The sequence below is a fragment of the Ischnura elegans genome, chromosome 2 (assembly GCF_921293095.1).
Source record: "Ischnura elegans chromosome 2, ioIscEleg1.1, whole genome shotgun sequence".
NCBI classification, from domain to species: domain Eukaryota; kingdom Metazoa; phylum Arthropoda; class Insecta; order Odonata; family Coenagrionidae; genus Ischnura; species Ischnura elegans.
Genome location: NC_060247.1, coordinates 2,728,912 through 2,801,000, shown reverse-complemented (window position 1 = coordinate 2,801,000; position 72,089 = coordinate 2,728,912). Strand labels below are relative to the sequence as shown.

The 72,089-nt window shown below is 38.9% G+C and overlaps 1 protein-coding gene across 1 annotated transcript; it reads left to right on the top strand.

Moving 5' to 3' along the window:
* The first annotated feature begins 22,598 nt into the window (after positions 1–22,598).
* Positions 22,599–49,941, top strand: LOC124153336 (sorting and assembly machinery component 50 homolog B). Its single transcript, XM_046526437.1, has 10 exons — positions 22,599–22,791; positions 22,873–22,923; positions 23,002–23,103; positions 23,184–23,300; positions 23,413–23,624; positions 23,705–23,810; positions 23,944–24,213; positions 24,331–24,492; positions 35,921–36,053; positions 49,488–49,941. Exons 1-10 carry the CDS (start codon positions 22,771–22,773, stop codon positions 49,649–49,651), a joined length of 1,338 nt encoding a protein of 445 aa, XP_046382393.1. The 5' UTR covers positions 22,599–22,770; the 3' UTR covers positions 49,652–49,941.
* The last annotated feature ends 22,148 nt before the right edge of the window (positions 49,942–72,089 follow it).

Below are 72,089 nucleotides of genomic sequence, written 5' to 3'. Positions count from 1 at the left end.
CCATTCTGGCACAATTCAGCATGGAGATTTTCGTTGTTACTACCGCGCTGATTCATCTCTGCAGACGAAAGTTTTGCCAGCATTGCACCTCCACGCTGAATCCTCACCACACCGCGAAAGCCTACACAAGCATTCTGGCACGAGTTGATGAAGGCAGACAACCAGTCCATTATGCTTACAATTAGTAATGTCAACATAAGTTATTTCTTACAATATTACTAGTTCATTTACAGTAAAATTCCCACAGAACTAAACTGATATTTCCAAAATAATCATTAACTTTCATTTCCCTCAGAGTTGTCTGTGAAGTTTGGCTGAGGTCAGTGCTGTATTTGGGCCGGTATGGCATACCCCCTAAAATCCAAACTCGACATAAGCATACCGGTTAAACTACCTTCGCGACTGGATGTATAATACATGTTCAGCTGTTAGAATTTTTGGTGAGTAAAACTTTTTTTTCCAACTACAGCACTGGTTGAGGTATACGAGCCACTTTACATTTCCATTGGTGTTACTCTCAACTTAAAAAATTACACAAAAAGAATACAGAATAAGGAATTGGAGACCATTACCCTATCATCCCAAAAATATTCACAATACGAGAAATTGTTACCATGATTCTAAATTTAACAAAATGAGCTATGTAGTTTTAAATTCTAACGCAACTCACCACCTGAATATCTACAGAAAATATTCAAAAAACCCCATTCAATGGAACGGAATGGACAAGAAGAACAAAGGCTAAAACATTGTTTAGATCGAAAATATTCATTATCAGTTACATTGAATATGCAGCAAGTATTCCTAATAAAAAAATTGCATTTTCATATATTAAATAATTTAATTCAATTATCTCGTGGCTGAGCTTAAAGCCACCGAATGCGTCCACTGGGTTGCGGACGGTGGGTTGACCTTTAGAAATAGAGGTTAGCTGCGAGATAAGCAAGTTCTCTCGTCGAATAAGCAGTCATGGACAAAAAACGGCAGTGTTCTGAGGGGGTATTGGGCTACCCTTGGGTAAGGTATACCATTTAAATGATACCGAAACCTTTGAAGATACCATGACTGGGCGACTGGGGGCTGCCAACAACTATGCCTCTCATCACCCAGGGGAGAGGGCAGCAGCTCTTCTTCACATTTGCGAAGGTGGAGACCATACTGGTCGGTACAGCAACACACATTTCACTACGGGCATGGTAACATTTACTTTAACAGCTGTAGTACTGCGATGAGGAAGGCAAGGGGAAACCAATACATTATCATCCCAAGGAGTCGCAGCTACTCCACTCAATTTATATAATGACATGATGGAATTCTCTTTCGAGAAAAATATTCCGGAGGTAACTAGTCCCCCATTCAGATCTCTGGGCAGGGACTACTCGAGAGGGTACATCAGTCAAAGGTGATAGAATGTTAAGGATAGGAACATGGAACGTTAGATCACTTCGTACCTGCGTTAGGCTAGAGAATTTGAAGGTGGAGATGCGAAGAATGAACCTTGACGTATTAGGCATCAGTGAAATGAAGTGGCCACAAGAAGGAGACTTTTGGAGTGTAGGCTACAGAATGATACACACAGGATTGCTAAATGGTAATGCTGGAGTAGGCATAATGCTTAGAAAGAGCGCCGGGATGCGTGTTAAAAGCTACCTGCAGTTTAATGAAAAGATAGTAATGGTGAAGATAGATACTAAACCCGTAGCTACTGTGGTGGTGCAGGTTTACATGCCAACGTCAGATTATGAAGATGAAGAAGCAGAAGATGTCTACCAAGACATAGCGGAAGTTATCAAGCAGGTAAGAGGGGAAAAAATCTTATTATTTTAGGTGACTGGAAAGCCGTCGTCGGCGAAGGTCAAGACGGAATAATAACTGGGAAATATGGGTTGGGTAACCGAAATGAAAGAGGAGAAAGGCTACTTGAATTCTGCACGGAGCACAGGCTAGTGGTTGTCAACACTTTATTCAAAAATCCCCTGCGAAGAAGATACACGTGGAAGATACCAGGAGACCGTAGAAGATTCCAAATCGACTACATTCCAGTGAAACAAAGATTCAGGAACCAGGTGAAGGACAGCAAAAGTTATCCAGGGGCAGATATTGATAGTGACCACCACTTAGTTATGATGAAACGCCACCTTAAATTTATAAAAATTGAAGAAAGCCGTGAAAAACATATGGCAGAAATTGTAGAAAAAAATCATTTGGTTGATAAATTGAAGGAGGTTCAGCATCAACTGGCTTCTAACCCCTCATTCAATTAAATCCCATCCCAGCAGCCCGATGAGATTTAAATGACTATGCCTTTTTGGCATAGTATCATTCAATAATTTATATTTCATAAAATACAATCAGTATCGTCGAAAATTTTTGTTAACTTGCGTAATATAATGCGCTACTATATAATAATTTTTCGATCGATTTTAATAAATATTTTTTTTTTTGTATTTCCATCTATGAACTAACGAATAAATTTTCAGTTTTGAAAGATTTAAATTTGGTTTCGAATAAGCTGTGAGATCTCTAACACTCCTTACATTTTTAAAATACAATTACATGATGTATTTTAGTAATTTGGGGTTGAAAGTTTCATAACGATAGTCGACAGGATTACCTGTTTTGCCTACTTGAAAATCTATCACTTCGCCCATTTCTCTGACTTTATTCTGTTATTACCGTATCATTTCGTATAGGTAATCACGTGCTAATGTTTCAAATGTCAATATGTGAATATTCAGATGATTTTAAATTAGAAAATCTTTGAGTGGCATGATTTGAAGCAATCCAAACATAATCCCACAGCACATTTTCACACCAGTACAAGAAGTCTCTTCATTTCCCATTTTAGCCACAAATTGCACACCTCCTTTGAGACTTTGATTTCTTCCCAGCTGCAGGAATTGTCCTTAGGAAATGTATTTCTGTGAGTTTCGGTACTAAATTGTGCAAGGAGTGATGGCCATGTCCAAACAGTCCGTATGAAGTTGGATATTTCAAAAATATTACCTCGACCAATGGCACGCAAAATGATAAGACTATTTCTACGTGTTTTTCCTGAGAACAACATATGAATTTAGGACTTGTAAGCACGGGGTTTCTGTTGGGCTGGCACTCCAGAGGAATTATTAGAACAAGTCATTTAGTGAAGGTATTTATTGACAACAAAACATATTGCATCGCGCACACGCCCTCTTTGCACACCTTTTGCACCTGAGTCTTTTCGCCAACTGCTGCTGCCTACCGCGTCATCCGCCGTCCCCTTACCCACGTGGCCACAGCTTCCTGGAAGATGCTGATGGCAGCATCACTCCCACGCACTCTCATGAGTGCCTATGCATGGGATCAGAATAACATTACCATCCGGTCTCTCGTCTCCGCGAACTCAAGATGTTCCGCTTACAGACTGCAGCATTTCATAGTCTCCTAAGTAACTTCATACACCACTTGTAATGGTGTTTTCTTTCCACTAGGTACGAATTCAATAACAGGTCCTTGAAATTCACCCCCCCAATGTATATATTAAAACCTAACACACAAAAAGACTTCCGAGTCTCTTTTTTGCCTTTCACTACTATTCCCATTTCGTAGGATCCCCAATAATAAATAAAAATACCACACACAGGAAGTACACCCGATGAGAATTTCAACACACTGCCTGAAAGAACACCACACAGCATGAATGACTCTAGTGGACTGAAGCTAGCGTGTGGTTTGGAAGGTCCATCAAGAGACGAGAAAATATCTCGAAGGGGTCCTGGTATACGCTGACTGTTTAGAAGGAATCTTATCTTCTAAGCACATGGCCCCTTTGCTTAGGGTGCTTAGGACTAATGAGCGGACCAAACACACTTGGGGCTCGAGGTGACGACGTACAAGGAGAAGATGGAGAGAAGGCAGTGAGCTTAGATGATACCGTATCTCAAGCTAAAGTAGCTGACCCTTCTAGATGTCTCACAAGCAGAAATAGTAAGAGTAGTCAAGATAATCAAGATAGTACAGTTGAAGGAAGGCCTTGAGTTTTTGGACCGAATTTGTCAACGCGCTGGTTTAAAACGGAATTTCATCGAAACATTTTTAAAAATCCTGAAGGCATAAAGTCGCTATGAATATTTTATTGGAGAGAGAAAACATTTCTTCAAAAGATAGAGTGATTAGTTTTAATTTAAAATACAACATCTGGCGGAGAAAAAATATTATATACAGTAGGTCAGAAAGCGTACTGGGTATGCATGACTGCATTTAGGGGTTAAAGAAGCTGTAGAAAAGAGAATAGGGCAGGATACGACCAATAAACCAGTGGAAGAGAGCTGGAAAACCATTAGAAGTGGTCTGCAGGCAGCAGCTGAGGAAGTCCTTGCTAAAAGAAGAGTTGTTATGAAAAAACCATGGATCACGCAGAAAGTATTAGATCTTATTGAAAAAAGAAGAAAATGCAAGGCCACGAAAACAGAGGCAGGACAGAATTGTTACAAGAGAATAAGGAACGAAATATGTTGTAAAGTGCCGAAGGCTAAAGAAATGTGGATGAAAAATATTAGTGAAGACATACAAAACAATCTTAAATATGGAAAAGTAGAGGATGCCTATAGGATAGTAATACCCTTAGGGACAAAAACAGAGATTTGATGATTGAAAACAAAGAAAAAGGGAAGAGATGGAAGGAATATCTGGAAGATTTGTATAAAGAAAGTGGCCTAAGAACGAATGCTATAAAAAAAAGAGGGAAGTGGATGCTGATGACATGGGAGCCCCAATTTTAAGATCAGAATTTGATGCGGCAGTAAATGAGACCTTAGGATAAATACAGTGTATGGCATTCATGATATTCCCGCAGAGCTAATTGAAAATGCAGGAGAGAAGACATTGAACCAGCTGTGCAAAATCATTAGTGAAATGTATTCAACAGGTGAGATACCAAAGGACTTCAAGAGGAACATTATAATCCCAATTCCTAAGAAGAAAAGAGCGGAGAACTGCAAAGATTTTAGGACCATTAGCCTAACTGCACGTGTGTCGAAGATACTGACAAGGATCATTTATAGAAGAATAGAACAAAGAGCAGAAGAGTATTTGGATGAGGACCGATTTGGATTCAGAAAAAACAACGGCGTAAGGGAAGCAATATTGGCTCCTAGACTGCTCATAGAGAAGAGAATGGAGAAGAACGAGCCAACGTTTGTTGCATTCATGGACTTAGAGAAGGCATTTGACAACGTGGATTGGAGCACAATGCTTGGAATCATAAAAGAAATTGGGGTTCTTTACAATGATAGAAGAATAATCCACAGTTTATACAAAAACCAAGTAGCGGTGATAAAATCAGGGCAAGAATTAGGAAAGGAGTGAGACAAGGCTACGCATTGTCACCCGTAATTTTCAACCTTTACATTGAGAAAGCCATTAATGAAATCAAAGACTAGGAGTGAATATGCATGGAGAAAAAAATTAATATGCTAAGATTTGCCAATGATATAGCCGTTATAGCAGAAACAGAGAAGGATTTGAAAAATATTCTGGTTAATATGGGTAGGGTGATGGGTAAATATCAACTGAAAATAAGGGAAAAAAACCAAAATATCAGTATGCAGCAGAAGAGAAAAAGTCAAGACTAACATTAAAATAGGGAAGCAAAAACAGATAGAGGTAGATGAATTCGGTTAATTGGGAAGCAAGATAACTAGTGACGGAAGAGGCAAGAAGGAAATTATCAGCGGAATAGCCCAGGCGAAGAGAGCATTCCACCAAAAGAAAGACCTGCTTACAGCGGGAAACTTAACACTAGAACCGCTGAACTTTCCAACCCCACCAAAACCGCGGCATGGGACTTTTTTGTCCCATTGACAAAATACGTTGATCCTGTCATGTTTAAGTATAATTGACAGTTTTTTTGTGGTTTGAGAGAACAAAACGCGTGTTAAGGTAATGTTTAAAACGTTTTATCAAGTATGACTAGGAATACAGTAAGCTTATTTTGACAGCAAAAGTGTTTTATTAAATATAACTAGGAATACAGTACGCTTATTTTGACAGCAAAAGTGTTGTTTGTCAAGAGGAGTGCAGCGCCGGGCAGAGATGATGCGGCCGGCGCAGTGCACAGATTATTCCCTTCTGCGCTTCTAACTGGAAGAATAACGGTATCTGTGCATCGATCCCCTTCGTAATAAACTGTTATTATGCTAAATACAAAATAAGTGTACAAAAAAACTGAAATTGTATGTTTTCCACACATGGGACAAAATGTCCCATCCAACGGTTCTAGGTTTTTCTCGCGAACCAAACATCGTACAATATTTTTGATACAACCATTCGAAAGAGCATAAAAAAATTAATATAAGTCAGTTAATTTCAAAGGGATCAACCACTAGTACATGAATGGCAAACATTTGCAAAGGGCGATGGGACAAAAATGTCCCGTCCGCGGTTCCAGTGTTAAATATGGAAGTAAAGAAACAATTTATAAGAACCTACACCTGGAGTATGATCCTATACGGAAGTGAGGCATGGACAATGACCGCAATGGAGAAAGCAAGGATAGAGGACTTTGAAATGTGGTGCTACAGAAGAATGATGAAAATCAAATGGATCGACCGCTTTAGTAACGAAGAGGTCCTAAGAAGGGTAGGAGAGAAGAGAAGCCTCATGAAAACCTTAATAAGAAGACGGAACAACCTTATAGGCCACATCTTGAGACATGATGGCCTGATGAAGACAATCGTCGAAGGACAAGTGGAAGGCAAGAACGGAAAAAGAAGACCTCGAACAAAATATATGGAACAAGTATAGAAGGATGTGAAAGAGAAGAAATACGTAGGTTTGAAAAGATTAGCTGATTGGAGAACTGAGTGGAGAGCTGTGTCAAACCAATCCGATGATTGGTTGACCAGTGATGATTAATTCAATTACATGCATATCAATCCTAGGGTTTCATTTATACTTCTTGGTAGTATTATCATGAGTACTTGAGCTTCCACATTTGACAGGGATGAAATAAACTCCCCTGATATCCACAAAAGTTGGGTTGTAGTCACTTTCCAACTTCCTTTAAAGTTATATAGAACACTATCTATGACTGTCTCAATACATATACCTAAAATCCCTACCCAGGGGCATTTTCCTTTCATAGAAACAGCATTGTCTCCTGTGTGTAGAGACATCTGCTGTTCCTAGGTCACTCATTTCTACTACATACATAATTCCTTCGTAGTATTACTCCTTCCAGTCTGCCTACAATTCAGTATGAGGTACAAAAACTTTTGTGTTGATAAAGCTTGCTATCCTACATCAATAACTGTCCTAAAATTCTAGGATTTGTCTTACTTAATGTCAAATCTAGCCATCACCATTTCAACTTAATTACTGCTTTTACACTGTAATCTCTGAACTCACTCTTTCAGAGAAAAATATAGATGCAATAAAAAATTATTACACACTGCTTCCAGTAAACCAATCAAAAAACTTAAAATGAAAGGATTAACAATGAAATATAACAGAAATTTAGAATATGTTTTCATTATAAAATCTTATGCACCAGAAACTATAAATTTTGGTAGTTAAGTCAATTCCTTGTACAAAGGCTTTTTGCCATATGCTTGATACCTCAACATTGATAACACCCAAAGGTCATATACCTATGTACAGCATATGTACTCCCTGTCAAACGGCTGCAGATTATGTATCCATGTTGTGGATTATCCTAGCATGAGTTTCACACTCCTTCGATTTTTTCCACAGTCTTAATAAAAATTAAAATCGTACTTAATCGTATTAATCCTAGTTAAGATAGTGCTATTGTTATTGGGGGAGAATTCAAATTTGAAAATCCTAAGGCCTGCCCTAAGGCGATGTTTAAAATGGTTTCCATATCTAATGGATATATGCACATATGTACATATTTCTTTTTGGAAAGTCATCATCAATAGCTCAGCTTAATATTTTACACTTCTCGATGGCAAGGAGCCGCAGCACAGCTCAAATGAAAAGGAAACCATCTCCCCAGTTCTGAGCATGGCTTCCTTAAGTGGAGATGATATCGCAGAAGAAGTGAAAACTGAACAGAGTATAACTTTCACATAATTCACGCAGTTTTATTTATTTATTTCTCTTCATCACCCTGAAAACAGCTCATTGACTAGAACTGACAGAGAATTTTAATGACTATTTGTAGGAATTGCACTCAAAGGAGGTTTGATGGTATTTAGCCAAAAAGACACGAAGATACAACTATTATCACCTCCGCTGATTATTTCTTCGCCATGAATGAATCTGTTTAGAAATGTGTTAGCATAGATAAAGTCATCATTTTAATAACTTTAGTCGTTTAAAAAATTCAATACTCATTTTTTCTTGAGTCATCTGCATAGATTATGTTGATGTTCAGGATGCCTCCTTTAAAAAGTAAAAAAAAGTATAATAATTTCATTTTCAAACCCTCCCAGAACTTTAACGCCCAACATGAGTGTGGACGTGAGTTACCTCAGTACATTCCATCCGCAAATCTTAATTCTGATTGGGTTTATGCTCCTGCAGTTTGACTCCAGCTTCAGTGGCTAGGTCGTGTCCACCTCCGTCCTCGTCGGCTCTTGGTGGCATACGAGTGAGGGATGCAGGTCGCTTTATGTGCCAACCTCACTAGTTTTCACGTCCCAGCCCCATCAGTTAACCCTCTCCCTATTGAAGTTTAAATGCCTCATTCTCCGCTCCGTCCTAACCCGGGCGAAACCGGCTGCCGCCATTTAAGTCGCTCCTTCATAAACCAGCCGAATCCGCCCGGCTTGGTCTGCTCTGTTTGGGGCAGCCTTTTGAGCTTCATAGGCATCTGTTTTATCTTGAGAGTGTTTATCTTTGCTAGCACAAGCATCCTTCCTATCTCTCGTTTCATTAAGAAGAAGCAGAACGTCGTCACCATAAGCTAAAATCCCGAGACAATAAGGTGCTTTGTTCCAGCGTGGCACATTAACTGAGAAGTTGTTTAAGCTCTTACGATGGGATTTTTAGGAGGGCCAGTTTTGAAATGGTGTGATACGAAAACCCTGCCTGCCCTGCCCTGTGTTATTTAGAGTGACTGTCACATCTAATGACGATATTTCTTTCTGTGTGGTCACACACAAGCTCACGCTTTTTCTATCTCACATGGCAAGGAGGCGAAGCTCAGCTGGTCAGCTCAAATGAAAAGAAAATTAATCCCCCTCAGTTCTGTTTGTGGGTGGTCACAGGCACTCTCACACTTTTCCTATCTCATATGGCGAGGAGGCAAAGCTCAGCTCAAATGAAAAGAAACCTAATGCCCCTCAGTTCTGACCATGGCTTGGTTAAGTGAGGATGCTTTCGCAGAAGAAGTGAACAGAAGCGAATTTTCGAGTGATTCAGATGGTTCTAGTTGTTTGAATGGAGAAGAAGGATACAGTGATAGTGTCAGATCAGGTGATGTACCACTGGAGGATGACGTTACCCCAAGCACGAGTGATTTAAAAGGTGATGATCAGGTGCATGACTCTTGGAGAGACACCCTGATTTTTGAAGAACCGTCGGAGTTCAAAGAAGAGAGAGGGCCTATTCATAATTTGGCGATAGGTGGAAATGAATTTTCCTTCCTAAAATATATAATAGGGGGCGAAGTTTTTTTTCACAACATTGTCAAGGACACAAACAAATATGCAGAACATCTTCAACATTCCTCAGGAAAGGCTGACAAAGACTGGGTAGATGGTACGTGCGATGAAATGGTGGCATACATTGGAGTGCTAGTATACATGGGAATATTCGATTTGCCTGAAAGCAAGGATTACTGGCATAGCCAAGATATTGACTGCTCAATTGTTCGTGACTGTATGACCTTTGGAAGATGGACAAACATTTCAAAATATTTCCATATTAGTGATATAACTCAGGAAAAAAAACAGGGAGAGGAGGGTTTTGATGTATTGCATAAAATTAGGCCGGTTCTTGATGTAATGGAAACTTTTCAGCAAAAGTATAAACCGGTAGAGAATTAAGTGTTGACGAGGCGATGGTTGCTTTTAAAGGACGTCATAAAATTAAACAATACATCCAAGGAAAGCCAACGAAGTGGGGATTTAAAGTTTGGGTTTTATCAAGCTCCCACGGCTACGTTCTGCAGGTAAATGTGTACTTAGGGAAAAAAGATAAAAGAAATCGTAAAATGTTTCTTGGGACGCAAGTTGTAATGAATTTAATGAAAAACTATTTAGGGAAAAATCATCATTTGTACTTTGATAGCTTTTTTTCGAGTGTGTCTCTCATGAAATTACTACTTATGAATAACACATACGCATGCGCTACTACAAGATCATCTCGTATAGAATGGCCTCAAATACTAGGCATGGAGTAACTCAGAAGAATTTTCGTTTAGCACTTTACAGGCAGATGATAGGGAAATTCTCCTCGCGTAAAGTAGTGGGACGTAAAAGAATCCTTCCGATGGGCACATTTTCACAGAGACAGCAACACTCTTTTGTAAAGATCGTGGGGAGAAAAAAAGTGTGCGCCTATTGCAGCTTAAAGAAAAGAAAAACTCCTGCTGGTCGGAGCATAGAAACGTCATGGAAATGCATCAGATGCGATTTACCTCTTTGCAAAATAGGATGTTATCATCAATATCACCAAGAAAATGGATTTGAAGGAGGGAATTAAATTCAATATAAGGTAAGACCAACTTCTTTCAATAAATTAATATATTCTTAAAACGTATACAAATTTTAAAACAAATCACTTAAATATATTTCAAGTTATTGTAAGTTAATTAAAGTAACCTGCGTCAGTTCCTCATCGCGGAGAAAAATAGGTCTACCAGTGGGGCAAATGGGTATTTAAACTTCGTGCATGACGGGGAAATGTTTACGGCCGGTTTCGGGCGGTTTAGGAAGGAGAGGGTTAAGTGGGACTCCTGGGTGTCTTTACGATTACTTTTGAAAACGATAGTGCATGGCTCATGGAGAGAGAGACACCCTGACTTTGACAGAATAGGTGACAGTGAATTTTCTTACCTAATATTACCTAACGAGGGTTGTACCAAAAGTAAGGTTCCCAATGGGCTACAATGTTGAGGGAAGGTGCTGGGCTAAATCCCACAACAGTGCCGTGCACAGTGGTTCCCTGACTCTCGTGTCTGCCCGTCCTCGATTCACTATGTTGCTCATTATTGGCTTTGCAACTGTCAACAATGGAGGTGCTGATCCCTGCCAAGTGTGAGGTTCAAGCAGTAATCTGATTTCTCCACACAAGGAAGTTACCGCTCGTGGAGATTAATCAGCAACTGACTGAAGTTTATGGTGAAGAGTGCAAGTCCGTTCCGCATGTCTGAAAATGATGCAGGGCTTTTGCCAAGGGTTGCATGGAAGTTCATGATGAAGAACAAAGAGGAAGACTGCCGGTTTCGGATGAAATTGTCCAGATGATCAACAGTGAGCTCCTGAAAGGTTGGAGGGTCACTGTCTATGAACTTGTTAAACACATTCCTGAAGCTCCCCATGGCACAATTGAAAGAACTTTAACAGAAATGTTGGGTTACCGCAAGATGTATGCTCGCTTGGTCCCCCAGATGCTGACTGATGGACACAAGGAGCAACGCCTTGACTGTGCTTGCAAATTTCTTCAACAATGTGAGGGGGGAGGCAAAAAAGAGAAGTTGTTGGACTCTATCGTCATGGGAGATGAAACATGGGGGTTGCGTTACACCCCAACAACAAAACACTAAGGTGGCAAAACCCTTCAAGAACAAGGGTGAAGTCTGAGGAAAGGTCACATGCTTCCTCAATGGGTTGGTGGGAGACTTCAACTTAGGGATACAAAAGTTGGAGCACCGTCTTATGAAGTGTCCAAAAAAATGGAGAATACGTTGAAAAACTTTTTACTTAAACCTTGAAACCTTAAGTTAAACTTTTTCAACGATGTGAAAATTAATAACAATTAACAAAGTTTTCTATTTTTAAAAAATATGGGAACCTTACTTATGGTACAACCCTTATATAAGCTAGTAGGCAAAGATTTTTTCTGCAGCATTGTCAAGAATACAAACAGATGCGGGAAGCATGTTGCACATTCCACAGAAAAGGTTGAAAAAGTCTGGGTACACACTATGCATGACGAAATGGTAGCATACATAAGAGTACATTTACATGCATGGGAATACAGTGAAGCTTCTTTTGCTCTTATTTTATTATTTTCAAGAAAAAAATTGTCAGCGGAATATCTCATGCAAAGAGAGAATTCTGGCAAAACATGGTGCGACGGAAAAATGATGAGGATCAAATGGAATGGCTGAGAAAGGAATGAGGAAGTCCTGAGAGAGAAATCTCATGAAAACCTTAGTACAAAGACGGAACAACCTGATAGGCCACATCTTGAGACATATGATGGCCTGATGGGACAAGTAGGTGGCAAGAAAGGAAAAGGAAGATCTCTAATAAAGTACATATGTATATGGAACAAGTAATGAAGGATGTGAAAGAGATGTAGGTTTAAAAAATTGCTGACAGGAGAATTGAGTAAAGCTGCGTCAAACCAATCTTAGGATGTTTGACCAGTAATTATGACAATTTGGGCTCTAACAGGAAATTAAAACTAATACAGTATAAGTGCTTTCAAACAATATGACATGATCATCACTAAGGAGTAAGGAGCCAATTCCACTTTCTGTCGCCTCAGTCTTTATTGAGTGCATCTTTTTCAATGCTCAATTATCAGAAGCCATTAGTGATTTCCATGATAGCATTATGAAAATCACTAATTGCTACCGTCTAATCTGCTATATTTTAGCTTAAATAATACACCAAGTTGTTTCATAAGAGATTGGTTTCTTAACATCATTCTATACTAGAATGCAATATCAATTATGCTCAAGAAAAGTTTTCAAACTGGGTTTTCAGCAATTTATTTCGGTACCAATTCTTTTGGGCTTCAGCTCCAATACCAGTACTAAACTAAATAAGCAGTGGAATTGAGAACCTAACCAACTTAACCCTAATCAAAAAACCCTCTCCTTCTCATTTTTGCTTGATATTTTTTTGACAATAAAATATACGTGACCTTGATGATGACTAACAACTGGGAGCTCATAACTTGAGTAATTCTGGAGCAACTCACCTAAATGAAATCCTGAGAAAAGTACATCCAATCAATTCACGACATCAAATTGTACACGGTAGACTTCAGAAACATTATTGGATAACAAAGTCAAATGAAGAGTGATTTTGTCACTTTGAAAGAGGGTCTTCATTTCATCGTCCTTCTGGACAGCAAATTGAACACAATAAATAACCAAGTCTTCCATAGCTGACAAAAGGTGAAGCATTTTACAATTGAAAATAATTATTAACCATAAAGTCTAAATATGGCAGACAAATGACACATAAAGCCTGCAAAAACACAAGAGATCCAATTCTAATGTTTTTCCAGCTGCTTTCACTGATTTATCACTAGAGACCCTCCCCATTTTTTTCCCGCTGCCTCTTGAAATGCCAGCTGCAGCAGGTGACCAGCCTCTTTGCCGGGAAAGCAGTCGCACCAAGTCCGTTGGTCAGAGGAGGTAAGGACGTGAGAGGAAGGAAAGGGGAGAAGGGCCCCATGGAAAAACAACAGGGAAGCTGAATTTGTGCCACAAAACAAGAGGGTAGCTATTCCTCTTAAAACCCTTCTCACACTCGAATGGCCACTACATTGGCGCAGTTGGTACGATCGTGCTTTGAGCCGGGGTTCTGGCGTAGAGTTTGGTGGTATGCTATTTGTCAGAGAAGTTTGGTAGTGAGAGAGACTGGGTCTTCCAACTTGAGGCTGTAGAGGAATTAAATGGCAACATTGGTCATTTAAGGGCCTATTCGATACCTCCACTGCATAAACGCTCAACAATCGCCCACCGAATAAAATCCGCTCATCTAATGCTATAAGGGCTCTATAGATGAGCAGATTTGATTCGGTGGGCAATTGTTGAGCATTTATACAGTGGAGGTATTGTATTGTCCTCAACCTTTCTCCCAGTGAAACAGGGAGAGGCTACTGAGGGCATAAAGTCCTCGGTCAGAACCAAAGAAGATGCTGCCGCAGTGAGCAGACACCAGGGGAGGTATTCGAAAAGAGGTGTGAGCAATATGGTAGGGATCAGTGCCCCTTGTACTTGGTCTTACTGAGGGAATGTCCACCGAGATATGTACTCATTGACACTGGAGGATCATGCCATTGTAAAATTATGCAATGACAAGATCAACTACTCCTACTAAAACTGGGTTTTTATGGTATACGAGGTACTCCTTATAAGTGGATTGAATCATATCTGAGTGGACGTCACCAACATGTTGTATTATACAAAAATGGCACTCAGTTTATCTCTCCTGGTAAAGAAGTCCTACTAGGTGTGCCACAGGGCTCTGTCTTGGGTCCTGTTCTGTTTTTGCTGTATATAAATGATCTACCAGGTACTCTTAAATCTGTCACAGGTGTCAAACCTATACTCTATGCTGACGATACTAATGTTATTGTATCTGCCCCATCATCAAATCAAAATCATCAAATATTTCAGAGTTTTTCTTCTGAAAAAGTTTTGGAGTGCAAGAAATTCCATAGAGCTTCATGCAATTCCTTAGAGCATGCGATTCAAGTTAATTCTCATAAAATAACGTGTGAATATGCATAAAAAGAACTTTCGTCAACCGATTCTACCCCAAGAAAACAGTCTTTTACATCAAGTATTGAATAGGTTTCATGTTCATTAAGATTGCTGACAAGCTCATCTGATGTTGGTATGGGATAATTTAGTCAGAACTGAAGAAGACGATGTTTTAACTTACTTAATAGCCCGTATTATTGCAGGATTTTAGTGTTTTAGTTCCAAGCACAATCATAATTTACTGCTCAGCTACAATTAAATTATTGATTGCCATCTGATATGACACAAACCTGGAACTTTTATATACATAATACTAGCTGACCTAGCAAACATTGTTTTGCCACATAAATTATTTCTAGTAAATATTTTGGTGGTCAAATGAAAAATAACTAACTTATTGTAAATGTGTGGATGTGACACATGACTGAAAGAGGACAATGCTGTGAACAATGATGACCTACACAAAACCGTAAACATTAATTCTTTTAATTCATTGTACTTTTATTATCTTTTATATGTATAAAAGAGGGTGTCTGTTTGTCAACCAAATGTAGTTTGTAGTTGCATCTCATGCTCCCTCATTTTGTCTGACTCATCCTTATTTCATTAACATTAGTTACGTGATACGTCACATCATGCAACTTCTGTGGCTGCTTATCCTGCTGGGTAGACAAAACCCTTGACACGATCTGGTTAAACCAGCCCCCGGCTTCTTCCTACCTCTCCCCTGCTGGCTCATGCGACCCTTTGTGTCTGATTAGTTCGTCATTTTTACCGCTGACGCTACTTGTCCACTCGTCCGAAGTCAGCTTTGTGATTGTATGAGAAGTAAGCATTTTGGTGATTCACTGCGATAAACCACGTTTTTTTAGTCTTTTCCTGCAAAGGAGGTCAGATTTTCCTATCATATATCGTTTATCTAGAGTGTACGAGTTTGAAAAACTGTCTTTTTCAGTAGAAAAGGAAAATGGTGGGCAGAACATGTATCCTGCCAGGTTGTACCTCTGGTTATAAATCTAACTCAGAGAAGGTGCATGTCTTTTTGGTTCCAAGGGAAGAAAGCCTGGGAGCTGAGTGGCAGAGGTGCATTCCTCGTGATAACTTCCCCATAGTATATAACAGCCTCATTAATCCTCCTAGAACAGGGAATTGCACGGTGGAAAATGATTTCCCTCCATGTGAGCCAAACCTTGGCTGACATCAAGGAAATCAACAAAGATCCCTTGAAAAGTGAGGGTATAAAGGATAAGATAGATGGAGAATTAAAATGATTAGTAAATTGTGCAAGTTGGGATCTTAATGTTGCCGACAATCTTGATTACCCACTTCCAGAGGTTGGACTGTGTTGTATATTATTAATAATCACCCCAGTACAAATGTTTATGCAACGCAATACTGCAGAATATAAACTGTGCTGAGAGTCGGGCAGCATTTATTAATCCACCGGGGTATTCCCACTTGGCTCTACCTAGGTTACCGAGCAGGAAATGTCCTTCCTTTGTGCATCCGAATGATCGATTATTTTACTTTATGAAATTATTAGAAGACTTATTTGAAAAACATGGCAAAAGCTGGAATGCAAGTCAACTTATTCTAAGTGACATCCTCGAAAGGAACGACCTTTCCTTCCCCTGCAGTGAGCATCTAGAAATGATGTTTGCTGCCATCATTGTTTGGTTTCTCAATTTTAGGATGAGGCAAGTTGCATGGGTGGAGAATGCAGAGGTTGGTCGAGAGTATGCCTCCAGAAGGAGAAACTTAAAGATTTCAAAAACTTAAATGTTATTCATTTCAGCCTTGTAGAAATAAATTTTTTTGATCATTCACACCTTTATATTGTTTAACCATTCTTTTGCTTGTACTGCCTGTAAGTATAAGTATGCCGTGTGTTGCTTTCCAGATGATGAATCTACAATTAGAGTTATCATAAGGGTTAATTGTTTAAGTTTATAGGAATTCATGATGGTATCTAGCCAAGGAATGGGGCAGTTGATACAGCAGTGGCAAAACTATGGGGGGGGGGGAGGGGGTGAGGAGATAGATAGGAGAAAAATAAATGGAAAGTAGAAAAAAATTTAACAATGTTGTCTAGGTTTGACATGTAATAACCGTACCTGGGTAAAGTTAAGTCTTAAGCGCCAAAAAGATGTAAAATGTATTTCCGGGCATGTCATTTTTCAAAAATTTTCCCGGACCCCCTTGACTGAGGAAGGGGGGTTGCTCTAAGCCAGGCCATCCCATCCCCCCAAAGCATATTCTCAGTTACACCACTGTAATACAGAATTGGTGACATAACTGTGGTAGATAGTCATTGAATGCATATTTGCAGCTGAGAAAAAAATTCTCTCGGAGATTAAGATGATTTTCGGTGGGTATTGGAAAAGAAAATTAATTAGCCAAAGCTATGAGACTCGAGAGGTAAATATTCGGTCTGAGGTTTTAATTTTGAGAGGACTTACTTAGCGCAGTAACGCTTGTTACAAATAATAGTGATTAATATCATCGGAATGCCATTTTACTCATATAATCTCTCATTTACGCCAATCACAGGCTTAAAGTCATGAAGTCACTTCAATGTGGAAAGCTGTAGCAGCCAAGTTACACGAAAGCTTTTACTCATTTATCCTCAAGTATCTAGTAATAGTAAAGGGAGATTGTCACGACTTCTTTATTGCCGCTTCATTTACTAAGTTTTCAGCCTAATACTTCTGTCCATGCTATAGAGTACCTTGCCGATATTCTCCTTTAACACTTCTCAGATTTGCTTCCATTGCTAGATAATTTCGATCGAATATGGACCAATGTCATTTTCAGGTGGGTAAATTATCTTCACACCCGTTTTGTCTTAAATGTCTAGCAGAAATGGGATCTACAAAAAACACACCTAAATTATTTATCCCCATGGGAATAGGAATTCAAACACCTGATTCCGTAGGCTATTTTATGACCGTTTACGGAAGCTACTGCGCCAGTTTTCACAAATAAAGCTAATTTATATTCTTTAAAACTGAAGCGCGTAAGAGTGAGTACATGCACGAAGCACGGCTGACAAAAATTTAGAAATATAGTCCATCGAGTTACCTCACAGCCATATCAACCCATGTTATGCACCCGGAACGACCGGGCTAGTGCACTACTAGCATTTGACGGCCGGCATGGGAACTAATCGGACAGTATAAGGGAACGTACGTGAAGCCGCGGTCGCCGGGGGCTGGGTAAAACATGACTAAAAGGATTCTACTCTTATCTGTTTTTACTCTTGGTGGAAAACTTTTTTCTAGGGTATGCAAAAGTTCATCCCGTGCGCAATATACAGAAATCATTGTTTCCACTGTTTGCAGTTATATATGTCTACCATCATCAGACCTGATTTGCTCTTTTACCTAAAAATCCTGCTTTGTGACCATCAAATCCCAGTTCCAAGATTCCCACTTCTCTGGGTACAATACTTCCTGAGCAACACCAGGTGGCCTGCTAGTATACTCAATACATTTCAAATGACATCTCTATCACAAATTATGACCATTAAAAAAACATTACCAGCTTCTTAGTTCAATGAGTGTATGATATTTTTAGTAAATCTATCTTTAGCCAAAACAAACAAACTGGATTGTTTACCCACGCGTGAACATGCCACGTACAATTGTCCGTATGAAGTACACAGTGTGCCTCAAAGCCACATAAAGACATCGTTTGGCCTTGAGACTTGTCATTGCGAATGCCAATCGAATTGGAATGCACTCATTTGTATTCAATTGGCACATCTGTCGGAATAATAGGGATTTGTGGTGGTAATACATCTCCTTGGAACATGCCATTCATAATTTACATAGTGATAGAAAAAGAATTCAAACAACATAAACAATACTGATGGTCGTCAAGGGAACAGTAAGCAAAAAACACTAAAATTTCAGCTTTTTTTAAATGTTTTTTTTCTAAATTCACAGTAAATCATGGGGAAAACGAAATTAGATTGCATAAATAAGAATGTGCATTTCTACAACATATTCTCAGTCCTACTGAACAAACACACCAAATTTCATAGGAATTGGTCCAGCCGTTTCAGCGGAGCTTGGAAACAAAAAACCGTGACACGAGAATTTTACATATGTATTACATTTTCATCGACATTTTGCACATTTTGAGACCACGAATTCTTAAATTTGATCATTCTTCAATTATAAGTGCCTGCCTGAAGTGATGCTTTCCCTTCATTGTACCTATATTCTATATAAATAAAGTAATCAACTACTTCATTCATTCACACGACGCCTTAAGCGCAAACATACAAATAAATTCACAGGTAAGGAAATAAAGGGATAGGAACATGTAATAGAAAAAGGACGAGGACAACGGTGCTGTGGTAGATGGAATTAAGTAATAAAGATACATACAAATTAGTTAAATATTTCCATTGGGTAATTTTTGCTTCAGGACACACATGGGTTAGTATATATCCTCGGACGTATATATATATATCCTTGGGCAGGGTTAGTTTCTCTGATCTCCTGAGAATAAGGAGTGGCTCACCATTTACCATGACAAGTGCCAGCTTGTCACTTTGAATCCCCCCCGGCTTTTCGGTGCAATGCCATTTTTCTTCCAAGATCAAAGGCATGGTCCTCCAGTGTCAATGAGTACATATCTCAGTGGACATTCCCTCAGCAAGACCAAGTACTAAAGGCACTGATTCCTACCATATTGCTCACACCTCTTTTTGGATACCTCCCCCAGTGACTGCTTGCTGCGGCAGCATCTTCTTCAGTTCTGATGGAGGACTTTACGGACTCATTAGCCTCTTCCTGTTTCACCGGGAAAAAGGTTGAGGACAATAACCCCTTAAATGACCAATGTTGCCATTTAATTCCTCTACAGCCTCAAGTTGGAAGACCCAGTCTCTCTCACTACCAAACTTCTCTGGCAACAGCACACTGCCAAACTTCACACCTGAACCCCGGATCAATTAAGCACGATTGTGCCAACTGAGCCAATGCAGTGGCCATTTAAGTGTGAGAAATGTTTAAGAGGAATAGCTACCCTGTCATTTTATGGCACAAACTTAACTACTCTTTTACTGCATGGAAATTGTTTTCTTACTTCACAAGAACATAATCTATAACCAAATTTAATTTTTGTACCCAGATTTTTGTGGCAGCTCTTTATACCACCTCCTATACCCCCCTTCCCTTCTTATATTTAATGCAATATTAATCCTTTACAAAAGGTAAGCAGCATCCCTTAATAAAACTTTTCTATTAGCTACCACATAATATGATAGTAAAAAAAAGAAAGAAAAATTGTTATTTCAATGTCTTTTTTTCGATTTTCGCCCCCTAAATATTTTCAACCCCAGTCAAGTTTATCTCTTTCATGACCCTGACAGCCTCCCCCTTTGAGAAAATTGTATGAACCTGTATAAACCCCTTTGAAAAAAATGTATAAACCTGCATAAAATTTGTATACATACATTTATATACAATTGTCATGACAATGTATAAGAATGTATACAAATTTTATACAGGTTTATGCAATTTGTTCATAGGGGATCAAATGGTCAATTTTTTTAAATCAGATGCAGATAACATTAGTAAAGGTCCCTTGAAAAGAAATAAGTTTAGATAGGGGTTGGTTTCCCTATTTTAGGGGTTGCTCGTAAAAATGGAGGGTGATAGAAAAAAACGGAGGTCATTTTCGGATTCAGTGACCCAAATTTAGCCAGAAACATCCCAAATTGTAGCTGAGCATTATTTGAACTTTTTTTGCAGAACAGTGTAATCACAGTCCAGCCAGCAGCACACCTTTTACTCTACAAAATATATAAAGTGCAAATTTTCAGAGGAATAATCATTTGCCTTGATAGGGAATGGAGCTCGGATCAAGACAAATGATCATATTGATATTTACTCATTGGAATTTTTACACGTCAGGGCAAAGTAAATCCAGATTCAGGCAATAGCACACCAGGTATGGACTAAGCAAACCTTTTTCAAACTTTGTTTATATATATATTATACAATGTTTTGGAAAATATGAAATGCACGTGGCGCGTAATATTAGTTCAAGTCAATATCAATAAACACAGAGACACAAAAAAGAAACACTCACACTGGAAAAATAAACTCGAAGCTTTCGAAGCACTTGAGACTTCTTCCTCAGCTAAAGCAAGAATGGTGAGGAAAGGAGAGTGTTGGAAAAGGGAAAAGAGGGGAAAGGAGAGAGGTGTATGGGGAGGGGAGGTTAGGAATAGACGTTAGGATGCTACGTTCAAACCTGGAAAGCTATTGGCTTGAAAGTGCCAAATGCAATCCAATTCGAGAGTGTGGAGGTTGAGGGCGGAGTCGGTGGGAGGGAGGGAGGCAATAATGGATGCTTTGTAGCATTGATTGAAGATGGAGTCGTGTGACAGACAATGTGTAGGAACTGGTAGAGAGGAGTGGGGGGACGATGGACAACAGGAGGCGCGATGATTGTTAATTCTGAGATTGAGGGGGGTAGTGCATTGGCCGATATAGAAAGCGGGGCAGAAATTACAATGAAGAAGGTAAATGATGTTGGTGGAAGTACAAGTAGTGGAGGGGAAAATCGGTAGGCATTTAATCTTGGGAAGAAAAGAGGCAGGGGGTGGAGAGAATATCTTGCAGGTTTTACACCTGGGACGATTGCAAGGTGAGGGTGTGGAGATAGTGACTGACTGCGACTTTTGAAGAGTGGCTTATATATATACACACCATATTTAATTCAAACTGATTGCCATTGGAAACAACCCTGTAAACCATGTATGTTGCCACGGTGTTGCAGCAATGTCTCACTGCAACTCTACACAACTCCTCCCTACTTTTTGGCAACGCCTCGACAGTGTTATTGCAGCCTGAGACACTACATTATCGCAAAACTCCTGCATGATCCAAGGGACTTTATGCCCTTGGATTAGGAAATTAATTCCCTTGCATCCGGAAATGAACTTAGCACCTTTGGTTTTCCTGTGTACTGCAAAAACCACAACAACATTCTGGTCCTTCTTTCCCATGGCAAACTTATAAAGGTTCTTGACTGAATCCAACCAGCAAAAGAGAAACCCCTTTGCCTCTAGGATATGTACATAGGAGTACTCCCCTTCATACAGAGGCTGAACTCAGAGCAAAGGATAGTTTTCATATGGATACTTATTTACCTATGTCCTTAGGCCGCAAATAATACACCAACAATGGATGCTAATTTTTCAAACGACTGCCAGATATCCCGCTATCCAGCCATCATACATATTGAGAGCTGCTTCTTAAAGAATTTTTGCTGTAAGCAATTCAGATCAGATTTATCAGAGTTAACTTTCATAATTTCCTCTGGGTTTATCCTACATTGATTTCCAAGGGATTTTTCAGGATTCACTGCCAAAATTACAGCCTGTTGAACGGACAAGATGTTGCGTCAATCAATAATTTGTAGCATGCTTTAATGAAAAAATCTTTCAAAAATACCCAACATAAAACTTCAACCGTGGTATTCGAAATTAAAACAGGTAATTTTCAAATTTCAACAACAAGCTCACTCAAAACACGGCATACCTAATTGTTACCAACTCAAAATAACTTAAAAAGAGGGCGAAACCGTGAGAACGTTAGGGGTAAATTTCAACTTATTAAATTGCTATCGATAAATCCATCGCGGTATCCAAAATTGAGAATCAAAGCACAGACTATATATAGCAGGCATGCCGTAGAAAAAATTATAGCCAACATCCCATTACCTGCCAATACTTCGTAATCTTTGAAGAAATTTTAGACATGACGTAATGCATACAAAACATCCATGTTTTGGCGCTCTACGAATTATTCAAGTGCCATAACTTATTAAACTGAAGTTACGACATTTATGTTTATTAATGGCATCAATAAATATTAATTTATTTTTAAATCCTTATAATTAACTTTTTATGCTTAATAGTTTCTTTTATTTTATAAAAAATCATTCAAATGACTTCAACTCAACAACTAATTTGAGTCCCGGTGTAACTTCATCAAAATTTTACCATTGATCAAAATCAGGCTATATGTTTTTTAAGTGATATACGGAAGCCGTCGTAATAAAATTACATGTTACAAATGTAATCAATTATTATATTGCCCCAAAATTTGGTATACAGGCGTATTTGAAGAATGGGGATAGTTCACGCGAAGGTGTGTACCTCTATCACGTTATTGTTGTGCTGCATTTACCTTCGAACGAAAATGCACATGAATCAATATTTCTGTCCATAGGATAGCCAAACGCCTGGCCAGAGCCCGAGATTCAATTTGGAGTGTGTCAAGGTGAGTGGAGTGATCCTTAGAGGTCAAGCACTTCGATTAATTTATCCTGTATTTTCGTTTACCTTTTTGTGTTTTTAGGCTCGAGTCGACAAAGTCAGGATCGAAGGTTTAGGTAGGACTAAAGATGATTTGCTTACCAACAAGGTTCAGGAGCTCTTCAAAGCTCAAGACTTCCAAGAGGTTAGCTTGTGGTTTAGAATGTAAATCAGAAGTGTTACAAAATTCTTAGTGGTGTTTCATTTCACTGTTCATGCTTTTAGGTTATCCTGGGTGCTCATAAAGTCCGAAGTAAACTTGAAAGTTTAGAATGCTTCAGTAAAGTTGGCATTCTTATCGATACGAGTGATGGCCCAGATGCAACTCCTGATGGTTTGGAGGTACTTAGTGTTTGTTTACTTAGGTGTCTTTCTGCCATCGTATCATTCATATTTACAATTTATGTATCCTAGAGTCATATTTGAAAGTCATTTTGTATATTTCCTCTTTTAGGTGATTTTCCAGGTGAAAGAATTGAAGCGTATTACTGGGTCTGTGAAGACGTTGATGGGAAACAATGAGGGCTCTTTGGTAGTTGAGTTGCGAGCACCAAATATGTTTGGACGGGGAGAGAAACTCACTGCCGAGTATAGTAGAGGTTGGAGTAGGACCGTCGGTCTCAGTACAACGTTTTATAAGCCACTCGCAGTTTTACAAAATGCTGGGTTTGTGCAGAGTAAATTTTTCTTCGTCTTTAATAATTTTATGCTTGACAGTTTTCAAAAGTATGTTCCTTTGTCATTAGGTTTTCAGCATCCTTATTTCAACAAGGGTCTGAGTGGATTCCTTCAGGTTACAAATTAATAGAAAGAGGTCTATTATTAGACCTTGCTTTCAACTCTAAGCCCTCGGTATGTATCGACTATCATTTCAATTTCGTTTTATTTTATATGATAGCATGTGTGTTCTTTGAAGAATTACACCTCCCTTTAAGACTTCTTGTTAATATTTAACATGCATCTTTGCTCATCGGTTTATTACCAGTTACGACACAACATTCAATGGGAAGGGTCCTGGCGAGAACTGGAATGTCTTACTCGCTCGACGTCCTTCCTTGTCCGTGAGCAGAGTGGGCATTCACTGAAATCAGCTTTTCGACACATAGCTGTTTCGGACACGAGAGATGCGGCAGTATTTCCTTCAACAGGTACTCTATTCAAAGTAATTCAAGAAGTTGCGGGGATTGGGGGAGACATTGGCTTCTTGAAAAATGAGGTGCATTACCAACATAACAGATCCTTAGCATCGGATGTGGTGAGTACCAATTAGTACAACTTATTTTATTCTAATTCATCAATGGACCAGCTGTATAAAGCACTTACTCTTACCTCATTTGACTCTTTCTGATTGCTGTATTTTGTTACGTTTCAGGTTTTACAGTCAGCGTTCCAATTTGGGATGCTCAACACACTCAGCAATCATAAGACAGCAAAAATATGTGATAGATTTTACCTTGGAGGGCCTTTGTCTTTGAGAGGCTTTGAATGGAGGGGAGTGGGACCACATGATCAAGGAAACTCTCTTGGTGGAGAGGTGAGCTTTACTTGTTGCTCATGTTATTTGTACATGTATTGAACTTTTTCAGGAAGCCACAAATCCATAATGCAAACTTCATTTACAAATGAAGGATTTATCATCAATGTCATAGGTCATCCTAAGATTAGTGTGATGCAGCTTTCCTTTTACATCTCTAAGCAGCTATTTTTTTCATGAGAGTGATTTCTTTACCTTTTTTATAGTTTATCACTTGATCAATATCTTTCATTCAAATTCTTCCCATCTGCTTGTCCTTCAATTTTTGTCTTCATCAGACTGTTATTACCTATTTTGTGGCCAATTAAGTTGACCTTATCTCAGGGTTTTTTTTGAAGACTTCTGTTCTCCAATTTTTATTTGCACTTCCTGATTTATCACCCTGTATATCCATTTTATTGCCATCATTCTTTGGTTGTGCCTTATTTGGAATGATCCCACCTTTGATTTCTCTCGTTCTGTGATCTTCCATTCAGTGCCATTCAATATATACAGTCAGGTCTGGATTTAACGTTTTTGCATTCAATGTTTTTCCCTATTTAGTGTATCTTTTTTGGGGTCCGGATTCATTCCATATCCGAGCAATGTAAAAATTATCCTTATTTAGTGTTTCCTCATTCTGCATTTTTCCGCATCAAGGTTGTAAAAAAATTTCGCGCGCAAGAATTTTTTACCAGATTTAATGTTTGTTTATTGTGGTTGATTGAAATGATTATCGAAATCTTTGAAGTTCTGCTCAACAACAAGAAAATTCTCATGAAATTTTAGCAAGAGTCGATTGAATCTACCAGAGAGTGATTCTTCATCAGCATTCTTCCGCATATGAAGCTCTGGGACCTTCAACTTGCAAGCCAGGTTATTTGTCTTCACGTAATGTTTTGCTCCCCTTCTTATCCAAACACTTTTTATATCAAATTCAATCTGATAGAGCCAAGACATCCCTTAATAACCTGTAATGACCTTATCTTTCACTTCTTGAACTTGACTTGGATGATTACGTGATGACTAATGACATGAGCTATTCTCCGAGGGCCACTACTATGATGGTTTTCTGGGATTGTTTTTCATTGATGCTTACGTACCTTTCAATTCTACTCTCTATGGAAAGTCCACTGTTAGTTCAATATTTATCCCGTCCGCTACTTTCCCTTCAAAAGAGGAGGCCCAATATATTTTTCATGAAGGTCCCAAACACTGACACCATATTCTAAATGGGGTCTAACAAGGGAGAAGTAGCTAATTTCTCTCATTTTATCGTTGCACTTTTCTATTATTCTTGTAACAAAACCCATTTTACAATTAGCTTGACCTGTTATTCCCCGAATGTTTATTCCATGATAGGTCATTATTGAGTCTAACTCCTAGATATTTCACAGATTCAACTGCCTTTAATTGGGTGCCTCAAATGATATAGTTATGTTGAGGGGAGTTATTATTTTTCCAGAAATTCATTTCTTCGCATTTTAAAAATTTAATTCTAACTGCCATGCATCACACCACGCTTGGATAGCAGCAAGGTCGTTCGTTAGTTCATCCCTATCTTTGTGTGAAGGGATTCCCCTGTAAACTACAGCATCATCTGCAAATAATTGTAGCTTGCTGAGTACTACTTCACCAATGTCATTTATATAAAGAAGGCCAACGACACTACCCTGAGGGATGCCAGAAGTGACTCTAACCTCGTTGGAGACTGCACTGTCTAATACTACTCTTTGCACGCGGTTGCTCAAAAGTTCTCTAATCCAGGAAATGACATCTTCATTTAGGCCTTAAGATTTCAGTTTCATTATCAACTTTCTGTGGGGTACTTTATCAAATGCTTTTTTGAAATCAAGAAAAATCTAGTCTACTGGAATTTTTTCCTCTCCAGAGACTAAAATATGGTGGGCAAAAAGTGCTAACTGGGTTTCGCATGATGTACTTTTCCTGAATCCATGTTGAGTTCTCATTTACAAGTTTTACACGTCTAGGTGTTTCATTTCTGAGCTGGCTACAATATGTTCAAGGAATTTTCATGATATGGGCATTAAAGATCTGTAATTAAATGGCTGTTCCTTGTCTCCACTTTTGAATTGAAATTTGGTGTTTCATTAGCAATTTTCCATTCATTAGGTACTTTGTGTTGACTGATGGATTTACTGAATAAAAACTGCAAGAAGGGGGCAATTTCTGAGGTGAATTCTTTATATATGCCAGGAGGAATTTCATCTGGACCAGGTGATTTATTTGGACTGAGCGATTTCATTATATTTTCTATTCCGTGTGCACTAATGTGAATAGGCAGCATCTTTTGTATGCAGAGATTGTCAACTGTCTCAGATGAGTTCTCTGAAGGCTCGGTGAACACGCTCTTGAAGTAGGAATTAAATAAATTAGTTTTATCGGAACTGTTTGTCAACATACCTCCATTATCGTTCCTCAGCGAAAAAACGGTAGATCTTTTATCTTGAACTTTACTAACATATGACCAAAATGCTTTTGGGTTATCCCGTAACTGCTCCACTAGTGTTTTTCTTTTTAAAATTGGTGAATGCAGTCCTGTACGCTTCCTTCGTTTTAGCTTTAGACAACCTATATTTTTTTATTATTTACTCATGTTCATTAGCGGATAAATCTGAGCTAACTTTTCTCATTTTAGTATGGTATGCTCTGTCGCCTCAATGATTTTCTAAGATGTACAGAATTCCGCGTACACTCATACGTACGTTTGAGCTAAAAAGGGGAGTGGGGGAAGAAAAAGGAGTTTCTCTCTTTCCCCCTCCCCTCAAAAAATTTCGGCGTTGTCAGTACTCTGGAGGAAATCGGCGCTCAAGCATTGCTTGGGTCCAATATACCTGGCTGGATCTTGGCCCCACCACACTACCACTAACCTAATTTTCTTATAATATAATCCACTCATTGCTTTATTTTCCTTCCCATTTTTTAAAAACTCTTTCCTGAAGGTGTTGCCTTACCTTCTTAGTGGGAAGAGAGCATTTAATCAATTAATTTTTTGACGTATGTGGCACCAGTGGCGTAGCGAGAGGGTTGGGTCCAGAATTTCCCCCTCTCCCAAAATATAAAAACATGGTTACTTTGCTTCATTATTAAAGAGAACAATATGTTGAAAAATCATATATTTACAAAATATTTTTATGAAAAATTAAGTTTTTTCCATTATTAAAATGTTAAAATTAGTTTAAAACCCTCTAATTTCTACCCTATTTTTCAAGCTTTTCCCCCACACCCCCCTGGTTTTGAACCCCCCCAAACTATTCCTGGCTACACCACTTTGTAGCACCTTTGAGTGACTTAAAAATATATTTTTTATTAGTAGAAAGCCATTCCAATCGTTATAGGCCCTAAAACCTGAAGAAAAAGGCTGGTCCACTTTTAGTGTTTTAAATTTTATCCCCCCTGAAAAATGTTAAATCAGGATTCTACTGTATATTGTTCTTGTGTCACATATTTATTTTGATGTTTAAAGATTCAAATATTTTAGTTCTTTTATTTTATTTTTTTATTTTTTTTATATTTTTTTATTGTAACTCCACCTAAAGCAGTGCTGCTTGGCCTTAACATCATGGTTTTATAGAACTTAACAAGTAAATGTACACGAATATCCATGTCGTGGGTAGGGGCAACCAGCCTAGGCGGGACTCAAACTCGTGACCTTTAGTTTGTCAGGTGAGGACTTTACTGTGGCCAGCTATTACTTTCAGTTGCTTTTTCTGCTAGTGTAATTGCTTCTATGGCATTATGGACCATAATTTGATTCAAAATAGTATTATCATATGTACCCTATCATGTGATACCTTTGAAGTATTTCATTTTCTGATAAGTTTGATTTAGATTGGGTCATGAAATGATGGAGAATTTGGTATGGCATCATGTAAGCAACAGGGAACATGCACAATATTTTTTTAAGTACAGTGAGTCCTCGTTCTACGTCACCCCGTTTAACGTCATTTTGCGATAACGCCAAAAAAATTTTGAGATCTTCATTCGTTTATCGCACCTTCGCTTCGCAATAACGTCAAGTCTTTTAAATTTCACGCGAGAAAAAAGGCAAAGTGGCAGGCGTTGCAGGTTGTACGCTTCGTGGGCGGTAATACAGTCAGTCCATGTAAAGTGTAAAACGGTGTGTACATTCTATATTATATATATATTCTATATTGTATATATTCTTAATTGCGATTAGGGTTTTTAGCAAATTTTGGCATCAGAGACATTTCCACGAAAATGTCCAAGAGAACAATGTTCACAGTAATTTTGGTTCCTGTTACTGCGACGATGTTTCAGCAATGATATTGACCAGGCGACGCCCGCCCGCCACAATTCACAATTAAAACCATCTCTTCGATTTCATAATCCCAGTTTGCACGCCCTCATTCATTTCCGCCATTTTGATTTCGCTCCTGACCGGTCCGAAAAGAAATTCTCGTAGCGTAGTAGACGGTGCTCCGAAGCACCGTCTGTAGTGTCTGGTAGCGGAAGTAGCATTCTTTGGACTGCACCCCATAGCGAAGCCGAAAAGCAAATGCAGGAAGATACAGAAATGGAGAAGGATTTACGTCACTCCTGCTATTGTCGTCGAATTGTGAGGTCTAGGAGCCAATATTCACTTTTTACATTGTTTTTTATGGGATATTATGCTTCGATTAACATCATTTCGTTTGTTCGTCACATTTTTCAGGAACGGTTAGTGACGTTAAACGAGAACTCACTGTATTAGAATAAAAAGGTCCCTACCTCAGATGTACTCGCCAGCACAGGGCAGTATCCACTGATGACAGACTGAGGAAGTGCATAGAAAATCGGTCAATGCTGGGGCTCAAACATAAATTTGGAGAAAATAATTGCTGTTTTAACAACAAACAGAAAATTGTGAATATTTGTTAAGGCATTGTTGAAGCAAATAAAGGGGATTTTGGGAGATTTGGAAATATTAAATGAAAATAAGTTGATTGCAGATTGTGGTCTACATAACACACCTACATCATTTGCTTAATGGAACAAGTGTATTGCAGCATGGATACTCATTAGAAAAGCGTAAGAAAACCATATAAATCATGTACAGTGAGTACCCTGTAGCTCAAGTATCTTATTATCTCGCCGGAGAAGGTTTTTGCTTGTGTCCCAATGGACAAAAATAAGAGAAAAAAGTGGTTCATGACCTACAGAATGGAGTTAAATACTTTATCTACCTAGTCAACGGGATATTTCTCAACCTAATGACTCTCTTGAATCAGGGTTACCGTAGGGTTTTATCGAATCGCCAGTTTTTCTCTGATGGTCACCAAATTTAGAATGTATCACTCATTTCGATTTGTAAACAACCCTAGAAAAGTACCTATTAGTCTGCCCATTGTAGGATTAAATATATTGGTAGGTGGTTATTCAAGAGAATAAATACTGATTACGATTAAAACACAGTTAAAAATAAGGAATACACGAGAAATATGAGGCTTTTAGCAAGGTAAACTCCATATGTATTGCTGTGATACCCAAAACGTCTGCTGCATGTAAACATAAAACCTGCGATTTCAACTCATTTTTGCCGTTGTTCTCGGTTCAAAAACAGGAACTCAAATACAGCATACAAAGTTCTTGAAACTTATTTTTGTGTCTATGAAATACTTTTTTATTACCTTTTAGCGATCATTTGGATCTCTAATCCGGCCGATTCGAAAAACTATTTAAGCTCTGATTGCTATGTTGCTAAGTAAACACATTAGATGAATTTTCAGCTGGCAATGGATCTACTGTATTTGTACAAATCTAAGACGAACACGATTATAAGATGACCCCCCCCCCCCCCTATTTTGTAACTCAACTCGGGAAAAAAAAATTTTTCCTAATAACGATACGAATAAATGATGAATGCAGGAGAACAATCAATGCGGGAATGCTAGGTTGCCTATGTCCCAGGAAACACAGGATTTTTTGCGCATGATTATGATATTCAGTAAAGGATCCAAACAAGATTTAGGTAATTACAGGAATACTAGTACTTTATCGAGACACTTAGGTCATATTGTTTATTCGACTGATAGTTTCTTCGGCAGGGCCATCGTCCGAAGACAAATAAAATTAAACTAGTGAAAATGAAACCTGACTTTATTAAACCCACACGAAAAACACTCGGTGGTTTAAAGTCAAGCTACCCTGGAAAGTAGGGAACCACTCGTATGAGGTGAAGTTCGGAACTGATGCTATCGCGTACGGTGTATGCAGAACATAATGCAGATGGTGAAGCATGGCCATATGACTGCGCCATGAAATTTTTTGTCCTAAAGATATCCATTCTTTTCTAAAGGCCGCTTTACACGGTGAATGATCATTCGAAAGATCATTCGAATGACCATCATCCACCGTGTATGACGGAAATTTCCTGCATTCGAATGATCATTCGAATGAAATTTCAGGCCTGTTCTAATTTGCTTGAATGATTTCCGTGAATGATATGAGCGCACGGCGTCCATCTTGCCATTAGCATCCACCTCGGAATTTTAATATTTTATATAAAAACTTTGGAAGCATAGTAACCCACGAAATAGCTCAAATAATTAATATGTACTTTGAGAGAACATAAATTCACAAACATCAACTGTCTAAAGTCAGTAATTCGGAAATAACATTTCGGATACTTAATGAATAAAAACGTCATTTTTCTCCTCGATTGCGTCTGTATTTTGTTCAATTTACAATTATTAAACAATATTTCATGATTTGAGCGCTAAAGTTTCGGGTGAGAGTCCCAATTAATTACACATTATCTGTTTATTCGGTGAACACATTCCAGCCAACACGAGCCGCTACGTTATCTTGGCTCACCTATGGGATCACAATATTGCCTATCTCTAATCATTCAAGGAACTCACCCGAAATAAATTTCGAGCATGTCCTAATTTGCTTGAATGATTCCGTGAATGATATGAGCGCATGGCGTCCATCTTGCCATTAGCACCACCTCGGAATTTTATGATCATATATATAAACTTTGGAAGCATATTAACTTATGCGATAGCTCAAATCATTAATATTTACTTTGAAAGAAAGTAAATTCACAAACATCATTCCTCAAAATAGAGTAATTTGGAAAAAACATTCCGGATTTTTAAAGTTCAACATCGTCGTTTTTCTCCTCGATTGTGTCTATATTTTGTTTGATTTACAATTATCAAACTGTATTTAATGATTTAAATGCTAAAGTTTGGGGTGAGACTCCCAATTAATGACAAAATATCTGTTTATTCGGTGAACACATTCCAGCCAAAACGAGCCGTGACATCACATTGGCCCACCTAGGAATTCACAATCTCACGGGGTTGCCTATAATTCAAGGGGCAAACCCTATAAGTTAGCCCATGAATATCACAGTCCACTTTCTTCCCCTGCTTGGATAGCAAGCAATGAGATGACACTGAGCCAACTTCATTGTAGAAAGTATGAGGATGCTGAAGCGCTCTCTTTCGAAAATAGAACAGGTCGCTTCCTTTTTTCTCTTCCCGTTACCTTTTTTCTCTCGCACAGAAGTGATCTTTGCTCGACTGCATTGTGAAGGCTGTGTACCCGAAGGGACCCCAAACATAAAAACTCATGGTCGACCGGCCTTCAACCTTGAGGAGCTTTTGCTTTATGCTTATTATGTTCTTTTTTATGGGAGCTGGACGTTGCGGCGTCAATACGGGACTGGTCTCCATAAGATAGTATTTTTCTGAACAAGTAACAATGTGCAGTTTTTCCCCAAATTATCTTTTCACTTACTTTATAATATAATGGATCGGAAGGAAAAAGACCTCGGGCAGCCATTTGAAGATTAAGTTCCCTTATGATCATGTTACAGAGCACACTATCTTTAAGCATAATCATCTTTGCTCTGCAGCGAAAACAACCAATTATGTACTTCGTTACGGGATTACAAAATGCACGATTTATTAAAGTGGTTTTCCGCTGTCAAGAAGTACCGTTCTAATTCCTCTCATTACTTAGTGCGTCATACCCCACCGAAAGTCAAAGCAATACAAAAGTATATTGAAGCGCACATGTAAACGAAGCGTTCCATCGTCTGCGAGTTCCAAAACAAATCATATGGTGAGAAACGGTCGGAAATATCGTTAGAATCGAAATACACTATCGATAGTCGCACCAGTGCGCATCATTTCTGCGCAGAAAATTCACCGAAATCTTTCACCGTGTATAGCGGTACCGGCGTATGAATTTCTTGCGAATGATCTTTCGAAAGATCTTTCTAATGATCATTCACCGTGTAAAGCGGCCTTAATAGGGTAGTTTCCTTCATCAAAGAAAACGAAATGCATTGATTGCGATTCCTTACCCACCATTGGTGAATTCATAATATACAAATTATTTGTTTTTAGAAATCCCAGTTTAGGCGTATGGCAATGGTCAATTTTAACCTCATTTGACAAAGCCCAGATTGGCGCCCATGCGATGCCACTCCACGCGATGTCACAGGGACCTAAATTCTATACGAGTAGATAGGAGTTTAACATTGTCTGAGATTACCGATGCATGCATGAGGCACAGAGCTCAGGGAAACATGTCTTAATAATTACCCATTAAAAAAGTTCCAAAAGTTTCCTTCGTTTGATAGAGGAACAATAATCCTTATTTAAGCCAAGCGCTACCTGCTAGCAGGGTACTCAGCTACCTGCTAGCAGCCTGCGTCGTATCAGTGCTCAAGCCTTGCCCCAAGGTCACCTCACACGCCGACAGCTGGAACCAGAAATACGTCACACGGACTTTTCCCAGCAGTCCTACTTAGCCATCAAGTTTTCGCGTGCTTGAAAATTTTCACTTTTCGTTTAATCGCAAAAAATAGATATCGTCATTTGAAAATCTAAGAGCGTGAAATGCGTAATCCAGGAGTAATAATCTTTCGATTTTGGCAGTAAAAAAAAATAGGAAACCACCCTGTTAGTGTAGCACCAGATGGGCAGATGAATTCGGATTGTTAGTATGGAGAAACAAGAAATCCTGAGAAGATATCCCTTCGTCAGTAACTCTGACAAGTGAGACTTATGGTATAAGTCGTAAATTGATAAGTGATAATAACGTGATATCCTGTTTTCGGAAAAAATGCCACATTAACTGCCGAGAAGCTCAGCTACGAGGATGTCGAGTTTCGCCAAAATCACCATCGTATTTTTCCAACTAGTTTCTTGCTTAAATAACGTTAGAAATACGTCGTGTTTTGTCTCCTTCTTTTTTGAATTACGTGCACATTACAAATATTTCAATCTAATAAATGTATAATACCAATTGATGAAATTAATTGTTAGACACCTTTTGGGCTAATAGGTTATTCATGCAGCAGTTGACCTCCAGAAATTGGGAACTTTAAAGCAGGTAGGCTGAAAAAGGTCAGTGGGTGAGAAAAGGGGGGGAGGGCGTGAAACACGTTTCTATTGTTCTCATGTAACTTGATATTTTTTTCGAAGCTAAGGTCTTCGTAAAACGATCCCTGCGCAAGCTGGGACCTTCTGTTTGATTTTGGAGAAGAGGAAAGCTTCAGAGGGGGGAAGGCGAGTGCTGAATGGAGGGGGATAGCGGATCTTGGGAAATGCACTAATGTTGCTCTCCCACGGCACTGATCTTCTCCCTATGGTAGTTCCATTTCCTGGGGAAGATTCATACTATATGCCTGTCGTTATTAGCCATAAATGAAACATTGTATTTATTTCGTCTCATTTTCGTCAAACGATGGATGCCGGAAAATTATTTTATTTATTTTTTATTTTATTCTCAAACCACCGGATACAGTTAATTGTTACATATGTTGAACACCCCGGTGTAAAATGGCCAATACGAGCTGTATCCGGTGGTTTGAGAATAAAATAAAAAATAAATAAAATAAATAACGACAAAACCGCGATCTTCAAACGACCAATGCGGGAAAACGATACTTCGGGGAACGATAGATGTGCGAAAAAATTATATTTTCTACATGGAACTTTATTTGGGACCAGAAACGGTGAACGATGAATGCGGGTAAATGATCAATGTGGGAATGTTAGATAGGGGTTCCACTGTATAACTTTTCTTTTGAAAGCGGCAGTGTAATGACTTCTTTTCTCTGCCATCATAATACTCTGAAAGGCACGGTGGATCATAACTCAACCGATCTCTCTAATGAGAGGCATATCATGTTGCGTTCTTACCGTTGCTCTGAGAAAAATACAACGACTTTGTAGCAGTTTATTCCGCGACGGCATTGAGGCTTTAACGTTACAATTTGGGTAAATTGTACCCAATCACACAAACATTTTGTGGGTTGATGAAGCTTTAACTTGAATGGAGCCGAACCCAGGCTAAAGCAGGCAATCTCGTGGATACGGCAGAAGTACACCCGGCGACTGATCGGCATGCACCGAATCTTTGCCTGCTGCCTAAAAATGGAAAATGTTTATTTACTTGATCGCAAAAATAAATAAGCTAAATAGCTGTTCAGCTATTTTTGACGTTGATTTTTCATTGTATAGCTATCAGGTGGCAAACTCAGGTATCCATAATTTTTGACGTAAATTATGCAACCCGATTGACATAGAGAATTTTGCATCCGATTGTAAGACGAACCCTCTTTTCTGTAGGAGTTGGGAGGGAAAAAACCTTCTTAGATTCGTGCAAATACGGTCTTAAATCTTACTGGGTAATAAATATATATTTAAAAAAGTTCGTGATATAATTTTTATTAATCGTGTAATTATTTACTTGCTTGCTTCTATGTACTCCATTCAGGGCTGTAGTTACGAAGCAATCACTGTTTTTCTAGATAATCAGCCGCCATTAAGGAGTCGACCAAAAGTAAACTGTCGTATTGTGCCTTCTCAAACCCCTCTTAAGTCAATTTGTCCTTTGAGGAACTATTACAAAGTTCAGCGATGATTTTTACTTTGATATCTTGCATTAAGGCTCTACCACTGTACTCTCTTAGCAAAGTGAATGGTGTACCGTACGATGACGTCCAAAGGCATTTCAGGTCATGTGATTTCAAGCGATATTCGAGCACTTTTAATTAGCATTTACTGACGTTTGTGGAGTATTAGAAGAGTTTTGGCTTATATATTTGGAACCGTGAGAATATTGTCTATTCTATGAGACTCACTAGCATGTTGAAATAATTTCATGCATGTTCCCCATTGCAAGCATCTAATATTGCCTATGAATAGAATGTTTTTTTATGATATCCTTCTCTTCGGTTCTTCTCCTTAAGATAAGTTTTATCAGTATGTCATTAGAAATGCTGGTGAGGTGAAATGGGGATTTAAGATTCCAAAAAAACAAAACTTAAATGTTTGCTAACTAAAGCTTTTTGTCATCATAGCTGTTTGCCAGTTCTCTTTTCCCTGGTACATATTTTGACAGATTGTGGGATTTTTTTTTCTACATGAGATGTAGCCCTAAAGATGATTTCATGTTTCAGGTGTTTTGGGCAGGGGGTTTGCATCTCTTTAGCCCTCTTCCATTTCGCCCCGGTGGTGGAGGATTTGGTGATCTATTTCGAACACACGTATTTGTTAATGCTGGGAACATTGCTGCTAGCAGCACCGATATCAGTAAGTATGAAGAGTGGTAAATTTTTATTAAACTTAATTAAGAATGAATACTATACAAATATGAAGGTAGACCAATAAATGTGTACTTGATTTTATGTATGTATGTATACAATTCGGTCTTCCTCAAACCTCCATGGCAGATCAGTAGGACACAAATATTTGAGAACTCCTTGAAAAGTGAATTAAGAAATTTATTATTAAATATTTTATTAATTAGTAATTAAATATTAAAGTTAATAGTTATTATGTAATAAGTTATTTAATTAAAACGTCCACAATGCCCTTCAAAGCATTCCGAGCTTGCAGGAAAGGTCAGAAGCAAAGGTATTTAAAGTTGATTATAACAGGTGATGTCTTAATTGTGGGCACTTGCATTGTGGTGATAACCCCTCCCATCTTTTCCCGTGTTAGAGATGGTAGTGATGAAAGTGGAGAACACAACACTGTCGTAGTTAATGGTCACTCATGAATAGTTTTTTGACCTATGGAAATCTAGAGCCATGATTTTTGTCACTGCATGGTGCCCAGAAATGTATATTTCAATCTTTCATTCATAGGAAAGTAGATTGATCAAGACATTGCCAGCTGTTGCCGTGTAGGAAAATCACAGTTATTACCTAGATGGAACAATAGCAATCAGCGTTAGGTTAGCGGGCAAGGACTCTGCACCACCCCCATTAAGGCCAAGTAAACAGCCGTAAAAAATTTTGCAACTGCAGATTTAGTGTGCTGATAGCAGAAATCCTCTGCTTCACAACCATTCATAGTGAATCTTCATTATCTCTTCTAAATACTCTCCAAAATTCTGGACAATTCAAGCTTTCACACAGTATCAGCAAAACTGAAACACACTTCCGTGTAATTCCTTAACCCCTCAAGCCGGGTATAAGCATTTGGGCATTTAAATCCTGAGGGGGTATTTAAATGTGCCCGAAATCTCTGGTGTGGACACCCATGACTTGTAATTGCGATATCTAAAAAAGTACTTCACCAAAATGTAGGAAACTTGGTGAGATTTTGTATTATTTATGTAATAACTTCTACCTGGAATTGTATAAATGTGCTTCAATTATATGTATACATTTTATTAGGGATGAGTCGATTCCAAATGTCGATTCTCGATTCCACCGATTCTCGGGCACGGAATCGGAATCGAGAATCGATCGCCTAAAGTCGATTCCGATTCCATCGATTCCAGGAAGATAAATGTTTTGAGCATAGACTATAAGTTTGGGGCACAAAGGCTGCCACATATCTAAGCGGCCGCGGTGTCAGCCTTGCCCGTGCATAGGATACGCCCGGCACGCAGGTGCTGCGACTAACATACCTAAGCGGCCTCGGAAACATGAAAATGTCGGCAAGAGCGACAAACCGACGAACCCTGAAATGGCGCGTGATCATGAGCAACTCTAAGAGAAAAAAAAATTGGAAACCTCGGGATCGGGAAGCAATGCATGCGTTTTCCGTTCTTTTATTAGCCGCTGGTCAATGCAAATCAAAGTATTGCGATTATGAATCACATTCGGAGAATTCATCTCGACCACCAATTTTAAAGTATAATAGATCGAAATATATTTTTTTTATTTTCGAATGATATTTGAAGTCTGATGATAATAAAAACGTGCAGAGAGCGAGTTTTCCTGTGAAAAAAGTTTCTTCTAAATACGCGCTGAGAGCGGGTTTTTTTATATACGTAACTTTTTTAGACTAACACGCGTCTGCGTCAATAATAAAAAAATTAGACACATTCGCGTTTGTATAGCCCAGTTTCATCAATGCAACCCTTGAGGAAGTTGATACTTGCTTGGCATAAGCCGCCGCGGCCTCCGGGCGGACTCGACAGGTTGCGTTCGGCCGCCACCGCGCACCCGCCAGGCTGCTCTAGTGTGTATGGACGCAATGAACGCTACATTCTTGTTTAGCCACCGCGGCCAAACGAGAATGTAGCCACCGCGGCTATTGTTATTTTTAGGGATGGTCGGATCGGATACCTCGGATCCAAATATCCGCGGATATTGCCCTTCATCGGATACATCAGATCCAAAGTCGCGGAAGACATCGGATCTGGATCCGAAATTTTAAATAATAGATTCAGTGAATGCAACGCCCCATCAGGGTGGAAAGAGTTCCGATTCTCTCTTCGAATGCGTCGTCGCATGCGATTCTTGTCCTACTCATGAACCGTTTTGTTTGAAAGCTCTCGCAGAGGTTGCGAGTAGAATTTCAGCCGTGGCCAGGATTTTCAGCCAGAAAATAATAAAGGCAAAATACGACTGGCACATAGTGTGACTCTTCCCAAGAGATTGAACAATCATCGGAGGAATTTCAGCGCCGTAGGATGATAACCACGTCAAAAGTAAATACGTCGCAGATTTCAGAAAACCACCCTCGGCCGTCCACCAGCCCGTGCCTCTGTTGTTTTTTTTTGTATCCGAAATCACACGGACCAAAAATCATTGTCTTCTAAGGAAAATATCAAATCACATGAAAACAATTGAAGCGTGTTTCATCCCTAACTCGCCTCACCAACTGACCTTTTTTGGCCTATCTGCTTCAATTCTCTGTTTCTAGACGACAAATGCTAGGAGAGTGACTTTTTGGGCCCGAAGATATCTTGATAGCTTCGACATTTAGATGATATGCACGGGATTTAAAAAAGTATTAGACCAAACGAGACGCATTCCTGACGATATTTCTCTTTATTTTTCAGCTCTAATTGATTGCCACTCAGTTTTCTATCTACAATTCTACAAGTACACTTTACTGATTGTCCAAACAGCATAATTTTCAAAGAAACAAGCGCAGCATTAACCCCTCAAACAATTAGAGACGGATTGGAAACGCCAACTACATATATCACGTAGCGCGCCCGGCTTCGCTTTGAAGGCAACGACGTCACTGAAGCAAGATCTGATTTCTTCGTCCGACTCCCTCATTTGTAGCCTTGTTGTTTGAAATACGGAGGGAGCGGGCTCCTTCCTCTCCACCTCTCCTTCGCGTGCTCCTTCCCAGTGGCGTAGCCATGGGGATGGTCCGGACCTCACCCCCCGAAATATAAAAACACAGTTATTGTCCTTCACAAAAGAAAACAAAATATTGAAAAATCAGGAATTTACAAAATTTTTCTTTAACAAATTAAGTTTTTCGATTATAAAAAGTGTTAAAATTAGTTTAAAACCCATTATTTAGAGGCCCGGTTTTTAAAAAAATTTCCCCCTGGTTTTGAATCCCCCCCGAACGAAATTCCTGGCTACGCCACCCCTCCACCTCTCCTTTACGTGCTTCTGCTGCCCACTTCTTCCTCATGCTAAGCGGTTGAGCACCTCGTCACACATGACGTTAATGCCGTTTTAAATACTGTTAATTGTGTTGCTAATTGCACAGTTGCAATTCAATTTAATGATACGCCGATAAAAATGTCTTGCGTGTAAACATTTCCACTGAGATATGGAGAACCAATGATTGCCATGTGCGTGCACTGTGGCGTAAGTTATCCCGAGGATGTGCTAAATCCACCTCACCATACTGAAGCATTTTCGGATGAAACACAAGTCCGTAAGTGATGAGAAAGTAAAATTCGGGGGAAACATGCGTGAGGAAAATTGGAATTCAGTCGATGGCAGGGGGGTACCCAGGAATTTTGTTAAGGGGGGATCCAAAACCAGGGGGAAAATTTTTAAACAACAGGGTACAAAGGAGAGGGTTTCAAACTAATTTTAACGCCCTTCATAATAGAAAAACTTCATTTTTCAAAGATTCATTTTTTTCATTTTTGTAAATTCATGATTTTTAAATATTTTGTTTCCTTTTATGAAGGAAAGTAATTGTGTTTTTTATATTTATATTCCTCTCGCTACGCCACTGGTCAGTGGTTCATCCTAAGATTTTTCCTATTTTCATTTCCAAACCCAAGCGTAACAGTTTAGGCCCTGAGTATGTGAAGATGTTTTTAAAAAACAACTTGAAAGCCCATAAAATAATTTTTAATTTATAAAAATATTAGAATGTGAATGAAAATCTAAGAAGCATTCCATTGATTGTATGTACCCACAATAAACGAATAATGACTTTGTTTAATGGCAGGAATTTGAAAATGCATTTGGATTCGAAAATATCCGATTCGAAAGATCTCGCTCCAAAAATCCTGGATCCGTCCATCCCTAGTTATTTTATTCCATTCAATTCTTAAATTTTAATGACAGCGATGCTACAGATAAATCAAAATCCCACCAGTTAGAATGAACAAGAATCGATGGAATCGAGAATCGGGAATCGATTTGAAGGAATCGAAATTGGAATCGGAATCGAAAAAAAGTGGAATCGACTCATCCCTACATTTTATTAGAGATGTGCGAATAGTATCCGCGAATACTCGGATACCTCGAATACTAGAAAGTATTCGATATTCGAGATCTCGAATAATTATGCTAAAGGTAGGACCTCAAATATCTCGAATACTTGGAAAATTCGTGCCATAAACTGTCGCACGCACGTCGTTGGTAGTTGACTCGGAAATTGTATAAAGCTCTAGTCATTTAGTGCATGCATCGCCGTTTTAGGCAAGTTGATGAATTACATCAAATTCACGGATTAGAGCGGTGAAAAGAGTTCGACGTGGGGAAGCAAAAATGATCCGGTGAAAAAATCCGAAAATTCCCGGTTTCCCCCACCAGGAGAACCTCAGTGCCGTGGGATGGTAACTATGTAGCACAATTCCCAAAATCCGCTACCCCCTGCATCCATCAGCCCTCTACCCCTCCTCCGACGCTTTCCACCTCTCCGAAATCAAACAAAGGCCCCAGCTCACGCACGAAAAAATATCAAGTTACAGGAGAACAATAGAATCGTGTTTCGCCCTTCCTTCTTTCTCCCCCACTGACCTTTTTCAGCCTACCTGCTTCGAAGTTCCCCCTTTTCTGGAGGTCAACTGCTGCATGAGTCACATATTAGCCCAAAAGTTGTCTAACAATGACTTTCGGCAATTGATGTTACACCTTTATTGGATTGAAATATTAGTAATGTGTGTGTAATTTAAAAAAGAATAAGACCAAAAACCACGTATTTCTGACTTTATTTAAGCATTTAACGCAATGAAATAAATGTCAAAATACAACGGAGACTTAGCATTCTGGCTAAACTCGATATCCTCGCAGCTGAGCTTCTGGGAAGTTGATGCGGTATTTTTTTCCGAAAACATATATCAAGTTACAATTTACGAGTTATGCTATAAATCTCTATTGTCAAAAAGGAAGGGATATTTTCTCAGGATATTTGGTTTCTCCCTGCTGGAAAGTCGAATTCATCTGCTTATCTCATGAGAACTTCCAAAGATGGACTGAAAATAATTGAAGAAGAAGAAAATCCAGTGGAGAAGCACGTGTATTTTGCAAAACGCCTCGGATTGTCCACTAGCACTTGACAGTAGGAGTGGGGGTAAAGCGAGCTACCTGTTGAAAATAAGAAGCCGAGTGTCAGATGGGCGTGCGGCTGAAATGGCATTTGATCGATAAGAATGTATACATCAGACAGAAGTCCATCGTAGAAGTGTAAATGCCGAGATGGCATGCAATCTTTTTTTTGCGAGGTGGTGTGTCCCCTTAGGATATTTAAAAGAGATGTTAGTTGAATCAACTATATGCCCAAATTGTTTCCATAAAATTAAAATATTCCACTAATCAGCTAAATTCCTGTTTGAATCCTTATAGGAAATCAAAATCTTGGGTTTCCTGCTGCATAGGCAACCTAGTCAAACATTCCCACATTCATAGTTTTTTTCATCCATCCCCTTGAAAAACGATAGATTGAGGTTCCACTGTACACCTTTTTATTTATACACTCATGAAGTGGAATAGAAGAAGAAACGTATGTTTAATATGGTTTGCGCATTTCTAGTATTCGAGGTATTCGAATATTCGAGCAATGATTTAATATTCGAATTCGATATTCGAGTTTGAGAAATCTGCTATTCGACCCATCTCTACATTTTATGCATTCATTTACACGATTTTTATTTTTTTGAAATTCTTTTTTAATCGTCCATTTTATCATTGGGAATCTTGCAGAATCCACAGATGTACGGAGTTTCCTTCCTAAGTTTATTAGCAGAACAAACTTGACACATCCCCGATGGATATTTCTTCTTCCCATACCCCACTATCTTCTCTAGAGTGTGTTTCATCATTCCCCCTGCTAGCCTTGCTGGGTTACCCTGCCGAGGCGCGTGCTGAGTCGGTCTTTCTATCTCACCCTCTGTGTCATCATCGCTGGAAGACACACTTCTTCCCTCATCACATTTAGCCCAGCCCTTGGCTACTTCCAAAACAAATTTATTGAAGGTCAAACGGGTAGAAGTGTTCAATGTTTTTTATACCACAAAAGAATTAAACAGGGCACAGTTGATCAACCACAACACCACTTTTTTTGTCCACTTCATAGTTTTTCTTAGTACTGAAAAGTTAGCCAAGTACATAGCTTTATCTACTCCTTCCATGTACTTATTGTACTCCAAAATACAAATCAGTTTTTTCTGTATCTGTCCCGTCCATCTATTTTGCTTTCCTTCGCCTATACTCAAGTTATGGATTGTGGAAATCATCCTCACCTCCCTCTCGTCCTTCCACGCAAGCAGCAGAACTTCCCCCGTGTTCAGAATGTGTAGTCACCTTTCCTCATACTTTTTATATCATGCCTAAATTCAGTGGGAAACCCCTGTTGGCACGGATGGTTCCACAAACTCGAGTTTTTTTCGCTTGAAGATTTTCAGCTATTTTTATGATATTGTAATAATTATCTTGGAACACATGATGCCAAAGGTGTAAATAAGGATCTAAAAGGGTCAATATGGTTTCCTCTAATTTTTTCCTTCAGCTGTGTATGTGTATTTTTATGTTGCAAATACAAACCACTTTCACTCTCATGCACCATTCGCACCAATAATCTGTACTTCATCAATTTCCCTGGATTGTATGTATGTTCTAAATCTCAATCTTCCCCTCCAAGGTATTACTCCTTCGTCTTGGGAGAGATCACGTTTAGGCATATACACAGTTTTAAATTTTTCTAAGAAATATGATAGTATTGGTCTAATTTTATATTTATATATACAGTAGAACCTCACTTATGAAACTTCCAGCGGAAAACCAAAAAAAGTTTCATAAGTGAGGAAGTTTCATATGTGAGGTTTTTCGGTATTCAGCATGAAATCCTTTCCTATAGGGGCCAGTTTGTTTCCAGGATGCAATTACTCATTTGGAGGGAAGAAATTGAAGCCTAATAATCTTATTTCCTCACAAGCAACACCACAAATGATGTGTTACTTTAAGAGAAACATAATTTTGCATTCTTGAACAACATTACCCACGGTTGAATGCCTAGCATTTCCGGCACTAAGCTGCAGGCTATCATATTGGAGCAATTTCGGAATGATGACTCTCAATGTTCACAGAGAAGCCAATTTTTGAAAAAAGTTGACTCATTAAAAGCAGATTTCAGGAAATTCATTTTACCACCTGTAGGCAAACCCAAGATTGGAAATTGAAAGATGAAACACCTAAGGAAAGTCATCCAAATTAACCCCAGTATCTAGGGAGCAAAATTTCACTAATGCATCACAAAGGCTTCACACCCTATGGACCAGGGTTCATGTCATGGCCGAGGCAGAAAGTTTTCAGAGATGGCTGTATCCCTGCTTGAGAGTAGTGTGGACGGAACTTACAGTGCAACACACTGTTAAGCCCTGGTTAAGCCTATTGTTACAACCCGGCTAATTCCAACACAGGGTGCCTATACTCCCTCCCTTATCTCATGGTGAAAATGACCCCAGCTCTCGGTTTCCTCCCTCTAAATACCATGCCATAGATCAGGGGTGTCAAACTCATTCACCTTGGCGGGCCACATTAGCCAACTCATACAGCTCGAGGGCCGCATATGTATTTCAGGACCAATAACAGGAGAATTATATAAAATACTACCGCAACTATATTATAATTATTATTATTTAAAAAGGCAACTGAAAGAAAAGAAAGAGTTTATTTACTTTAATCCCTGGTACTAATACTCCCAGATACTTGACACCTCTTTACCTGTACAAGTGCATGGAGAAATGCATGTGGGTAATATGGATGAAGTGCCAGTAAGTTTTGATCTTCCAACTTTAAGAGCTGTAAATCTTAAAGGAGCAAAGGAAGTGTCAATTGTGATTGAAGAAGTCATAGTGCTGGGGGCTGCAGATTGTAAGGGAGCGGGCCGCGTGTTTGACACCTTGGCCATAGATAATATGGAGCACCCGGCAGTGGCGTAATTATGGTGGGGCGATGAGGGGATAGATCCCCCTCCAAAGCCTCAGAGAAATGAAAAAAAAATTAAAACAAAAGTCTAGCTTTGATATACAGCAACTGCATGTACTTAAAGTTAAATTTTAAGTGCCAAAATGATGTAAAACATATTTACAGGCATACCCTTAATTTTCCGGGAATCCCCATTGCCTCGGGGGGGGGGGGGGGTAGTACCTGAGGGGTGTAGCCGCCCCTCAGGTACTACCATCACCCCCAAGGCATATTCCTAGTGGCGCCACTGGTATCCGGGATATTCCGTGACTAATTGTAAGACTTTTCCGGTGCTTAGATCACTTCTTTTAAGTGAGCATTTGAAATAACCGCACAACTGCTGTCATTGATGATTGAACAAAAATCTAGATTAAGAACTCGGAAAAATCTCCCCTCTCAATAATTTTTACGCACTAAAAAAGAATTTTCCCATGAAATTATAGCATTAGTAGAATGAATCTACCGGTTATAGCTTCTCTGTCGGCATTCTTCCACAAATTCAGCGCCGGGAACTTCGACTCACAAGCCGTGTGACTCATCTTCACGTAATATTTTTCTTCCCCATATCTGATCACAACACCGGACACTGTTGTACTTCGGTATGTACTTCGATATAATGGTTATAAATCATTTCTGAGTCGAAAGGAACTGCCTTATCTTCGCGTTTTGAATTTGACTTTAATGATTACGTTACGACTGACGACGCGAGTTATTCCGAGGGCATACGTACTAACTCTCGTTCAGTTAAAAAATAAACACTTGCCACCGGGCAGACTCAAGCAAATAGCTACTCAAGGTCCAACTTTGTTTCATTTAAACCTACTGAGAAACAAGTTGGGTCAGTTTTGATCTGCGTGCTGCGTAAGCAACTTTCCCCCGGCTCCCGCGGATGTGGGATTAGCCCGAGGAATGAGACCATGCATGCTGTTTTTACCATCGTGTTGAATCACCATCGACTTGCGTCCATACTGCAAACACTATAATCTTTTATGGATGACCTTGGAAGCCAAATTTTTGGTACGAGAGGATTTTTAACGGCTCATTTAGATGTTATTTCACTGGGGCGACGGAAAACATAACCTTGGAAAATTCTAGACAATCTTCCGTTAGAGATAGATATTCCGGATTAACGATCATCTACTGCAGCTAAAATTAATATCTAATAAACAGCATCGCTCATTATTAAAACTTATTATTCTTCATTGACATATCTATGTGATGAGCCCATACTAATCCCGCTCCTGTGACTAAAATCGGCGCGCGTTCCCCAATCTTCTCGTAGAGCAGTTATCTGAAAAGTCGTATAAGTGAGGTATTTTATCTCATTGGACTGGAAAAATGCCTTTCGTAACCGAGCTCGTCGTATAAGTGAAAAGTTTCACAACTGAGGTTGGAAATACATGGGTTCATATGGGGTTATTCACTGGACCAAAAAAAATCAGCGTATAAATGAGGTCATCGTGTAACTGAGGGTCGTATAACCGAGGTTCTACTGTAATTCATGCAGCCTGTTGGAAGATTCCGAATTTGATTTGTTATCACTGAAATGTCTAGAATCCCAAATTTGTTCAGATCTGTTCCTGCTTAGAAAATTACTAAAAATGGGTATATTGATAAATTCATCAGTGCTCCAATATTCCTTGATTGAATCTTTCCTGGCTTTCCCCATCAAAATTATAATTGTTAAGAAAACTTTCATCTCTCCCACCGTTACATTTTTCCACTTCCCAGTTTTCTGCGAAGACTTATATCTGCCTTCGTTCTGCATTCGATACAAATTGGTCTCATTACACATCGTTTCGGGAAGATCATCCCCAAAAAACATTTTTGCCACTTCTAAAACATGTTCAAAATTATCAGGGGCATTGACGATTCCTGACACTCTGAAAATCTTCCAAACTTCTTGGAAGATCAATTTTATTCCATGTCACCGAGGTGTCTTTCACTAAGCTACCATCACTTGCATACGAGTCACTATCATCAGTGTAAACTAACTGTGCAACTTTTCTTTTAGGTTAAATTCCACCAATATCAAAACCAATTTCACTATCTGAGCTCTCACACTCATCTACACAATCATCTGGCACGTCTGATAATGCATCAACACAAAGTTCTTTGTCTATATCCTTCTCCATCAATCCGCAAGCACCACCACTAGTTCTGACAAATATTTCTCGGGTTTGCATCCAGGTTAAAGCTTTTATGTAAGCCGACGTTTCGGAAGACGACTTGTCTTCCATCCTCAAGGCTGTGTTACTTTACCGAAGTTCAATTTCACACTAAACTGGATCGACCGTTTACCAAGGACAACAATGCGGCTCAGGTGTCGTCCGTCAGCCACCACACCAGGGGTTTATGGAATACCTTGTGAATGTGGTAAAATGTATGTGGGAGAGACAGGCCGAACGATTGAGACGAGGCTGAAAGAACACCGGAGATTTTTCAGATTAGCGCAACCAGAAAAATCGGCCGTGGTGGAACACAGCATTAATGAAGACCATGCTATTAAATGGGATGACACCAAAATCCTTTGCCATGCTCAACGTTACTGGGACCGCGTAGTTAAGGAAGCAATAGAGATCCACCTCAATCCCAAAAATTTCAATCGGGACACCGGCTATCATCTAAGCACTACATGGAGACCTGTAATCAACTGTATGAAAAACATAAGGGTTAAACGTGAAGAATTTCAAAAGACCTACAGCCAATCGGACGACACCTGAGCCGCATTGTCCTTTTCTATCGAGGACCGAAAGATAGAGTCCCGCTGAAATGACCCTCAAAGTCCTTGGCCCTCGAGACTCGTTGATGTGTTTACGTTGAGCGCTGAAGGTAGGATGTCTTGTGAGAATCCAGACCATGGCATGTGTGAAAGACAGCCGAATGCACCCAGAGGTGACATATGTATTATTCACTTTGTGCCATACATTATAATGTATGGCGCAAAGTAGGCGATCAGAGAATTACCGACAATAGATTTTGTTATAGCGAAATGAAAAGGACCGAAGAAATCCGACCAAAATTATTTCTTGTCATCTAAAATATAATAATTCATAATTTCAGGACATTGTAGAATTTAGAGAGTTACTGTTATAGAAAAATGAATGTTTAATCGAGTTTTTTTCACACGTTACGGCTTAGTGACATTTTGTTCCTATACATTAGTAATTTCTAAAAGTCGATTACGTTCATTGAAAAAATATTAATAAATTTATAATTTGTATGGTATAAAACTAATCTTAATCAATGAAGTCACAATCTGAAATACACCAGAAGCTAATGCGAACATAAGTAACTAATGTTAAAAGAAGCAGAGTAAGTTTTATTATAATATGTGAAAACACTGAAATCTCCGTGGCCGGTACTCGGTGTTCGGCACGCAAAACACGGAGATCTCCGTGATCGGTCCGCAATGTGTTAAAAGCTTAATAAGTAGTAATAATTAAGTATGTAATAGTTTATAGTGATTTCATTTCTTTTACATACTTGGTTTATCTCCTTCTGTGGTAATATAATTTTTATATCAGATTACTTATAAATACAGTAGAACTTGTTTAGTACGTTTCTGAAGGGACCACAAAAAATGAACGTACATACTAATCAGGAAAACGTGCTAACGAGGAAAGTAAATAATAGCAGTTGGGGTAATTGCAATCTGTGTAAAATTAGTCATAATTCCAATTACTATCGGTAGTTCTCGTAGGATCACCTTCCTGCACTCTTTTCGCATTCAAAATCAAGAAAATGAGCACTACATTGCAAAACAATACCATGTGAATAAAAATCACAATGCTTGATAGATTTCCCCGAAGACAATTGCGTGAAGACGGTGTCAATCTCCCGTGATTTATCCTATGTATACATGTACTTATAGAAAGAGGGCAAGTGAAGCTAAGTCATTTCTTCTATCTCACAGCGTACTCAGTGAATATAATGACAACCCTGTGTATGTCAATTGGTTGTTTTTAAACATCATAAAAATTGGGCAAAATTTTATTGACTTAAATTACTGTAACAGCTGCGTACACATTCGCTTCTGGAATGAAACCATATCGATCGATATATTGATTAATAACTCACAAGATTATTACATTACAACATCATTATATGAAGATTTTTATATTATACAGTTGAAATTTACTTAAAACATTTGTCTAATGTTGTCTGCTTTCTATTTCTCGTCCTGAGATCAAGTATTTTTACGCTAAGCTTCGTGTAGAGATCCAGAGCATCGTCTGCTCCGGCACAGTAGTCAAGTATTGATGCACGTACTCCATAGCCTCGGCTGCTTTAGTTTAAGTGGGAATTGGATAAGACTCATTTCCTTCCTCAGCATCATCTTCATCACTCCCATCTTCATTTTCTTTCAACTCCTGTTCATGAATTTCATCGATTGAGATGGTTTGGCAAACGGTGAGATCATCGTCGCACTTGCAATACTCGTTGAAATTCACCTCTCCAGCAAGGATTTCGGTCCACTTTCTCGACAATTTCAATCTTTTCTATAGTTGTAATCTGCTTCACTATTCGTTTCTCTCCATTTCAATTGTAATTTGACTGCCCTCGCTATGATAGCTCGTGCAATAGCAACAACTGCACACTCGCGAATTTTGTGTAGTGTGTGGTACTCCAAAGGCATCAGAAGATGAGGAGCTTGGGGTGGGGAAAAATGGGGCTTCTCATAGGCTGCAGTTTTGCATAGTCAGACGTTCCCGAAAAATGGCCGCATTTTATTATTCATCACGTCAAAAGAATTGAGAAATGCATTTGGATAAATCACGGTCGTAGAAAGAGGGATGTGGAATGATTGTAATAATGTCAATGGCTAATAATAATAAATTAAATCATGAATTAGGAGGTTTACAACCCTTAAGCAGATACTAGAGAACGAATTGCGGGTTGCGTCACGGTAAGCAATTGAGCGCACTAACCAGGAAAGCAGAACTTTTTCAACCGTTCTAACCAAATACTTTTACCTGTATTTTGTTCGGATGGCACTGGGACCGAGAGAAATTGCCGTACTAAGGAGGAACGTACTAACCAAGTTCCACTGTTTATGTATTTGCTGGTATTGCCTTTGAGACTTACTGTATTTTTTTCTTATTTCCAGAGGACTATTTTCAAAATTTAAGATTAGCCTATGGTATTGGCATAGCCCTCAGGCTAGGTCAAATTGCCCGTGTTGAGCTTAATTATTGTGTTCCTGTCCTTGCTCAAAAGTCTGATCATGTGTCATCTGGAGTCCAAGTGGGTGTAGGATTGTCATTTTTATGAGTGGCTTTCAGCTGGTTAGAGTGAAGCTATAGATTCCTGAAAGTACTTATGCACGCTGGCGGGAAATGGAGACGTCACTGCCGATAGAGGCGGAGGAAAAAAACAAAGAAGCTATCTTTGCATTCCCGAAATCTTTTTGTTGAGATTTTGAGCATTTTGTTTTTTTAAGTTGTACATATACCATCTGCAGTGGTAGAAAAATATAAAGAGCCAGTGATGCCTGGAGATTGCTGAGATAGTGATTATGACATGTAATATTTGTTGTAATAAAGATTATTTATTCTATAAAATTTGGTTTTATTTATTTGACCACCATATTAAAATCAAGGCCTGGTATGAGTAGATTTTATTCACACTGGCATAAAAAAATTTTAAATACCAAACCTTTCTGGATGGAAATACACACGAGAGTCGAAATCTATTATTTCAGTGAAGTTGCATATTGAAAAGGAATCAAAATTGCTTCAATCTATAGTCCACTCAATGATCAATCTGGTGGATATGAGAGTTGCTGGGCAATTTATGATTCCTGCAGTAGACAAACACAGTGTAGTTCTAGGCATGTGGAGGAATATTGAGGAGCGGAGTTACCTAATAAATGAGTAGCATAGACTATCAAGTAAGTAACTGCTGATAACGTATTGACTTTACTTATTTTTTTATTATTATTTACATTATCCTCTTCCAATGCCCTTTTATTTATTTTAAATATTTTTGACCTATGCCTGTTGTCATAGGTGGATTTAGGGGGGGACGTGCCCCCCTCCCAGATGGTTGAGAATGGACAAAAGTTTTTTGTACTGTTATCATTACATTTGTTTTGTTCCGAGTATTACGGAGCCTCAATCATTTAATTTCATATTAATAACTTTCATGATAAAATATAAAGAATACCGTCGGATGGGGTGACTTTGTGTCAAAGGGTCTATTTTTCGTATTTTTAATCTCGTAGCGCAACCGCTTGTCTCATGGAAGAGATGTGCTGGGTCATTTCATATGTCAGACAGCCGCAATATGTTGCAGCAGCCTGATGGAGCTTCTTAGCACGTGTAGTTCTTTCTAATGCCCTTGTCTAGCAACACTATTTTTTACCCTCTCGGAAAAGGAGGGAAACTGCATATGGTGTAAAAGTTTCTGTTAAAGACACATCTAAAACAGGTATGCACATTTGTTTATGAATATGTTGGGCAAATTATTCGAGAATATCGATTAAATCAAGCCAATTTTTGCTGAACACATGAGGCAAAAACTAGCATACATGCACCTTGTGTGGCGCAATTGTGACACGTGAGCTTGTTACAAAGTCACCCCGCCATGGTTTTAGGGTAAATTTTATCATGTTCCTTTTTTCTTTTCAACACTGAATGGAAGATGAAGACATAAAAAGAAGTTGGGTTCAAGGGCCCAGAGAAATTACTGTAACCACTAGATGTCGACTTATTCAGTGTTCTAAAACTGTTTTGGCGTGCAATTTTGTCGGATTGGTAGCATTCAACGTCTGGTACCCAGTACATGTCCATCTCAAAGATGAACTGCCTGGTCTGTTGAAGAAAATAATGGACAAGCTGCCAGAAAACAGTAAAAGATATCTCCATTCAGGATTCAGGAGGACTGGAATTTTTCTGTTCAGCAACATGTAAGTTCTCTCAAGACTTTCGAGAACTGTCTTGGAAGAGAGCCTGCAGTCAGTACCAGGAGTGGTTGATAAGGACTTCATAGAAGAGCTAAACGAACAGAGAGAAGAGGTTAATGGATGCCGTGCCGCCAAGAGGGGTAGAAACAAGGATTCTTTGAGGTGGAAATCATCGATTAGGGAGCACCCAGTTCATGTCTTGCAAAAATGCTGTAGCTTTGCCAAAACATAAAACACTTGAAAACAGGGGTGGTGTGGGCTGGTCGGCGCTCGCCGAGGGCCCCAAGCTAAGGGCCCTCGCAACACTCGCGTCTATGGTGGAGCAAATATCAAAGGTGCGATGAAAAATAGACTGAGATTACCTGAACCAAATTTTGCTGGTATAAAATTCCACGTTGCCAGTAGTTGATTTTTTTAGACATACACAATGTAAAAAGATTATACAAAAACTAATTAAAATAAAGGTGTTGGAAGATGAAAGAGAACATGATACTTTTATGAATGGGTTATTCGAAATCGTTACTTTTGAGGTTTATATAGATTTCAGTGTAATTTCAAGGAACTAATGCACTAAATAGATAATAATTGAACTAATAATAATAGTTTTGAATTTTATCTGCTGCGAAATTCTAAATTTTTATAGTATTTTTTCTTACGATATTGCGAACTTAATTAACTTTTATGTAGTTTTGAAGAGCCGGAATTGCATCAAAGTCTATTTCTGGGCGTGCAATTTCCTAAAACTTTTTCGGGGGAGGACCCCCAGATCCCCTGGCAATTAGGTCTCCATCATGAGCCTCAGCCGAGGGCCCCCAATTACCCCAGACCACCTCTGCACCTTGGAAATTAAGTAAACATAGTTATTGATTTGCCGAAATTGTGACATTATTCTTTAAGCGTACTTTGTAACCCAAAAATATTGAGGATGGGTCTGGTGAATTTCAAGTGCTGACAAATCAGAAATTATTTTCCTTACCCAAAATCATACAAACATGCACAGTGGATGACAGCTCTATGGTGTTATGTATCTAAAAAATATTCCGAATCCGGAATTCTCTCTCGAGAGATTGGAACCAGCGAAGTTATGTTCTTACCGCAGTAAATACTATGCTTTACCACTAGACCAACGCACTCAATGATTTTAATGGTGTTTCAATACGAGTTTTCCTTAGTCATGCAAGGGAACGAACCAATCTTCCAGTGTCACTAAATCAAACTGAATTTTTACACGCTCTGGCATTATTTGATGTGATATTGCGGCGGATATTTTATATGTATGTTATGTATGCTATTTCTCATTGGAAAACTCGGTATTTTTGTCGGAAAATATACTTCGACAGATTGGATAATTTGCTAGAGAAAGTCAATTGAAGAATGGGCGTACCCAGCGAGGGACAGTTGCCTAGCTGCCTCCCCTCCCCCCCAGAAGGAAAAATCGCAAATGTCTTTAAGGAAAATAATATTTTTTAAGCCAATAATTCTAAAAACTAATAAAGAGCTGTTACAGTTTCCTTAAAATGTTGATTTCATTCACCTTTTCCATGCTTAAATCTTACCTGCAGCTTGAACAACTATAGTTCTGGAGGTGGATTTATTATCTATAGCATGAGCTGCACAATTTGTGTGGTATTAAACATTGTACATATCCCGCATACATTTCCCTTTAAATGTTGTTATAAAAATATTGCGGGAGATGGGAATGTTGTTCAAATTTCCTTTCCACTGGTAAAATAGAAAATACCGAAACTCAGTTTTCATGCTGCTGCGAAAGTGGCGCTGCTTCATTCGCTGCAATGCGTTTGATTCCGACTGTACATATTATAAATATCATGATAACATAACAACACCGTCGTATTACGAGTACTTAAGGCGTAAGTAAAAAAATCTAAATGCTTGCACTAGAAAATCCGTTTTTTTGGGCTATTTGATAATGGGGTAGTTTTCTATTATTTTTTATTGCCTAAATCGAAAGATTATTACTCCTGGAGCACGCATTTCACGCTTTTAGATTTTTAAATGACGATATCTATTTTTCGCCATTAAATGAAAAGTGAAAATTTTCAAGCTCGCGAAAACGCGACGGCTAAGTATGAATGCTGAGAAAAGCCCGTGTGACGTCATTCTGGTTCCGGCTGCCGCCGTGTGAGGCCATCTTGGTGCGAGGCTATGAGACCTGCTACGATGCAGGCTGCTATCAGGTATAGAGCGTTCCACGTTAAGTTGACAGTGCGGGCCTAATGGAGAACTGTGTTGCCAAGCTTGTGCTCCGTCGCACAGTGGTCCCAAATCGAAAAAAGCTGGCCAAAATTAATTACGCTATTGTTATTATGTATATATTTGACCTAAAGGTCTATTCTTATTGTTTTTGACCCGCTTATTCTGAATTTATAACTATTTTTTGTGTATTTGCAATAATTTTATGTTATTTCACATTTTGTTTAAACAATTAATTTTTTTAACATTGGGATTTGAGATTATACTGGTGATAGTAAATAAAAATTATACATATCATAAAACTGAATTAGTTACTTAAAACATGCATATAAAATGACTGCATTGTTTATTTTTGGACAAATTTTGAACAACTGATTTTGAATGAACCAAGAGAACATTTTCTACTTTCTCATATGCCTTCTCTACACTAAAGACTTAACTTAAGTGACTTCACTTAAATATAATCTTAAATGTGGTGCGGTAGCTACACTTGAGCTTTAAGTCGACTTCAGCACCGTGATTGTCTATATCGGGAAACAGTTATGTTGACAGATGAAGGTCTAGGAGAGCAATTAGTGATTCTTTGATCCAAAGCGACTGTTATTTGAAATAACCCAAGTAGCCATGAATATCGGCTAAACATAGGTCCAATATAGGCTTCAGATTGGCATAGCGGCCCCTCATTGCCATCATTCTGCCAATGTTGGCCCGATATTGGCATCCTATATAGGACCGTCATCATCTGCTGATGTTATGCTATGAGTCAAAAATCTAAGTGCCAATAATAGCATATTTTAAAATGCAATTCATGAAGTATGTTAACTATTAAACATTAGGTCAAGATTTTTTTACTCGCCTTGGACTTAACCATTTTTGTGGCTTGGCACATCTGCCCCTCATTGCCATCATTCTGCCTATTTTGGCCCGATATTGGCAGCCTGTATAGGACCGACATCATCTGCTGATGTTATGTTATGAGTCAAAAATCTTAGTGCCAATAAGATCATGTTTTAAAATGCAATTCATGAAGTATGTTAACTATTAAACATTAGGTCAAGAATTTTTTTACTCACTTTTGACTTAACCATTTCTGGCCCAGAACACTTTCCCCTCATTGCCATCATTCTGCCAATGTTGGTCCAATGTTCTCCGTTACCGGGAGAAAGTTTTCTCCGTTACCGAGAGAAACGAGTTACGGACTTCAGTTGGATGAAACGGGTGCTTCACGAGTCTATTTTCTCCCAACTCGGGAGACAACGAAGTTACAGACTTTGGCCCCAGGACCTATAATTTCAAATTTAAACCGGGTGTAATTGGCTGTTTTCTTGACCAAGGGTCAATCAACGATGAGGAAGTTCAATTTGAAGAAACCGAACCATTCAAACATTTAACACGGGAGCAAAGTGATGAGGAGAAAAGGGTGCTTACCAAATATAATGACGTTTTACAGTCAACCAAATATAAGTTTTACATCTTCTGAGATTACCAATGCATGCATGCGGCACAGAGCTCAGGGAAACGTCTCTCTTAATAATCACTTATTAATAATGCCTGTGCTCGGAAAGTTTCCTTCGTTTGATACGGTATTAATAATCCTTATTTAAAACAAGCGCTACCGGCTAGCAGGGTACATACTCCGCTATCAAGGTGATAGAAATCGCCTTGATTGATTATGATGACTTATGATTATTTAGCAGCAAAATTATTTTAGCTCACGCTGAAAATTTTGTTAATTTACGCCGTCTTTCGTGCGATCCCAAACTCCTTTTCGAACTGCACCGCTTTGGCTCTCTATTATGTGTGGTTGCATACGCTGTCAAGATGCTTGCCGGCGTACAGTGGTCCCAAATCGAAAAAAGCTGGCCAAAAGTCGTTTTTTCGAATTTTTGGACCTTATATTCAGATTCTACAGGATATGGTCTACAAAGTACACTACTAAGTTAGTATTTTTGTCCATCAGAGCGGCTGCAGTGATACGTCAAACATGGAGCATTCACCGTAAAAATCACAGATGCGTGAAATCGGTCGATTTTGAGGAAGTTCAGCGTCATGCAGGACAATTTTTCCTATTTTTTGAAAAAATTGACTCAAGTTTTTTGCTACTGTTGCGTTATGTTTTGAAATACCTATCGCCGCTGCTTTTTAACGTATACGCTGAGGAGATGGTAAGAGAAGCGTGGGACGAGTTGGAAGCTGGAGTGAAAGTGGGAGGAATGATGTTGAAATCGGTAAGGTTCGCGGATGATCAGGCGCTGATTAGCCAGTCAGCGAGGGGATTACAGGCTCTAGTGGATGCGTTATACGAGCGGTGCGAGGAGTATGGGATGAGGATTAATCACTGGAAGACTAAGGTAATGCGGTTTTGTAAAGTATCGCGAGCGAGGAATGTGAGACTCAAGATCAAAGTAGGTGAGGAAAAACTTGAACAGGTAGAGCAGTTTAACTATTTGGGCAGCACATAAGAGGAAAACGGACACAGTAGCAAAGACATCAGGAAGCGAATTGCACTAGCAAAGGAGGCGTTCATGAACAGGAAGGAGCTTCTTAGAGGATCGTTATGTAAGAGTTTAAAGAAAAGGTTAGTGAAGAGTTTGATTTGGAGCGTAGCTCTCTATGGTGCCGAAACATGGACACTGAGGAAAGAAGACGAGAGAAGATTGGAGGCATTCGAGATGTGGGTATGGAGAAGAATGGAAAGGGTGAAATGGACGGAGAGGATAAGGAACGACGAAGTGCTGGATATGGTGGGTGAGGAGAGGCAGCTTTTGGATGAGATACGGAGGAGACAGAAGGTGTGGATGGAGGAAGTACTCGGCGGGGAGGGGATGTTGAAGAAGGTGTTAGACGGTAGAATGTTAGGGAAACGAGGGAGGGGAAGGAAAAGAGTAGGATTTTTGGATAGATTGAAGGGGAGTAGGCCTTATAGTGAATTGAAGAAGGCTGTAATGGAAGGAAAGGAAGGCTCCTAGATCACTTCTTTAGTACTCCATGCAAACCTACCTTAATCGGTAGAATACTCTAATAATAAATTTTAATCATTAAATAATAATAATGAACATTTTTTGAATCCGTCATAATGAATGTTTTTATTCTAGCGATATTTTTATAATTGTTATTTAAACAATTAAAATGTCCTATTTTTCACATATTTTTTACCTTATGTAGAGAAAAACTTTTTTTTTTCACTTTGCTTCACGAAGTGTTTAGCACCACATTATAAAATAGAGTGTCAACTTTAGTTATCAATTGAAAAATCCTGCCCCAATTTGCTACCTCGCCTTTTCTATCAAGTTATGTGTGTGAATGTCCAACCGCCCGACGCGGTGGTTAGATGCGGACATTTGTTCAGACTCAGCTGTAGTCGATGATAATTAGCTAAAAGTGAGACGAAATTACAGTTGTCTACACTAACATACACTTCGAACATTTAGCATACCACATTAGTCTTATTGTTCCAATTTTTCTGAGGGCACATTACGATTTCCTTCATAAGACATAATGGACTCAACGATTGCGCCGGCAAGTCAAATTCTTGTCTTCGGAAGCTGGAAAGCATTATGTATAAATTCTTGGAAAACCCAATTCTAAACACTTTGCACTCGCATATTTTGCTCTCCACGCCCTCCTCGGCCTTTTATAACTCCCATCAGCTCAAACACTGGAAAGGGCACACGTGTGGCGGAGCGCCGCCGCACAGTGGTCCCAAATCGAAAAAAGCTGGCCAAAAGTCGCTTTTTCGAATTTTTGGACCTTATATTTGGATTCTACAGGATATGGTCTACAAAGTACACTTCTAAGTTAGTATTTTTGTTCATCAGAGCGGCTGCAGTGATCCGTCAAACATGGAGCATTCACCGTAAAAATCACAGTTGCGTGAAATCGGTCGATTTTGAGGAAGTTCAGCGTCATGTAGGACAACCTTTACGCGATATATTTGGCCAAAAAACATTTTTAATTACAAATATAAACATTATTACATACTGGGACATACATTTTATTCGGATTTTACTATGTTTAATATTTTATATATATTTTGTAACTTTTAGTGTTTTTTACCCGAATTTTCAAATAAAATGTACAATATCGTTTAGAGAAGCACGTTCATGCACGTTGTCTTTTGCACCAATACAAAGGGAAAAGTATATGCAACGCAGTAGTGAACTAAATTTTGGCTACTAGTTGCTACTCCGACCTCAGCATTGATTTAACTATAATGATGCAATGCGCTGACGCGGGCGGTGGCCTGGCTGGCGCGTGGTAGGGCTCGAGGAAATCCAGTATTTATGGGTGCTATTCAACACTGTTGGATATTTTATTTGTACAAAAAATATTTACCCTATGAATAAACATTTCTTGCCACACGTAGAACATTTTATCATTAATAGTTTCCACTTGACCTTACCTTTTATTTACGCGTGCCCATGCTCTCATAAAAATTGCTTAAGGACTCGAGCGGAAGGATATATTTATGGAACGAAAGTTCGCAGCTGTGCTTATAGTAATCCTCAAAAACTTGAATGCATTCAAAACAAAAAAGAATCCCTCAAATGCTACTCCACCCTTTCCTTCCGTTAGACGGATTAGTTTGTCGCCCCCACGCGGCACATTGTCCCTCTGTCGCCTCCTTAGCGGCCTCCTCAACCGCATGCAGGGCAAACGACTGCCGAAAAGGCCTAGGCTATTTATTGCGCCCATTGGGAAAACACAACCACCGCTCTCTGTACACTTGTTATGAATTGCACTTTGGCCACCGGGGATGAACGGAGTAAGCCTTTTCACCCTTCAAATGTGATATTTCCTAGAAAATGGAGATAATAGCATCGCGAACCTCACACTGTGGAACCCCCAAATTACTTCTAGACATCGCTTGCCCGAAATTTTCCCGCCAAAACTCAGTTTTACTCAGATTTTGCCAAACGAAAGACGTGAAAGTTAGTTTCCTCAAGCGTGAAGATCGACTCATGAAAAAGTCGAGTATCCTCGAACTTTTTAAAGAAGACTTGTGGGGTTGAAGAAGAGTGCCCATAGTGTTTTAGTTCGATAACTCTGAACATTTTCACGCGCCTTGAGAGGCATGAAAATTTTCTTGAAAGTGGAAAAGGGTCCGTATCGTTTAAAAACCAAAACTTATTGGATTGCTGCAGCAACAAGTTAGAATTAGATGAGGACGTTAATTCAAAAGTTATCCTAAAAAAATTGCGGAGAATCGTTTTTTTTTTTTCAAATTATCTTCGCCGGTGGAAGGAAAGAAAAAGAAATGACAGGTTTTTTAGAAGAAAGTTCGCTGATTGCCTAAATGAGAAGTTGAAATTTCCTCCGCCTTTATTTAAACGTCAGCCCATTACATCCAGTAAGTATGTAATGTGGAATTTGTGATGAATTTAGAGTGATATTCATTCTACTTAACTCAATATGTTAGTCAAAATTGATACTTTTGAAGGTTCATCAGGTTTATTGAAATTGGTCGACCAAAAAAAATTGAGAAGTCCAGTGAAAGGGCATAGAGAAGGAAAACGGAGGATCTTAGAGCTAGCACATCGCCAGTAGAGTATCCATGAGTTACCGAAGCAAAGGTGATGAGTTCGTGGCGAAAATAATAAATGAGGTGACAACAACCACACTCTCAAGAGCTCGGCGAGTGTTATCGAAATGGAGAGCCAAGGATGTGAGGCAAAGTAAAATCTCCCACGAAGAAGCCCTTTCCATGATCGTTTCTGGTAATTTCACGAAACATCAGTACTTGCTCCTCCGACGGACATCTAAAGAAGCTGCCCTTCCTATTGTCCACTTGTCCGAGGAGGCAATGGAGTCGAGGAATAAGGACATAAGAAGATTCAGGGAGCACCATGCAAGGAAATTTTCCTGGATAGCAACGAATGAAGACCTGTTTAAAAGATTACTCCTAACTTCAGATGCAATGATATCAAGTATTTCTAAGGCTCAAAGAAGGAAATTACTTCAATTACCAGTCGAGGTAAAGAGTATGAATCCTGGAAGAATTGAGTGGATGACGACTGTGATGAGGATTTGTCGGATAGTGATTATGAATGTATTTAAAAAATTTTCGTAACAATGACTGAGAAAGATAAGGAGAAATGTTAACTTATTTTTTTGATAGTTAAAAAAGCCCAAATTAATGGAAAATCTCATTTAATTTTTCGTACCAAATCATGTGCTCGTTAAATTGATGCCTCACTGCGTAAAGAGCTTATTGCAAGCGTATCAATAAATTTGGCGTTTAACTTGAGTTATAGGAGTTATGAAATATTGTTTATAACATTTCAATGATTGTAATAATGCCTCCGTTGAAACTTGTGAAATAAGGAACCCCGTTTAAAATTGCTTCCAAATCCATTGGCACGTTACAAGGAACTATAAAATTGTCTACTTAATTAGAATTAGATATTGTAATTTTTAAACAATTAATGCAGTACAATAATATTAATAATATACTTATAATATAAATTTCCAATTAATATTTACTTATTTTTCGTATCAAATACGATCAAACATATGAGAAAGTCGAAAATGTTCTCTTGGTTCATTCAAAATCAGTTGTTCAAAATTTGTCCAAAAATAAACAATGCAGTCATTTTATATGCATTTATGTATGTTTTAAATAACTAATTCAGTTTTATGATATGTATAATTTTTATTTACTATCACCAGTATAATCTCAAATTCCAATGTTAAAAAAATTAATTGTTTAAACGAAATGTGAAATAACAATAAAATTATTGCAAATACATAAAAAATAGTTATAAATTCAGAATAAGCGGGTCAAAAGCAATAAGAATAGACCTTTAGGTCAAATATATACATAATAACAATAGCGTAATTATTTTGGCCAGCTTTTTTCGATTTGGGACCACTGTGCGCCGTGGCGGCGGGCACTACCCTGACGACCGCGTTAATCCCTATAACACCCAACCACCGTGTTATGATTCTTATCTAGTGTTAAAGAAGTTCTGTAATCGATTCATAATTGTCCCTTTGTAGGAATGCCGCTCATTGCTTTATTGCCTCGGTCTATGAAGGGGTTTTTGAACAGTGAGGATCGCTTCCCTTCGACATCCGCGCAAACGTTTCTACGAAGTAGCTCGTACGGGGTTTTTCACAAATGCTTCTTTCCAATTGGTTGAAAAGTATTCTCTTTCACGATTTTACCGAGAAAATTAATAAGTTTTTCTTCTTGGGTGCGAAAGGATCACAGTGCTTGGGCTACGGAAGCGATGAACCAGGATTTATTTTCCCTACATCGTGAAATTTCAGCGTTGAGGCGGAACTACCACTAATGAAGGATATTTTGGAACGAAAAAAATGTGCGTTTTCCTAGTAAAATATCTCAGGTGCGACTAATGATGGGAGCACTGCCTGATTTTTTTAATGATCCTAAGCTAACATCAGAAATTATCGCTATATTTACCACCAAAAACTCATATTTCATTTTTATTTATTAATTCCAAAATTTGTTTTGAATGTTTAGAATTTTTTTGGAAGAATGATTTGGTGGACTTTTTTTTCCTTTTCAAATAGGTATATACGAGGAACTCATCTCGATATTCGCCTCAAATTTAAATCTCTGACATCTGGACTTGAGATAGATTACGCCAATTTCAGCGATTACTGCTCAAACATTGCATCCCTTTTTGTGGATTTGTATCCGTGGTACTACATGCCGCCCACAGTGCACAAGGTGCTGTTTCATGGAGCATCAATTGCCAAGGCAGCAGTGCTTCCAATTGGCCAACTTTCGGTGGAAGCTTTGAAATCTCACCTCAAAGATATCAGAAGATTCCGAACGCACCACGCGCGAAAAATTTCACGATTAGCTGAAATAGGAGATCTTTTCCGAAGGCACCTCCTTAATTCGGATCCTCTAATATCCAATAGTTATATTTGTATAAATGCTAAAAGAAATGTTTCAAAGGATATGCGAAACTGACTTGTATTGGTAGAGCCAACTTCTGATGACGACAGTGACAGCTGGAAATCCGATGAAAACTGGTAGTGGGCGCCCACTACCAGTTTTGGTTAATTTATCCCTTATGTTTTATATATTTATGTTTATTTATTATTATGATGCATAAATAATTTTATGTGGCATTGTGGTTTATGGTATAAATTGTTTGCTAGGTTATTTCTTATGTGTGTTCTCTCAGATAAAATGTTGACGTAAAGTTAATTGACTAAATTATTAACAATGTTTAAAAAATAACTTTATGTGTTTAATAATTTTTATTTAAATTATTAAATTTAATGTTAAACTACTTTTTTTTATTCCTATCTATTAATTTCAATTAAATGTTCCCTCTCTACTAAAGCGGTCCAAATATTCGATTTTTAGTTTTTTCCGTCTCCTCGAATTTGTTTTAAAAAACTCCCCGGATCGATTTTTCGGAAAAATGTCATTATATTCATGTTATATAGCCTTAACAAGATTAGTAGGAAACATTTCATCGAGCTAATTATAAAAATATGGAAGATATGATTTATGGCCAGCTTTTTTCGATTTCAGCCCACTGTGCGCCGGATCTATGATGAGGGGTCTTGGCTGGAGGATTTCGTTGAAACAGTTCCAATTCCGCTACCTAAAAAGAAGAAATGGTTAGAATGCGGATACTATGGGATTATTAGCTCAATACCACTGGCGGAAAAAGTGGTACTTAGAATTTTGTTCGATCAGTTTAGTTTCAGAAAAAGGATGTCAACCCGTGATGTTTCGATTCGAGTTTCAAGAATCAGTATTAAAGTTAAATGTAGAGAATACTTGGAAAGCTTTTCTTTCGCTCGTAACTTCGGGAATAAATAGCTACATCCCTAGTAAAATAGTAAAAGAAGGCAGCGAACCGAGATGGTACGACGCGGAAGTGAGAAAATCATTGAGGCGACAGAGAGCGTGTCATGCTAAAATGAAAAAAGTCAGCACGGATTTATCCGCTAATGAACGCGAGCTAATAATTAAAAAATATAGGATGACTAAAGCCGCCACGAAGGAAGCGTTCAGGAATGCGTTCACGAATTTTAAAAGAAAAACACTAGTAGAGCAGTTACAGGATAACCCAAAAGCATTTTGGTCATATGTTAGGGAAGTTCAAGGTAAACGATCTACCGTATGTTCGCTGAGAAACGACAATGGAGATGTGTTGACAAGCAGTTACGATAAAGCCAATTTATTAAATTCCTACTTTAAGAGCGTGTTCACGGAGCCTTCCGAAAACTCACCCGAGACCGATGACAATCCCTGTCTACATAAGATGCCAGCTATTGACATTAGTACGCTCGGAATAGAAAATATATTGAAATCGCTTAGTCCAAATAAATCACCTGGTCCAGACGAAACCCCTTCTCGCGTATATAAAGAACTAGCCTCAGAACTTGCCCCCTACTTGCAGTTAATATTCAGTAAATCCATCAAGCAACACGAAGTACCTAATGACTGGAAAATCGCTAATGTAACGCCTATATTTAAAAGTGGAGACAAGGAACAGCCATCTAATTACAGGCCGATATCTTTAACGTCCATCTCTTGCAAAGTCCTTGAACACATCGTAGTCAGCTCGGTAATGAAACACCTAGACGCGCAAAACTTATTAATGGGAAATCAACATGGATTCAGGAAAAGCAGATCGTGCGAAACTCAGTTAGCGCTTTTCGCCCACGATATTTTAGTCTCCGGGGAAGACAACATTCCAGTAGACGCGATTTTTCTTGATTTCAAAAAGGCATTTGATAAAGTACCCCACGGAAAGTTAATAATAAAACTGAAATCTTATGGTCTAGACGAAGATGTCATTTCCTGGATTAGAGAATTTTTGAGCGACCGCGTCCAAAGAGTAGTATTAGACGGTGCAGTCTCCAATGAGGTTAGAGTGACTTCTGGCGTTCCTCAGGGTAGTGTCATTGGCCCACTCCTATTCCTTCTTTATATAAACGACATTGGCGAAGTAGTGCAGAGTAAGTTACGATTATTTGCAGACGACGCTGTAGTTTACAGAGAAATCCGTTCCAGCAAAGATATAGATGAACTAACGAATGACCTTGCTGCTATCCAAGCTTGGTGCGATGCTTGGCAGTTAGAATTAAATTTGGAAAAATGTGTCGTAATGAATTTCTGGAAGAAGAATAACTCCCTACAGCGTAACTATGTCATTCGGGGCACGCAGTTAAAGGCAGTTGAATCTGTGAAATATCTAGGGGTTAGACTCAATAATGATCTATCGTGGAATAAACATATTCGAGAAATAACCGGTCAAGCTAATCGTAAAATGGGTTTTGTTAAAAGAATATTAGGAAAGTGCGACGACAAAGTGAGAGAAATTAGCTACTTTTCCCTCGTTAGACCACATTTGGAATACGCTGCCAGTGTTTGGGACCCTCATGAAAAAGGCTTAATAACAGAGTTAGAACGCGTGCAAAGAAGAGCTGCCAGGTATGTGAAAGGTCGTTACGATAGTCTTGTTAGTGTAACTGACCTCTTAGATAAACTCGGATGGGAATCTCTGTCGGACCGTAGATTGAAAAATAGACTAAACCTTTTAGATAAATTCAAGAGCAGTGTCTTTTCTGACGAAGTTAACCATATCTTGCGGACGCCAACGTACTACGGAAGATCAGATCATATAAATAAAATAAGAGAGATAGATTGCAGAACAGACAGATTCCGAATGTCATTTTTTCCACGATCAATAAGAGATTATAACGGCAGCAATAGAGCGCGTAAATAGATTGCATGACTTGTAGTGTAGCCTACTAACCTATGTAAAACTTACTGCATGTTTCTGAATTTCTATTCTATATTCTATTTCTAACAGCATATAGTAGTATATTTTGTTATTATACGGGACGTTTCTTGGACGGTGTGGTGTGCATGTGGGAGTCCAAATGCATGCTGCATGCTGGTGATTGATCACCCCCTGCCAAACACCCTAGAGGTGGCTCGCAGGGTAATTTGTAGATGTAGATGATGTAATAGTGGTAATGAGGACCCTTGTGGAGATGAACGTAGCATATAACCAGGACGTGTATCCCTACTTGATAGATTTTGAAAAAGAATCGGATAGAGGAGTTCAACACTTTCATTTACATTCAACAATGCCAACGAGCTTTTTACTCAATGAATAACAAGAACTAGTTCACCATGACTTCTTAATATTCTAATTTCATTTAAATTTTTAGGTATCTGCAAGTTGCAAACAACTAGATGGCCAAAGTGCAATCAGCAAAGAAGATATTCAAGGCCATCTATTCACATCGACTGAAAGTGACGATGAGTGGCATTGGACCCTTCCATCGGCTTTTATTGATAGAATCTTCTTTTGGGTCTACACTGGATTGTTTTCATACTTAATTCCCAAATGTATTAATAGCTGTTAAAATCGTAAGATATGGTTTTCAGCAGAGCCAATTATCTGTCTCTCTCTCTTTACTGTTCATTGGATACCCCACCACACACTTCCTCCAAACCCTCCCCCACTCGTACCTTTCTTATCGTCTTCCCTTCCTCCATGCCCCGCTGCAAAACAACATAATTCATCAACAATTAAAATGGTGCAAGAGATGCAGAGAGATTATGATTATCTGCTTGGGCTTTCCCTTGATTGGATGAGTTCAACAAAGCTGTACTGTAATTCTGTAATATGAAGAACCTAATGTGCTTAGATACATACAAAGGATTTGCCAATCAAGCCAATTAAATTCCATGAAGAATTATTATTTCAATGATGATGACGTCGTACGTTGAAACCAAGGTCGTGTAAACGTGTGAATAAATATTTCATGTGAAATCACTTTTTCACAAGTTTCTCCTTTTTCATTCTTCATCATGAATTGCTTTCAAAAAGTTATGCCTCAAACCATCAATATTATTTCAATGTTTCAAAAATATCTTGCAAGGTGTTATGATGTCGTTGTGACATTAAGGAATAAATAATAAGTACTTATTTGTTGGCCGAAGTTTATTACACATGCTCACATCTTACAGCCAAGTCTGAGCCCGGTGGTTGGGAGGCGGATCTCCGGGTCTTGCGAGGGCGCAGACCGGCTAGGAACGGGATGATACGGGTCTTGCGAGGGCGCAGACCCATATGGCAAGAAGGGGTGCCTTGTCCTTTGGGTACCCCATATTTATATCAATATGGGGGTCCAAAGGACAAATTGATAACAAGAGAGTGACAGGAGTTCCGTTACTGCACTCCACCCACCCCTCGCGACAATGAACAGTTTAAGCAAACAGATGTCAAATTATACAGACATATAATATCACTAAAAATAAGGTTTTGTATTCATGTATTGTGCACAAGAAGTCTTTTATGTATGTATTGAAATGCTGGGACAAGTTAATAATGAATGACAATGGATTAAGTCGATTGACCAGTTATACTTCTGAATGAAACTATATTAATCATCAATAAAGCACATTCATATATGAATTCAAATCTTTAACCCAAATTATATTCCAAGCCCAAGTGATCCTCAAGTATAAATCCTATGGTACTCAAATGCTTTTCACACATCAAGCACCATGTGTACAGAAGTAAACATCCTCAAAATATTGTAACCCTTAACAAGGGCGTACCCAGGGTCAAAACTAGAGGGGGCAATCCCTCCGAGTTTATTCACGTTGTAACACAGAAAACTTTATGAAATCAAAATTTCAAAAAAATTTAACAGCACTGTATTAGTTTTAAAAATAATTTGCTCGGAAAAAATATTTTTAATTTTATTACATGTTTTATACTACATAATATGTATCACTTTTCTTGGATTTGAAGAAAAATTTTCTAAATTTTCTTTGAAGTAAATTTAATTTTGCTTCTGGGTGGGGGGGCAGCTGCTAGAATGCCCTGCTAGGTATGCCCATGACCCTTAATGTTTCCCTTGGAACAGAATTAAGTGGCTCTTCCTGCTGTAGTGGGGTAATGAATGAGGGAACTCCACTAAACTATTCATAGATGGTAGTCAGCACTTATGGGAAAACTCATTTATGACAGCTGTTTTTCTATTTTCCCAGGGCTTTTAAGAGGGGCATCAGAAGGGGTAGGTAAAACCATGTATGGTTTTGGACATCTCATTAGTTAGCATGTGACACCCGTGATTTTTCTTTCACCACTGGGAGAAATACAAATAATGTGACTTTCCTTATTAAAATTCCAACATTTACGTGCAAGTTAAAAAAGTTTCTTTCTGTTTTATACCATAGAAATTATTGAAAAATGTAAAAAAAGAAAAACAGGCCCAATAAACGCATTTATCATAATATTCATAACTATATTCAATGGAATATGACAAAATGCACAGGTGATTGCAATAAAACAGACAATATGAATTTTAATAAAAATGAACCCCTATGAAAAAATTGTATAAACCTGTTTCAAATTTTTATACATTCTTATACATTGCCGTGGCAATGTAAAAAATTTATAAAAATTTGTACGAGTCCGAAAAAAAACCGGTGGCTGTAGGAAAAAACTCATCTGATAGAGTTCCCGAAAGAACTTCACATTTCATTATTATTATTATTAGAGTATTCTACCGATTAAGGTAGGTTTGCATGGAGTACTAAAGAAGTAATCTGGGAGCCTTCCTTTCCTTCCATTACCGACTTCTTCAATTCACTATAAGGCCTACTCCCCTTCAATCTATCCAAAAATCCTACTCTTTTCCTTCCCCTCCCTCGTTTCCCTAACATTCTACCCTCTAACACCTTTATCAACATTCCCTCCCCGCTGAGTACTCCCTCCATCCTTCCTTCCTTCTGTCTCCTCCGTATCTCATCCAAAAGCTGCCTCTCCTCACCCACCATATCCAGCACTTGTGTCCAGCACAATGTGTAATATAAATTTTCTAATGAAAACATCGAAGTAAGAATCCCCGAGCGCACTTTTTCACTTCAAACATGGTTTCTTCTCAATTTCAATTTTTGTCGAAAAAAATTTCAAAAGTGTAGCTTGTCCTTTAACTTCAATACAGTGCTAAAAATATATATGTGTTACAACGGAATTAAAATGTTTGAAAAGGTTCGCTTTTTTTATTTCATTCTCACTTTGAATCTTTTATAGTTATTATTATAGTATTCTACCGATTAAGGTAGGTTTTCATAGAGTATATCCCTTTCCTTCCAGCACTGACTTCTTTAATTCACTGTAAGGCCTACTGTCCTTCAATCTATCTAAAAAATCGTATTCTTTTCCTTCCCCTCCCTCGCTTGCCTAACATTCTACCCTCTAACACCATTTCAACATCCCCTCACCGCTAAGGACTAACTCCATCCATACCTTCTGTCTCCTGCGTATCTCATCTAAAAGCTGCCTCTCCTCGCCAACCATATCCAGCACTTCCTCGTTCCTTTTACTCTCCGTCCATTTCACCCTCTCCATTCTTCTCCATACCCACATCTCGAATGCCTCCAATCTTCTCTCGTCTTCTTTCTTCAGTGTCCATGTTTCGGCACCATAGAGAGCTACACTCCAAATCAAACTCTTCACTAACCTTTTCTTTAAACTCTTACATAACGATCCTCTAAGAAGCTCCTTCCTGTTCATGAACGCCTCCTTTGCTAGTGCAATTCGCTGCCTGATGTCTTTGCTACTGTGTCCGTTTTCCTCTAATGTGCTGCCCAAATAGTTAAACTGCTCTACCTGTTCAAGTTTTTCCTCACCTACTTTGATCTTGAGTCTCACATTCCTCACTCGCGATACTTTACAAAACCGCATTACCTTAGTCTTCTTGTGATTAATCCTCATCCCATACTCCTCGCACCGCTCGTATAACGCATCCACTAGAGCCTGTAATCCCCTCGCTGACTGGCTAATCAGCGCCTGATCATCAGCGAACCTTACCGATTTCAACATCATTCCTCCCACTTTCACTCCAGCTTCCAACTCGTCCCACGCTTCTCTTACCATCTCCTCAGCGTATACGTTAAAAAGCAGCGGCGATAGAGGACAGCCTTGCCTTACACCTCGGCCAATGCTTGCCCACCCAGATTCCTCGCCCGCTACCCTCGCTTGCGCAGTCTGGGCCATATAAAGATTACGAATCAGTCGTCTATCCCTCCAATCTACACCTATTCTCTTGAGAATATCCATCAGCTTAACCCAGACTTATCGTAAGGAAGGAAGAATTTCCTAGTTGGTTCTTTTACTCATTGCCAGGCTGCAAATTCTTGACATACTAAATGATATTATATGAAGACAATTGCTCAAAATGAACACCAAGATATAAATCGTGGAGGTATAAAGTAAGAGATGTGGAAAGATGACGAACATATTTAATGAAGGAATGGGTTAGGAAGAAGCTGCAAGAAGATGCATCGTCACGTTATCGTTTTCCAATGATATTGAAGCGGGAGGTCATGTGCCGCATATTTTCAGATTTGGAGGGATTCAAGACCTTAGTGATTAAATGAAAGGGTTTTCGTGGTTAGCGTTTTACTTTTTAGGCCTCAGAGGAATATTAGCTGTTGTATTATGGGGTACTACCAGAGGTTCTGAGCCCTGCAGCTTCTTCCTAACCCATTCCGTCATTAAATATGTTCGTCATCTTTCCACATCTCTTACTTTATACCTCCACGATTTATATCTTGGTGTTCATTTTCAGCAATTGTCTTCATAAAATATCATTTAGTATGTCAAGAATTTGCAGCCTGGCAATGAGTAAAAGAACCAACTAGGAAATTCTTCCTTCCTTACGATAAGTCTGCTTCACCCACGTCTCATCCAGATTGGGGTTCACTCTTGTCGGAAAAGCAGCCGACATGCGAATCGAAAGTGGTGCAGGGCACAATCGCCCCCGTGATGGGGTGAGAAATGTTGCGGATTCTACGGATGAAGTCTCGATTGCGATAATTCTATGTTGATCATTCACGCATGCGGGACCAATTGCATCGTACGCACATCGTGAAAGAATGGAATGAAAAACCAACGGAAGGACAAAGAATTGGGAATGAGGGCCAATATTATTATTCGCAGGTCCCTCATTGTACGCAGAAAAGACGGCGTGTTAAAGCCATCGGTTCTGCAGTTCCTCATTTCCCGAATCTTATCCTTGTGTTCGTTATTCGTCAATATAATTAGGCTCTGTACCTAACAGGTTTGCGCCCGCGTCCGATCGGTTAATGGTGGCCGCTGGTTGTGGAATCACATTTCTATGTGGCCCTTTCAATGCCTTGCCGTGGATTTGTAAGTTGCATAGGCAAGGCGAAAGGCCGGCCAATAGGGAGCCCTCGATGTGATCACGTGGGATGCGGGCGCCAGATGCTAAACATGCAGTTGTTGTGTGCGTGATTTGAAGTGTTTAAACAGAATGCCCGGCTTGTTCCCTGACCGTGCCTTCCCCGGGCTCAGCCCTTTTCACTGTTTTTATCGTAGCAATTTTTAAGAAAAGTTGCTGCTCGCCTTCGAATGCTATCTCCATCCAAAACCATTCAATCCTTTTTCACACGGGTTCCACAAAATGGCGGCGTTGTCAAAATAGGGTCTCACGAGAGAATAATTACCTCGTTATTTTACTTTTTTACCAAATTTTCTGGGAATTTTTTATAAATCCTAATTTACGACTTGCTTGCTCACAAATTTCCGGAAAGTGCTTTCCCCTGGATGTCTTTGGTTCGATTTAGTCCTTAATACTTAATCGACTACATATTATATGGCTTTGCTTGAATAATTGCGTTTCGTCAGGGAAGTCTTTCTTTTTCCGAAAATTCGTTACTGCACATTTTTAAAGATTTAACTCAGATTGCCAAATACATCTCTCTTAAGCGCAAATATGACTGATTCGTTGTTTTTATCCCTGTATAGCACTGCGTCGTTCGCGAAAAGTCGGATTTTACTAGATGCAGCGGTAGTGATATCATTAATACACAAAAGGAATGATGAGGAACCAATAACACTTCCCTGAGGTACACTGGATGTGACCTTCGCCGTATCTGAAGTAACGCCATCTACAACTACCCTTTGTTCGCGGTTGTGTAAGGAAACTTTAATCCAGCATAAGATATCTGAATGTATGCGCGCGGTGGTTTTCGATAGTTTTTTTTTTAAATAAAAAATAACGCGACTGCTTTGAAAGTGCCTCTCTCGTGACGAAACAATGTCACTTCATAAGAGGGCTAGCTGATTCTCGCATGATTTTCGGAATCCAGGCTGATTTTGACTCAACAAGTTTTCGTTGTCTACATACCTCATTAATGAGCTGACGACTTTGTGTTCTCGTATTTTGCATGTGATAGACGTGAGGGAGATAAAGTCTATAGTTACTAATATTTTATATATCACCTCTCTGAAACATAGAGATAACGTTCTTTATTTTCCAATCTTGAGGGACACAATGTTCCGCGAGAGATTTTTAAAATATTCATTCCAAAAACGGTGCTTTTTCAGTAGTCTGCTTTTAAAAAACTCTGGCGGGAATTGGATCGGGACCTGTTTTTCTGGGGTAAGCGAATTTTAGATGACTTTCCAGACGATGACAAGAAGTATTGATTGACTGCATATACTATGATGGAGTATGAAGTACCATTGGTTTGGCAAGATTATTCACCCATCATCATCTCTTCTTTTGAAACTAATATATTTCTTAAGTTTTAAATCTTTCGACACGTGCTCTATGGATATCATTCCTCTGTCATTCTTCTGATCCACCTGCACTTCAATGATCATTTACAGCACATCCACGCATCTCGACGCCTCTCAGGATCTGACCGATAAAATGTTCAGAGGTGACGTCTCTCTTCTTAAGACTACTTCCTCATCACTCAATATTTCGCGCGGTCTATCCATTTGGACTTGTATTCGCTTTCCTCCCATATGCTGCGGGAAAATGGAAAAGATACATTCTCTCAGAACGTGTTTTAGTGACGAGTAACACATACCGCAGGCATTATATGGAATGCAAATGGCATAGTTCCCGCTAGATCCCAATGCGTTGTATATCAAGTTATCTGCAGTTGTGGCAGGGCATGCATCGGGAAAAATCCAGAGTCCTAAAGATGTGGCTCAAAGAACACCTAAGGGACACAAAAAATCAGCAACTACGCCTATTATTGTACTATTGCTGAGAAGACCTGGAGCGGGCCCACTCTCAAATGTTGACTTTGACGTCCGAACGTAACTGTCAAGAAGAAGAGTTGATATGCACGAACCATTAGGGAAGCGATGGAGAGTATGAAAAAGTCAATAGGGAATGCAGATACCTGTAATCCACTTCAATCAATTAGAAGACACATGACTCCAAGAGAATCGTCTTATTAACGGCACCTATAGGCACTTTATCGACCTCAAGAAGCTAGCTGCAATGCGGGCGAAACTGATGTCTGCGAATAGATGGATGGATCAGAAAAATCGAATTTTTAAAAATGGATTTGGCGCAATAAAAAAGTTGTGGAACGGATCAAATATAAGGACTAAAATAATTTCAGACCTCTAGGTGAACACCTGACACTCGCTCGCATCAAAATTTAACTTTAAAGTTGAACGCGGCTCAAACGATTTTTGACTTTCCGCAGCGGTAAGTTTAGGTATTGCCAGAGGTTCCGTGGTCTCAATCGGCAGCGAGTAGTCCTCTACTCTTTATCTGCTTTTTATTTACCTC

What these genes read in the sequence shown, in the direction of transcription:
- LOC124153336 (XM_046526437.1), top strand. Translation starts at nt 22,771, where the DNA reads ATGGGGATAGTTCACGCGAAG. An exon ending in CAACTCCTGATGGTTTGGAG is followed by an intron (nt 23,301 to 23,412) that starts GTACTTAGTGTT and finishes TTCCTCTTTTAG; the next exon opens with GTGATTTTCCAGGTGAAAGA. An exon ending in GAAACTCTCTTGGTGGAGAG is followed by an intron (nt 24,493 to 35,920) that starts GTGAGCTTTACT and finishes TTCATGTTTCAG; the next exon opens with GTGTTTTGGGCAGGGGGTTT.